Source organism: Apteryx mantelli, chromosome 19, assembly GCF_036417845.1.
Source record: "Apteryx mantelli isolate bAptMan1 chromosome 19, bAptMan1.hap1, whole genome shotgun sequence".
NCBI classification, from domain to species: Eukaryota; Metazoa; Chordata; class Aves; order Apterygiformes; family Apterygidae; genus Apteryx; species Apteryx mantelli.
In genome coordinates this window covers 2,191,094-2,257,928 of record NC_089996.1, presented here as the reverse complement: position 1 = coordinate 2,257,928, position 66,835 = coordinate 2,191,094, and positions in this window count along the sequence as shown.

Sequence of the window (66,835 nt, the reverse complement as noted above, 5' to 3'; positions counted from 1 at the left end):
GCGCTTTTGTAGGCGCCGAAGGCACGTGGCGCTTTGCTAAGCACCGAGGCAGCGAAGGCACGCAGCGATCTGATGGTGGTGGACGGGCTAGGGCGCCTTGCTAGGCGGCGAGGCGGCGAAGGCACGCAGCGCTTTGCCAGGCGCCCAAGGACGCAGCGCTGTGCGCGGCGGCGAGGGCACGCAGTGCTTTGCCAGGCGCCGAAGGCACGCAGCGCTTTGCCAGGCGCCGAAGGCACGCAGCACTGTGCGAGGCGGCGAGGGCACGCAGCGCTGTGCGAGGCGGCGAGGGCACGCAGCGCTTTGCCAGGCGCCGAAGAACGCAGCGCTCTAGGAGGCGGCGAGGGCACGCAGTGCTTTGCCAGGCGCCGAAGGCACGCAGCGCTCTAGGAGGCGGCGAGGGCACACAGTGCTTTGCTAGGCGGCGAGCGGACGTGGAGCTTTGCTAGGCAGCGAAGGCTGAGGACGCTTTGCTAGGCGCTTTGCTAGGCGGCGAAGGCACGAAGCGATTGGGGAGGCGGCGAAGGCACACGGCGCTTTGCTAGGCGGCGAGGGCGAGAAGGCACGCAGCGCTTTCTTAGGCGGCGAGGCGGCGAAGGCACGCGCTGCTTTGCTCGGCCCCGAAGGCACGCAGCGCTTCCTTCGTTTGCGAGGCAGCGAAGAGATGGAGCGCTTTGCTTGTTGGCCAGGCAGCGAATAGGCGCCGTGCTTTGCTTTCTGCCACTCAGCGAATACACGCAGCGGTCTGCTTGTTGGCGAGGCAGCGAAGATATGCAGCGATTTGCTTGTTGGTGAGGCAGCGAAGAGATGCAGCGGTTTGCTTGTTGGCGAGGCAGCGAAGAGATTCAGCAGTCTCCTTGTTTGTGACACAGCGACCATGCACAGTGCTTGCTCATTGTGCGAGGCAGCGAAGAGATGCAGCACTTTGCTTGTGCAGCAGGTGGCGCAGTGGCATGGCGGATGGCTTTTTGGCGTGGAGGCGAAGCGAGGCAGCACTTTGCTAGTTGGCGAGGCAGCGAAGAGACGCAGCAGGCTGCTTGTTTGTGAGACAGCCAACATGCACAGTGGTTAGCTCTTGTGCGAGGCAGCGAATCACCGCCGAGCAAATGGCTTTGTGCGTTCGCCGCCTCGCTGCCTAGCAAAGCGTCGTCTGCCTTGGGCGCCTAGCAAAGCTGCGCGTGCCGTCGCCGTCAAGCAAAGCGCCGTGTTCCTTGGGCGCCTAGCAAAGAAGTGCCTGCGTTGGGCGCCTCGCCGCATCGCAGCCTAGCAAAGCGCTGCGTGCCTTCGGCGGCTGGCAGAGCAGCGCGTGCCTTCGCCGCCTCGCCGCCTGAGAAAGCGCTGCGTGCCTTCTCGCCCTCGCCGCCTAGCGAAGCGCCGTGTCCCTTCGCCGCCTCGCCGCCTAGCAAAGCAGCGCGTGCCGTCGCCGCCTAGCAAAGCGCCGTGTTCCTTCGGCGCCTAGCAAAGCAGCGCGTGCCTTTGCCGCCTCGCCGCCTAAGAAAGCGCTGCGTGCCTTTCGCCCTCGCCGCCCAACAAAGCGCCGTCTCCCTTCACCGCCTCCCCAATCGCTTCGGCCCTTCGCCGCCTCGCCGCCCAGCAAAGCGCTGCTTGCCTTCGCCGCCTCACACACCGCTGCGTCCCTTCGCCGCCGCGCCGCTTAGCAAACGCCGTAGTAGCGCCGAAGGCACACGGCGCTTTTGTAGGCGCCGAAGGCACGTGGCGCTTTGCTAAGCACCGAGGCAGCGAAGGCACGCAGCGATCTGATGGTGGTGGACGGGCTAGGGCGCCTTGCTAGGCGGCGAGGCGGCGAAGGCACGCAGCGCTTTGCCAGGCGCCCAAGGACGCAGCGCTGTGCGAGGCGGCGAGGGCACGCAGTGCTTTGCCAGGCGCCGAAGGCACGCAGCGCTTTGCCAGGCGCCGAAGGCACGCAGCACTGTGCGAGGCGGCGAGGGCACGCAGCGCTGTGCGAGGCGGCGAGGGCACGCAGTGCTTTGCCAGGCGCCGAAGGCACGCAGCGCTCTAGGAGGCGGCGAGGGCACGCAGTGCTTTGCTAGGCGGCGAGCGGACGTGGAGCTTTGCTAGGCAGCGAAGGCTGAGGACGCTTTGCTAGGCGCTTTGCTAGGCGGCGAAGGCACGAAGCGATTGGGGAGGCGGCGAAGGCACACGGCGCTTTGCTAGGCGGCGAGGGCGAGAAGGCACGCAGCGCTTTCTTAGGCGGCGAGGCGGCGAAGGCACGCGCTGCTTTGCTCGGCGCCGAAGGCACGCAGCGCTTCCTTCGTTTGCGAGGCAGCGAAGAGATGGAGCGCTTTGCTTGTTGGCCAGGCAGCGAACAGGCGCCGTGCTTTGCTTTCTGCCACTCAGCGAATACACGCAGCGGTCTGCTTGTTGGCGAGGCAGCGAAGATATGCAGCGATTTGCTTGTTGGTGAGGCAGCGAAGAGATGCAGCGGTTTGCTTGTTGGCGAGGCAGCGAAGAGATTCAGCAGTCTCCTTGTTTGTGACACAGCGACCATGCACAGTGCTTGCTCATTGTGCGAGGCAGCGAAGAGATGCAGCACTTTGCTTGTGCAGCAGGTGGCGCAGTGGCATGGCGGATGGCTTTTTGGCGTGGAGGCGAAGCGAGGCAGCACTTTGCTAGTTGGCGAGGCAGCGAAGAGACGCAGCAGGCTGCTTGTTTGTGAGACAGCCAACATGCACAGTGGTTAGCTCTTGTGCGAGGCAGCGAATCACCGCCGAGCAAATGGCTTTGTGCGTTCGCCGCCTCGCTGCCTAGCAAAGCGTCGTCTGCCTTGGGCGCCTAGCAAAGCTGCGCGTGCCGTCGCCGTCAAGCAAAGCGCCGTGTTCCTTGGGCGCCTAGCAAAGAAGTGCCTGCGTTGGGCGCCTCGCCGCATCGCAGCCTAGCAAAGCGCTGCGTGCCTTCGGCGGCTGGCAGAGCAGCGCGTGCCTTCGCCGCCTCGCCGCCTGAGAAAGCGCTGCGTGCCTTCTCGCCCTCGCCGCCTAGCGAAGCGCCGTGTCGCTTCGCCGCCTCGCCGCCTAGCAAAGCTCCGCGTGCCGTCGCCGCCTAGCAAAGCGCCGTGTTCCTTCGGCGCCTAGCAAAGCAGCGCGTGCCTTCGCCGCCTCGCCGCCTAAGAAAGCGCTGCGTGCCTTTCGCCCTCGCCGCCCAACAAAGCGCCGTGTCCCTTCACCGCCTCCCCAATCGCTTCGGCCCTTCGCCGCCTCGCCGCCCAGCAAAGCGCTGCTTGCCTTCGCCGCCTCACACACCGCTGCGTCCCTTCGCCGCCGCGCCGCTTAGCAAACGCCGTAGTAGCGCCGAAGGCACACGGCGCTTTTGTAGGCGCCGAAGGCACGTGGCGCTTTGCTAAGCACCGAGGCAGCGAAGGCACGCAGCGATCTGATGGTGGTGGACGGGCTAGGGCGCCTTGCTAGGCGGCGAGGCGGCGAAGGCACGCAGCGCTTTGCCAGGCGCCCAAGGACGCAGCGCTGTGCGCGGCGGCGAGGGCACGCAGTGCTTTGCCAGGCGCCGAAGGCACGCAGCGCTTTGCCAGGCGCCGAAGGCACGCAGCACTGTGCGAGGCGGCGAGGGCACGCAGCGCTGTGCGAGGCGGCGAGGGCACGCAGTGCTTTGCCAGGCGCCGAAGGCACGCAGCGCTCTAGGAGGCGGCGAGGGCACGCAGTGCTTTGCTAGGCGGCGAGCGGACGTGGAGCTTTGCTAGGCAGCGAAGGCTGAGGACGCTTTGCTAGGCGCTTTGCTAGGCGGCCAAGGCACGAAGCGATTGGGGAGGCGGCGAAGGCACACGGCGCTTTGCTAGGCGGCGAGGGCGAGAAGGCACGCAGCGCTTTCTTAGGCGGCGAGGCGGCGAAGGCACGCGCTGCTTTGCTCGGCGCCGAAGGCACGCAGCGCTTCCTTCGTTTGCGAGGCAGCGAAGAGATGGAGCGCTTTGCTTGTTGGCCAGGCAGCGAACAGGCGCCGTGCTTTGCTTTCTGCCACTCAGCGAATACACGCAGCGGTCTGCTTGTTGGCGAGGCAGCGAAGATATGCAGCGATTTGCTTGTTGGTGAGGCAGCGAAGAGATGCAGCGGTTTGCTTGTTGGCGAGGCAGCGAAGAGATTCAGCAGTCTCCTTGTTTGTGACACAGCGACCATGCACAGTGCTTGCTCATTGTGCGAGGCAGCGAAGAGATGCAGCACTTTGCTTGTGCAGCAGGTGGCGCAGTGGCATCGCGGATGGCTTTTTGGCGTGGAGGCGAAGCGAGGCAGCACTTTGCTAGTTGGCGAGGCAGCGAAGAGACGCAGCAGGCTGCTTGTTTGTGAGACAGCCAACATGCACAGTGGTTAGCTCTTGTGCGAGGCAGCGAATCACCGCCGAGCAAATGGCTTTGTGCGTTCGCCGCCTCGCTGCCTAGCAAAGCGTCGTCTGCCTTGGGCGCCTAGCAAAGCTGCGCGTGCCGTCGCCGTCAAGCAAAGCGCCGTGTTCCTTGGGCGCCTAGCAAAGAAGTGCCTGCGTTCGGCGCCTCGCCGCATCGCAGCCTAGCAAAGCGCTGCGTGCCTTCGGCGGCTGGCAGAGCAGCGCGTGCCTTCGCCGCCTCGCCGCCTGAGAAAGCGCTGCGTGCCTTCTCGCCCTCGCCGCCTAGCGAAGCGCCGTGTCCCTTCGCCGCCTCGCCGCCTAGCAAAGCAGCGCGTGCCGTCGCCGCCTAGCAAAGCGCCGTGTTCCTTCGGCGCCTAGCAAAGCAGCGCGTGCCTTTGCCGCCTCGCCGCCTAAGAAAGCGCTGCGTGCCTTTCGCCCTCGCCGCCCAACAAAGCGCCGTCTCCCTTCACCGCCTCCCCAATCGCTTCGGCCCTTCGCCGCCTCGCCGCCCAGCAAAGCGCTGCTTGCCTTCGCCGCCTCACACACCGCTGCGTCCCTTCGCCGCCTCGCCGCTTAGCAAACGCCGTAGTAGCGCCGAAGGCACACGGCGCTTTTGTAGGCGCCGAAGGCACGTGGCGCTTTGCTAAGCACCGAGGCAGCGAAGGCACGCAGCGATCTGATGGTGGTGGACGGGCTAGGGCGCCTTGCTAGGCGGCGAGGCGGCGAAGGCACGCAGCGCTTTGCCAGGCGCCCAAGGACGCAGCGCTGTGCGAGGCGGCGAGGGCACGCAGTGCTTTGCCAGGCGCCGAAGGCACGCAGCGCTTTGCCAGGCGCCGAAGGCACGCAGCGCTGTGCGAGGCGGCGAGGGCACGCAGCGCTTTGCCAGGCGCCGAAGGCACGCAGCGCTGTGCGAGGCGGCGAGGGCACGCAGTGCTTTGCCAGGCGCCGAAGGCACGCAGCGCTGTGCGAGGCGGCGAGGGCACGCAGTGCTTTGCCAGGCGCCGAAGGCACGCAGCGCTCTAGGAGGCGGCGAGGGCACACAGTGCTTTGCTAGGCGGCGAGCGGACGTGGAGCTTTGCTAGGCAGCGAAGGCTGAGGACGCTTTGCTAGGCGCTTTGCTAGGCGGCGAAGGCACGAAGCGATTGGGGAGGCGGCGAAGGCACACGGCGCTTTGCTAGGCGGCGAGGGCGAGAAGGCACGCAGCGCTTTCTTAGGCGGCGAGGCGGCGAAGGCACGCGCTGCTTTGCTCGGCGCCGAAGGCACGCAGCGCTTCCTTCGTTGCGAGGCAGCGAAGAGATGGAGCGCTTTGCTTGTTGGCCAGGCAGCGAACAGGCGCCGTGCTTTGCTTTCTGCCACTCAGCGAATACACGCAGCGGTCTGCTTGTTGGCGAGGCAGCGAAGATATGCAGCGATTTGCTTGTTGGTGAGGCAGCGAAGAGATGCAGCGGTTTGCTTGTTGGCGAGGCAGCGAAGAGATTCAGCAGTCTCCTTGTTTGTGACACAGCGACCATGCACAGTGCTTGCTCATTGTGCGAGGCAGCGAAGAGATGCAGCACTTTGCTTGTGCAGCAGGTGGCGCAGTGGCATCGCGGATGGCTTTTTGGCGTGGAGGCGAAGCGAGGCAGCACTTTGCTAGTTGGCGAGGCAGCGAAGAGACGCAGCAGGCTGCTTGTTTGTGAGACAGCCAACATGCCCAGTGGTTAGCTCTTGTGCGAGGCAGCGAATCACCGCCGAGCAAATGGCTTTGTGCGTTCGCCGCCTCGCTGCCTAGCAAAGCGTCGTCTGCCTTGGGCGCCTAGCAAAGATGCGCGTGCCGTCGCCGTCAAGCAAAGCGCCGTGTTCCTTGGGCGCCTAGCAAAGAAGTGCCTGCGTTCGGCGCCTCGCCGCATCGCAGCCTAGCAAAGCGCTGCGTGCCTTCGGCGGCTGGCAGAGCAGCGCGTGCCTTCGCCGCCTCGCCGCCTGAGAAAGCGCTGCGTGCCTTCTCGCCCTCGCCGCCTAGCGAAGCGCCGTGTCCCTTCGCCGCCTCGCCGCCTAGCAAAGCACCGCGTGCCGTCGCCGCCTAGCAAAGCGCCGTGTTCCTTCGGCGCCTAGCAAAGCAGCGCGTGCCTTCGCCGCCTCGCCGCCTAAGAAAGCGCTGCGTGCCTTTCGCCCTCGCCGCCCAACAAAGCGCCGTCTCCCTTCACCGCCTCCCCAATCGCTTCGGCCCTTCGCCGCTCGCCGCCCAGCAAAGCGCTGCTTGCCTTCGCCGCCTCACACACCGCTGCGTCCCTTCGCCGCCGCGCCGCTTAGCAAACGCCGTAGTAGCGCCGAAGGCACACGGCGCTTTTGTAGGCGCCGAAGGCACGTGGCGCTTTGCTAAGCACCGAGGCAGCGAAGGCACGCAGCGATCTGATGGTGGTGGACGGGCTAGGGCGCCTTGCTAGGCGGCGAGGCGGCGAAGGCACGCAGCGCTTTGCCAGGCGCCCAAGGACGCAGCGCTGTGCGAGGCGGCGAGGGCACGCAGTGCTTTGCCAGGCGCCGAAGGCACGCAGCGCTTTGCCCGTCGCCGAAGGCACGCAGCGCTCTAGGAGGCGGCGAGGGCACGCAGTGCTTTGCCATGCGCCGAAGGCACGCAGCGCTCTAGGAGGCGGCGAGGGCACACAGTGCTTTGCTAGGCGGCGAGCGGACGTGGAGCTTTGCTAGGCAGCGAAGGCTGAGGACGCTTTGCTAGGCGCTTTGCTAGGCGGCGAAGGCACGAAGCGATTGGGGAGGCGGCGAAGGCACACGGCGCTTTGCTAGGCGGCGAGGGCGAGAAGGCACGCAGCGCTTTCTTAGGCGGCGAGGCGGCGAAGGCACGCGCTGCTTTGCTCGGCGCCGAAGGCACGCAGCGCTTCCTTCGTTTGCGAGGCAGCGAAGAGATGGAGCGCTTTGCTTGTTGGCCAGGCAGCGAACAGGCGCCGTGCTTTGCTTTCTGCCACTCAGCGAATACACGCAGCGGTCTGCTTGTTGGCGAGGCAGCGAAGATATGCAGCGATTTGCTTGTTGGTGAGGCAGCGAAGAGATGCAGCGGTTTGCTTGTTGGCGAGGCAGCGAAGAGATTCAGCAGTCTCCTTGTTTGTGACACAGCGACCATGCACAGTGCTTGCTCATTGTGCGAGGCAGCGAAGAGATGCAGCACTTTGCTTGTGCAGCAGGTGGCGCAGTGGCATCGCGGATGGCTTTTTGGCGTGGAGGCGAAGCGAGGCAGCACTTTGCTAGTTGGCGAGGCAGCGAAGAGACGCAGCAGGCTGCTTGTTTGTGAGACAGCCAACATGCACAGTGGTTAGCTCTTGTGCGAGGCAGCGAATCACCGCCGAGCAAATGGCTTTGTGCGTTCGCCGCCTCGCTGCCTAGCAAAGCGTCGTCTGCCTTGGGCGCCTAGCAAAGCTGCGCGTGCCGTCGCCGTCAAGCAAAGCGCCGTGTTCCTTGGGCGCCTAGCAAAGAAGTGCCTGCGTTCGGCGCCTCGCCGCATCGCAGCCTAGCAAAGCGCTGCGTGCCTTCGGCGGCTGGCAGAGCAGCGCGTGCCTTCGCCGCCTCGCCGCCTGAGAAAGCGCTGCGTGCCTTCTCGCCCTCGCCGCCTAGCGAAGCGCCGTGTCCCTTCGCCGCCTCGCCGCCTAGCAAAGCAGCGCGTGCCGTCGCCGCCTAGCAAAGCGCCGTGTTCCTTCGGCGCCTAGCAAAGCAGCGCGTGCCTTTGCCGCCTCGCCGCCTAAGAAAGCGCTGCGTGCCTTTCGCCCTCGCCGCCCAACAAAGCGCCGTCTCCCTTCACCGCCTCCCCAATCGCTTCGGCCCTTCGCCGCCTCGCCGCCCAGCAAAGCGCTGCTTGCCTTCGCCGCCTCACACACCGCTGCGTCCCTTCGCCGCCTCGCCGCTTAGCAAACGCCGTAGTAGCGCCGAAGGCACACGGCGCTTTTGTAGGCGCCGAAGGCACGTGGCGCTTTGCTAAGCACCGAGGCAGCGAAGGCACGCAGCGATCTGATGGTGGTGGACGGGCTAGGGCGCCTTGCTAGGCGGCGAGGCGGCGAAGGCACGCAGCGCTTTGCCAGGCGCCCAAGGACGCAGCGCTGTGCGAGGCGGCGAGGGCACGCAGTGCTTTGCCAGGCGCCGAAGGCACGCAGCGCTTTGCCAGGCGCCGAAGGCACGCAGCGCTGTGCGAGGCGGCGAGGGCACGCAGCGCTTTGCCAGGCGCCGAAGGCACGCAGCGCTGTGCGAGGCGGCGAGGGCACGCAGTGCTTTGCCAGGCGCCGAAGGCACGCAGCGCTGTGCGAGGCGGCGAGGGCACGCAGTGCTTTGCCAGGCGCCGAAGGCACGCAGCGCTCTAGGAGGCGGCGAGGGCACACAGTGCTTTGCTAGGCGGCGAGCGGACGTGGAGCTTTGCTAGGCAGCGAAGGCTGAGGACGCTTTGCTAGGCGCTTTGCTAGGCGGCGAAGGCACGAAGCGATTGGGGAGGCGGCGAAGGCACACGGCGCTTTGCTAGGCGGCGAGGGCGAGAAGGCACGCAGCGCTTTCTTAGGCGGCGAGGCGGCGAAGGCACGCGCTGCTTTGCTCGGCGCCGAAGGCACGCAGCGCTTCCTTCGTTGCGAGGCAGCGAAGAGATGGAGCGCTTTGCTTGTTGGCCAGGCAGCGAACAGGCGCCGTGCTTTGCTTTCTGCCACTCAGCGAATACACGCAGCGGTCTGCTTGTTGGCGAGGCAGCGAAGATATGCAGCGATTTGCTTGTTGGTGAGGCAGCGAAGAGATGCAGCGGTTTGCTTGTTGGCGAGGCAGCGAAGAGATTCAGCAGTCTCCTTGTTTGTGACACAGCGACCATGCACAGTGCTTGCTCATTGTGCGAGGCAGCGAAGAGATGCAGCACTTTGCTTGTGCAGCAGGTGGCGCAGTGGCATCGCGGATGGCTTTTTGGCGTGGAGGCGAAGCGAGGCAGCACTTTGCTAGTTGGCGAGGCAGCGAAGAGACGCAGCAGGCTGCTTGTTTGTGAGACAGCCAACATGCCCAGTGGTTAGCTCTTGTGCGAGGCAGCGAATCACCGCCGAGCAAATGGCTTTGTGCGTTCGCCGCCTCGCTGCCTAGCAAAGCGTCGTCTGCCTTGGGCGCCTAGCAAAGATGCGCGTGCCGTCGCCGTCAAGCAAAGCGCCGTGTTCCTTGGGCGCCTAGCAAAGAAGTGCCTGCGTTCGGCGCCTCGCCGCATCGCAGCCTAGCAAAGCGCTGCGTGCCTTCGGCGGCTGGCAGAGCAGCGCGTGCCTTCGCCGCCTCGCCGCCTGAGAAAGCGCTGCGTGCCTTCTCGCCCTCGCCGCCTAGCGAAGCGCCGTGTCCCTTCGCCGCCTCGCCGCCTAGCAAAGCACCGCGTGCCGTCGCCGCCTAGCAAAGCGCCGTGTTCCTTCGGCGCCTAGCAAAGCAGCGCGTGCCTTCGCCGCCTCGCCGCCTAAGAAAGCGCTGCGTGCCTTTCGCCCTCGCCGCCCAACAAAGCGCCGTCTCCCTTCACCGCCTCCCCAATCGCTTCGGCCCTTCGCCGCCTCGCCGCCCAGCAAAGCGCTGCTTGCCTTCGCCGCCTCACACACCGCTGCGTCCCTTCGCCGCCGCGCCGCTTAGCAAACGCCGTAGTAGCGCCGAAGGCACACGGCGCTTTTGTAGGCGCCGAAGGCACGTGGCGCTTTGCTAAGCACCGAGGCAGCGAAGGCACGCAGCGATCTGATGGTGGTGGACGGGCTAGGGCGCCTTGCTAGGCGGCGAGGCGGCGAAGGCACGCAGCGCTTTGCCAGGCGCCCAAGGACGCAGCGCTGTGCGAGGCGGCGAGGGCACGCAGTGCTTTGCCAGGCGCCGAAGGCACGCAGCGCTTTGCCCGTCGCCGAAGGCACGCAGCGCTCTAGGAGGCGGCGAGGGCACGCAGTGCTTTGCCATGCGCCGAAGGCACGCAGCGCTCTAGGAGGCGGCGAGGGCACACAGTGCTTTGCTAGGCGGCGAGCGGACGTGGAGCTTTGCTAGGCAGCGAAGGCTGAGGACGCTTTGCTAGGCGCTTTGCTAGGCGGCGAAGGCACGAAGCGATTGGGGAGGCGGCGAAGGCACACGGCGCTTTGCTAGGCGGCGAGGGCGAGAAGGCACGCAGCGCTTTCTTAGGCGGCGAGGCGGCGAAGGCACGCGCTGCTTTGCTCGGCGCCGAAGGCACGCAGCGCTTCCTTCGTTTGCGAGGCAGCGAAGAGATGGAGCGCTTTGCTTGTTGGCCAGGCAGCGAACAGGCGCCGTGCTTTGCTTTCTGCCACTCAGCGAATACACGCAGCGGTCTGCTTGTTGGCGAGGCAGCGAAGATATGCAGCGATTTGCTTGTTGGTGAGGCAGCGAAGAGATGCAGCGGTTTGCTTGTTGGCGAGGCAGCGAAGAGATTCAGCAGTCTCCTTGTTTGTGACACAGCGACCATGCACAGTGCTTGCTCATTGTGCGAGGCAGCGAAGAGATGCAGCGCTTTGCTTGTGCAGCAGGTGGCGCAGTGGCATCGCGGATGGCTTTTTGGCGTGGAGGCGAAGCGAGGCAGCACTTTGCTAGTTGGCGAGGCAGCGAAGAGACGCAGCAGGCTGCTTGTTTGTGAGACAGCCAACATGCACAGTGGTTAGCTCTTGTGCGAGGCAGCGAATCACCGCCGAGCAAATGGCTTTGTGCGTTCGCCGCCTCGCTGCCTAGCAAAGCGTCGTCTGCCTTGGGCGCCTAGCAAAGCTGCGCGTGCCGTCGCCGTCAAGCAAAGCGCCGTGTTCCTTGGGCGCCTAGCAAAGAAGTGCCTGCGTTGGGCGCCTCGCCGCATCGCAGCCTAGCAAAGCGCTGCGTGCCTTCGGCGGCTGGCAGAGCAGCGCGTGCCTTCGCCGCCTCGCCGCCTGAGAAAGCGCTGCGTGCCTTCTCGCCCTCGCCGCCTAGCGAAGCGCCGTGTCCCTTCGCCGCCTCGCCGCCTAGCAAAGCTCCGCGTGCCGTCGCCGCCTAGCAAAGCGCCGTGTTCCTTCGGCGCCTAGCAAAGCAGCGCGTGCCTTCGCCGCCTCGCCGCCTGAGAAAGCGCTGCGTGCCTTCTCGCCCTCGCCGCCTAGCGAAGCGCCGTGTCCCTTCGCCGCCTCGCCGCCTAGCAAAGCTCCGCGTGCCGTCGCCGCCTAGCAAAGCGCCGTGTTCCTTCGGCGCCTAGCAAAGCAGCGCGTGCCTTCGCCGCCTCGCCGCCTAAGAAAGCGCTGCGTGCCTTTCGCCCTCGCCGCCCAACAAAGCGCCGTGTCCCTTCACCGCCTCCCCAATCGCTTCGGCCCTTCGCCGCCTCGCCGCCCAGCAAAGCGCTGCTTGCCTTCGCCGCCTCACACACCGCTGCGTCCCTTCGCCGCCGCGCCGCTTAGCAAACGCCGTAGTAGCGCCGAAGGCACACGGCCCTTTGTAGGCGCCGAAGGCACGTGGCGCTTTGCTAAGCACCGAGGCAGCGAAGGCACGCAGCGATCTGATGGTGGTGGACGGGCTAGGGCGCCTTGCTAGGCGGCGAGGCGGCGAAGGCACGCAGCGCTTTGCCAGGCGCCCAAGGACGCAGCGCTGTGCGAGGCGGCGAGGGCACGCAGTGCTTTGCCAGGCGCCGAAGGCACGCAGCGCTTTGCCAGGCGCCGAAGGCACGCAGCGCTTTGCCAGGCGCCGAAGGACGCAGCGCTCTAGGAGGCGGCGAGGGCACGCAGTGCTTTGCCAGGCGCCGAAGGCACGCAGCGCTCTAGGAGGCGGCGAGGGCACACAGTGCTTTGCTAGGCGGCGAGCGGACGTGGAGCTTTGCTAGGCAGCGAAGGCTGAGGACGCTTTGCTAGGCGCTTTGCTAGGCGGCGAAGGCACGAAGCGATTGGGGAGGCGGCGAAGGCACACGGCGCTTTGCTAGGCGGCGAGGGCGAGAAGGCACGCAGCGCTTTCTTAGGCGGCGAGGCGGCGAAGGCACGCGCTGCTTTGCTCGGCGCCGAAGGCACGCAGCGCTTCCTTCGTTTGCGAGGCAGCGAAGAGATGGAGCGCTTTGCTTGTTGGCCAGGCAGCGAACAGGCGCCGTGCTTTGCTTTCTGCCACTCAGCGAATACACGCAGCGGTCTGCTTGTTGGCGAGGCAGCGAAGATATGCAGCGATTTGCTTGTTGGCGAGGCAGCGAAGAGATTCAGCAGTCTCCTTGTTTGTGAGACAGCCAACATGCCCAGTGCTTGCTCCTTGTGCGAGGCAGCGAAGAGATGCAGCACTTTGCTTGTGCAGCAGGTGGCGCAGTGGCATGGCGGATGGCTTTTTGGCGTGGAGGCGAAGCGAGGCAGCACTTTGCTAGTTGGCGAGGCAGCGAAGAGACGCAGCAGGCTGCTTGTTTGTGAGACAGCCAACATGCACAGTGGTTAGCTCTTGTGCGAGGCAGCGAATCACCGCCGAGCAAATGGCTTTGTGCGTTCGCCGCCTCGCTGCCTAGCAAAGCGTCGTCTGCCTTGGGCGCCTAGCAAAGCTGCGCGTGCCGTCGCCGTCAAGCAAAGCGCCGTGTTCCTTGGGCGCCTAGCAAAGAAGTGCCTGCGTTCGGCGCCTCGCCGCATCGCAGCCTAGCAAAGCGCTGCGTGCCTTCGGCGGCTGGCAGAGCAGCGCGTGCCTTCGCCGCCTCGCCGCCTGAGAAAGCGCTGCGTGCCTTCTCGCCCTCGCCGCCTAGCGAAGCGCCGTGTCCCTTCGCCGCCTCGCCGCCTAGCAAAGCTCCGCGTGCCGTCGCCGCCTAGCAAAGCGCCGTGTTCCTTCGGCGCCTAGCAAAGCAGCGCGTGCCTTCGCCGCCTCGCCGCCTAAGAAAGCGCTGCGTGCCTTTCGCCCTCGCCGCCCAACAAAGCGCCGTCTCCCTTCACCGCCTCCCCAATCGCTTCGGCCCTTCGCCGCCTCGCCGCCCAGCAAAGCGCTGCTTGCCTTCGCCGCCTCACACACCGCTGCGTCCCTTCGCCGCCTCGCCGCTTAGCAAACGCCGTAGTAGCGCCGAAGGCACACGGCGCTTTTGTAGGCGCCGAAGGCACGTGGCGCTTTGCTAAGCACCGAGGCAGCGAAGGCACGCAGCGATCTGATGGTGGTGGACGGGCTAGGGCGCCTTGCTAGGCGGCGAGGCGGCGAAGGCACGCAGCGCTTTGCCAGGCGCCCAAGGACGCAGCGCTGTGCGAGGCGGCGAGGGCACGCAGCGCTTTGCCAGGCGCCGAAGGCACGCAGCGCTCTAGGAGGCGGCGAGGGCACGCAGTGCTTTGCCAGGCGCCGAAGGCACGCAGCGCTCTAGGAGGCGGCGAGGGCACACAGTGCTTTGCTAGGCGGCGAGCGGACGTGGAGCTTTGCTAGGCAGCGAAGGCACGAAGCGATTGGGGAGGCGGCGAAGGCACACGGCGCTTTGCTAGGCGGCGAGGGCGAGAAGGCACGCAGCGCTTTCTTAGGCGGCGAGGCGGCGAAGGCACGCGCTGCTTTGCTCGGCGCCGAAGGCACGCAGCGCTTCCTTCGTTTGCGAGGCAGCGAAGAGATGGAGCGCTTTGCTTGTTGGCCAGGCAGCGAACAGGCGCCGTGCTTTGCTTTCTGCCACTCAGCGAATACACGCAGCGGTCTGCTTGTTGGCGAGGCAGCGAAGATATGCAGCGATTTGCTTGTTGGTGAGGCAGCGAAGAGATGCAGCGGTTTGCTTGTTGGCGAGGCAGCGAAGAGATTCAGCAGTCTCCTTGTTTGTGACACAGCGACCATGCACAGTGCTTGCTCATTGTGCGAGGCAGCGAAGAGATGCAGCACTTTGCTTGTGCAGCAGGTGGCGCAGTGGCATGGCGGATGGCTTTTTGGCGTGGAGGCGAAGCGAGGCAGCACTTTGCTAGTTGGCGAGGCAGCGAAGAGACGCAGCAGGCTGCTTGTTTGTGAGACAGCCAACATGCACAGTGGTTAGCTCTTGTGCGAGGCAGCGAATCACCGCCGAGCAAATGGCTTTGTGCGTTCGCCGCCTCGCTGCCTAGCAAAGCGTCGTCTGCCTTGGGCGCCTAGCAAAGCTGCGCGTGCCGTCGCCGTCAAGCAAAGCGCCGTGTTCCTTGGGCGCCTAGCAAAGAAGTGCCTGCGTTGGGCGCCTCGCCGCATCGCAGCCTAGCAAAGCGCTGCGTGCCTTCGGCGGCTGGCAGAGCAGCGCGTGCCTTCGCCGCCTCGCCGCCTGAGAAAGCGCTGCGTGCCTTCTCGCCCTCGCCGCCTAGCGAAGCGCCGTGTCCCTTCGCCGCCTCGCCGCCTAGCAAAGCAGCGCGTGCCGTCGCCGCCTAGCAAAGCGCCGTGTTCCTTCGGCGCCTAGCAAAGCAGCGCGTGCCTTTGCCGCCTCGCCGCCTAAGAAAGCGCTGCGTGCCTTTCGCCCTCGCCGCCCAACAAAGCGCCCTGTCCCTTCACCGCCTCCCCAATCGCTTCGGCCCTTCGCCGCCTCGCCGCCCAGCAAAGCGCTGCTTGCCTTCGCCGCCTCACACACCGCTGCGTCCCTTCGCCGCCGCGCCGCTTAGCAAACGCCGTAGTAGCGCCGAAGGCACACGGCGCTTTTGTAGGCGCCGAAGGCACGTGGCGCTTTGCTAAGCACCGAGGCAGCGAAGGCACGCAGCGATCTGATGGTGGTGGACGGGCTAGGGCGCCTTGCTAGGCGGCGAGGCGGCGAAGGCACGCAGCGCTTTGCCAGGCGCCCAAGGACGCAGCGCTGTGCGAGGCGGCGAGGGCACGCAGTGCTTTGCCAGGCGCCGAAGGCACGCAGCGCTTTGCCAGGCGCCGAAGGCACGCAGCACTGTGCGAGGCGGCGAGGGCACGCAGCGCTTTGCCCGTCGCCGAAGGCACGCAGCGCTCTAGGAGGCGGCGAGGGCACGCAGTGCTTTGCCATGCGCCGAAGGCACGCAGCGCTCTAGGAGGCGGCGAGGGCACACAGTGCTTTGCTAGGCGGCGAGCGGACGTGGAGCTTTGCTAGGCAGCGAAGGGTGAGGACGCTTTGCTAGGCGCTTTGCTAGGCGGCGAAGGCACGAAGCGATTGGGGAGGCGGCGAAGGCACACGGCGCTTTGCTAGGCGGCGAGGGCGAGAAGGCACGCAGCGCTTTCTTAGGCGGCGAGGCGGCGAAGGCACGCGCTGCTTTGCTCGGCGCCGAAGGCACGCAGCGCTTCCTTCGTTTGCGAGGCAGCGAAGAGATGGAGCGCTTTGCTTGTTGGCCAGGCAGCGAACAGGCGCCGTGCTTTGCTTTCTGCCACTCAGCGAATACACGCAGCGGTCTGCTTGTTGGCGAGGCAGCGAAGATATGCAGCGATTTGCTTGTTGGTGAGGCAGCGAAGAGATGCAGCGGTTTGCTTGTTGGCGAGGCAGCGAAGAGATTCAGCAGTCTCCTTGTTTGTGACACAGCGACCATGCACAGTGCTTGCTCATTGTGCGAGGCAGCGAAGAGATGCAGCGCTTTGCTTGTGCAGCAGGTGGCGCAGTGGCATCGCGGATGGCTTTTTGGCGTGGAGGCGAAGCGAGGCAGCACTTTGCTAGTTGGCGAGGCAGCGAAGAGACGCAGCAGGCTGCTTGTTTGTGAGACAGCCAACATGCACAGTGGTTAGCTCTTGTGCGAGGCAGCGAATCACCGCCGAGCAAATGGCTTTGTGCGTTCGCCGCCTCGCTGCCTAGCAAAGCGTCGTCTGCCTTGGGCGCCTAGCAAAGCTGCGCGTGCCGTCGCCGTCAAGCAAAGCGCCGTGTTCCTTGGGCGCCTAGCAAAGAAGTGCCTGCGTTGGGCGCCTCGCCGCATCGCAGCCTAGCAAAGCGCTGCGTGCCTTCGGCGGCTGGCAGAGCAGCGCGTGCCTTCACCGCCTCGCCGCCTGAGAAAGCGCTGCGTGCCTTCTCGCCCTCGCCGCCTAGCGAAGCGCCGTGTCGCTTCGCCGCCTCGCCGCCTAGCAAAGCTCCGCGTGCCGTCGCCGCCTAGCAAAGCGCCGTGTTCCTTCGGCGCCTAGCAAAGCAGCGCGTGCCTTCGCCGCCTCGCCGCCTAAGAAAGCGCTGCGTGCCTTTCGCCCTCGCCGCCCAACAAAGCGCCGTGTCCCTTCACCGCCTCCCCAATCGCTTCGGCCCTTCGCCGCCTCGCCGCCCAGCAAAGCGCTGCTTGCCTTCGCCGCCTCACACACCGCTGCGTCCCTTCGCCGCCGCGCCGCTTAGCAAACGCCGTAGTAGCGCCGAAGGCACACGGCGCTTTTGTAGGCGCCGAAGGCACGTGGCGCTTTGCTAAGCACCGAGGCAGCGAAGGCACGCAGCGATCTGATGGTGGTGGACGGGCTAGGGCGCCTTGCTAGGCGGCGAGGCGGCGAAGGCACGCAGCGCTTTGCCAGGCGCCCAAGGACGCAGCGCTGTGCGCGGCGGCGAGGGCACGCAGTGCTTTGCCAGGCGCCGAAGGCACGCAGCGCTTTGCCAGGCGCCGAAGGCACGCAGCACTGTGCGAGGCGGCGAGGGCACGCAGCGCTGTGCGAGGCGGCGAGGGCACGCAGCGCTTTGCCAGGCGCCGAAGAACGCAGCGCTCTAGGAGGCGGCGAGGGCACGCAGTGCTTTGCCAGGCGCCGAAGGCACGCAGCGCTCTAGGAGGCGGCGAGGGCACACAGTGCTTTGCTAGGCGGCGAGCGGACGTGGAGCTTTGCTAGGCAGCGAAGGCTGAGGACGCTTTGCTAGGCGCTTTGCTAGGCGGCGAAGGCACGAAGCGATTGGGGAGGCGGCGAAGGCACACGGCGCTTTGCTAGGCGGCGAGGGCGAGAAGGCACGCAGCGCTTTCTTAGGCGGCGAGGCGGCGAAGGCACGCGCTGCTTTGCTCGGCCCCGAAGGCACGCAGCGCTTCCTTCGTTTGCGAGGCAGCGAAGAGATGGAGCGCTTTGCTTGTTGGCCAGGCAGCGAATAGGCGCCGTGCTTTGCTTTCTGCCACTCAGCGAATACACGCAGCGGTCTGCTTGTTGGCGAGGCAGCGAAGATATGCAGCGATTTGCTTGTTGGTGAGGCAGCGAAGAGATGCAGCGGTTTGCTTGTTGGCGAGGCAGCGAAGAGATTCAGCAGTCTCCTTGTTTGTGACACAGCGACCATGCACAGTGCTTGCTCATTGTGCGAGGCAGCGAAGAGATGCAGCACTTTGCTTGTGCAGCAGGTGGCGCAGTGGCATCGCGGATGGCTTTTTGGCGTGGAGGCGAAGCGAGGCAGCACTTTGCTAGTTGGCGAGGCAGCGAAGAGACGCAGCAGGCTGCTTGTTTGTGAGACAGCCAACATGCACAGTGGTTAGCTCTTGTGCGAGGCAGCGAATCACCGCCGAGCAAATGGCTTTGTGCGTTCGCCGCCTCGCTGCCTAGCAAAGCGTCGTCTGCCTTGGGCGCCTAGCAAAGCTGCGCGTGCCGTCGCCGTCAAGCAAAGCGCCGTGTTCCTTGGGCGCCTAGCAAAGAAGTGCCTGCGTTCGGCGCCTCGCCGCATCGCAGCCTAGCAAAGCGCTGCGTGCCTTCGGCGGCTGGCAGAGCAGCGCGTGCCTTCGCCGCCTCGCCGCCTGAGAAAGCGCTGCGTGCCTTCTCGCCCTCGCCGCCTAGCGAAGCGCCGTGTCCCTTCGCCGCCTCGCCGCCTAGCAAAGCACCGCGTGCCGTCGCCGCCTAGCAAAGCGCCGTGTTCCTTCGGCGCCTAGCAAAGCAGCGCGTGCCTTCGCCGCCTCGCCGCCTAAGAAAGCGCTGCGTGCCTTTCGCCCTCGCCGCCCAACAAAGCGCCGTGTCCCTTCACCGCCTCCCCAATCGCTTCGGCCCTTCGCCGCCTCGCCGCCCAGCAAAGCGCTGCTTGCCTTCGCCGCCTCACACACCGCTGCGTCCCTTCGCCGCCTCGCCGCTTAGCAAACGCCGTAGTAGCGCCGAAGGCACACGGCGCTTTTGTAGGCGCCGAAGGCACGTGGCGCTTTGCTAAGCACCGAGGCAGCGAAGGCACGCAGCGATCTGATGGTGGTGGACGGGCTAGGGCGCCTTGCTAGGCGGCGAGGCGGCGAAGGCACGCAGCGCTTTGCCAGGCGCCCAAGGACGCAGCGCTGTGCGAGGCGGCGAGGGCACGCAGTGCTTTGCCAGGCGCCGAAGGCACGCAGCGCTTTGCCAGGCGCCGAAGGCACGCAGCACTGTGCGAGGCGGCGAGGGCACGCAGCGCTGTGCGAGGCGGCGAGGGCACGCAGTGCTTTGCCAGGCGCCGAAGGCACGCAGCGCTCTAGGAGGCGGCGAGGGCACGCAGTGCTTTGCTAGGCGGCGAGCGGACGTGGAGCTTTGCTAGGCAGCGAAGGCTGAGGACGCTTTGCTAGGCGCTTTGCTAGGCGGCGAAGGCACGAAGCGATTGGGGAGGCGGCGAAGGCACACGGCGCTTTGCTAGGCGGCGAGGGCGAGAAGGCACGCAGCGCTTTCTTAGGCGGCGAGGCGGCGAAGGCACGCGCTGCTTTGCTCGGCGCCGAAGGCACGCAGCGCTTCCTTCGTTTGCGAGGCAGCGAAGAGATGGAGCGCTTTGCTTGTTGGCCAGGCAGCGAACAGGCGCCGTGCTTTGCTTTCTGCCACTCAGCGAATACACGCAGCGGTCTGCTTGTTGGCGAGGCAGCGAAGATATGCAGCGATTTGCTTGTTGGTGAGGCAGCGAAGAGATGCAGCGGTTTGCTTGTTGGCGAGGCAGCGAAGAGATTCAGCAGTCTCCTTGTTTGTGACACAGCGACCATGCACAGTGCTTGCTCATTGTGCGAGGCAGCGAAGAGATGCAGCACTTTGCTTGTGCAGCAGGTGGCGCAGTGGCATGGCGGATGGCTTTTTGGCGTGGAGGCGAAGCGAGGCAGCACTTTGCTAGTTGGCGAGGCAGCGAAGAGACGCAGCAGGCTGCTTGTTTGTGAGACAGCCAACATGCACAGTGGTTAGCTCTTGTGCGAGGCAGCGAATCACCGCCGAGCAAATGGCTTTGTGCGTTCGCCGCCTCGCTGCCTAGCAAAGCGTCGTCTGCCTTGGGCGCCTAGCAAAGCTGCGCGTGCCGTCGCCGTCAAGCAAAGCGCCGTGTTCCTTGGGCGCCTAGCAAAGAAGTGCCTGCGTTGGGCGCCTCGCCGCATCGCAGCCTAGCAAAGCGCTGCGTGCCTTCGGCGGCTGGCAGAGCAGCGCGTGCCTTCGCCGCCTCGCCGCCTGAGAAAGCGCTGCGTGCCTTCTCGCCCTCGCCGCCTAGCGAAGCGCCGTGTCGCTTCGCCGCCTCGCCGCCTAGCAAAGCTCCGCGTGCCGTCGCCGCCTAGCAAAGCGCCGTGTTCCTTCGGCGCCTAGCAAAGCAGCGCGTGCCTTCGCCGCCTCGCCGCCTAAGAAAGCGCTGCGTGCCTTTCGCCCTCGCCGCCCAACAAAGCGCCCTGTCCCTTCACCGCCTCCCCAATCGCTTCGGCCCTTCGCCGCCTCGCCGCCCAGCAAAGCGCTGCTTGCCTTCGCCGCCTCACACACCGCTGCGTCCCTTCGCCGCCGCGCCGCTTAGCAAACGCCGTAGTAGCGCCGAAGGCACACGGCGCTTTTGTAGGCGCCGAAGGCACGTGGCGCTTTGCTAAGCACCGAGGCAGCGAAGGCACGCAGCGATCTGATGGTGGTGGACGGGCTAGGGCGCCTTGCTAGGCGGCGAGGCGGCGAAGGCACGCAGCGCTTTGCCAGGCGCCCAAGGACGCAGCGCTGTGCGAGGCGGCGAGGGCACGCAGTGCTTTGCCAGGCGCCGAAGGCACGCAGCGCTTTGCCAGGCGCCGAAGGCACGCAGCACTGTGCGAGGCGGCGAGGGCACGCAGCGCTTTGCCCGTCGCCGAAGGCACGCAGCGCTGTGCGAGGCGGCGAGGGCACGCAGTGCTTTGCCAGGCGCCGAAGGACGCAGCGCTCTAGGAGGCGGCGAGGGCACGCAGTGCTTTGCCAGGCGCCGAAGGCACGCAGCGCTCTAGGAGGCGGCGAGGGCACACAGTGCTTTGCTAGGCGGCGAGCGGACGTGGAGCTTTGCTAGGCAGCGAAGGCTGAGGACGCTTTGCTAGGCGCTTTGCTAGGCGGCGAAGGCACGAAGCGATTGGGGAGGCGGCGAAGGCACACGGCGCTTTGCTAGGCGGCGAGGGCGAGAAGGCACGCAGCGCTTTCTTAGGCGGCGAGGCGGCGAAGGCACGCGCTGCTTTGCTCGGCGCCGAAGGCACGCAGCGCTTCCTTCGTTTGCGAGGCAGCGAAGAGATGGAGCGCTTTGCTTGTTGGCCAGGCAGCGAACAGGCGCCGTGCTTTGCTTTCTGCCACTCAGCGAATACACGCAGCGGTCTGCTTGTTGGCGAGGCAGCGAAGATATGCAGCGATTTGCTTGTTGGTGAGGCAGCGAAGAGATGCAGCGGTTTGCTTGTTGGCGAGGCAGCGAAGAGATTCAGCAGTCTCCTTGTTTGTGACACAGCGACCATGCACAGTGCTTGCTCATTGTGCGAGGCAGCGAAGAGATGCAGCACTTTGCTTGTGCAGCAGGTGGCGCAGTGGCATGGCGGATGGCTTTTTGGCGTGGAGGCGAAGCGAGGCAGCACTTTGCTAGTTGGCGAGGCAGCGAAGAGACGCAGCAGGCTGCTTGTTTGTGAGACAGCCAACATGCACAGTGGTTAGCTCTTGTGCGAGGCAGCGAATCACCGCCGAGCAAATGGCTTTGTGCGTTCGCCGCCTCGCTGCCTAGCAAAGCATCGTCTGCCTTGGGCGCCTAGCAAAGCTGCGCGTGCCGTCGCCGTCAAGCAAAGCGCCGTGTTCCTTGGGCGCCTAGCAAAGAAGTGCCTGCGTTGGGCGCCTCGCCGCATCGCAGCCTAGCAAAGCGCTGCGTGCCTTCGGCGGCTGGCAGAGCAGCGCGTGCCTTCGCCGCCTCGCCGCCTGAGAAAGCGCTGCGTGCCTTCTCGCCCTCGCCGCCTAGCGAAGCGCCGTGTCCCTTCGCCGCCTCGCCGCCTAGCAAAGCTCCGCGTGCCGTCGCCGCCTAGCAAAGCGCCGTGTTCCTTCGGCGCCTAGCAAAGCAGCGCGTGCCTTCGCCGCCTCGCCGCCTAAGAAAGCGCTGCGTGCCTTTCGCCCTCGCCGCCCAACAAAGCGCCGTGTCCCTTCACCGCCTCCCCAATCGCTTCGGCCCTTCGCCGCCTCGCCGCCCAGCAAAGCGCTGCTTGCCTTCGCCGCCTCACACACCGCTGCGTCCCTTCGCCGCCTCGCCGCTTAGCAAACGCCGTAGTAGCGCCGAAGGCACACGGCGCTTTTGTAGGCGCCGAAGGCACGTGGCGCTTTGCTAAGCACCGAGGCAGCGAAGGCACGCAGCGATCTGATGGTGGTGGACGGGCTAGGGCGCCTTGCTAGGCGGCGAGGCGGCGAAGGCACGCAGCGCTTTGCCAGGCGCCCAAGGACGCAGCGCTGTGCGAGGCGGCGAGGGCACGCAGTGCTTTGCCAGGCGCCGAAGGCACGCAGCGCTTTGCCAGGCGCCGAAGGCACGCAGCACTGTGCGAGGCGGCGAGGGCACGCAGCGCTTTGCCAGGCGCCGAAGGCACGCAGCGCTGTGCGAGGCGGCGAGGGCACGCAGTGCTTTGCCAGGCGCCGAAGGCACGCAGCGCTTTGCCAGGCGCCGAAGGCACGCAGCGCTTTGCCAGGCGCCGAAGGACGCAGCGCTCTAGGAGGAGGCGAGGGCACGCAGTGCTTTGCCAGGCGCCGAAGGCACGCAGCGCTCTAGGAGGCGGCGAGGGCACACAGTGCTTTGCTAGGCGGCGAGCGGACGTGGAGCTTTGCTAGGCAGCGAAGGCTGAGGACGCTTTGCTAGGCGCTTTGCTAGGCGGCGAAGGCACGAAGCGATTGGGGAGGCGGCGAAGGCACACGGCGCTTTGCTAGGCGGCGAGGGCGAGAAGGCACGCAGCGCTTTCTTAGGCGGCGAGGCGGCGAAGGCACGCGCTGCTTTGCTCGGCGCCGAAGGCACGCAGCGCTTCCTTCGTTTGCGAGGCAGCGAAGAGATGGAGCGCTTTGCTTGTTGGCCAGGCAGCGAACAGGCGCCGTGCTTTGCTTTCTGCCACTCAGCGAATACACGCAGCGGTCTGCTTGTTGGCGAGGCAGCGAAGATATGCAGCGATTTGCTTGTTGGTGAGGCAGCGAAGAGATGCAGCGGTTTGCTTGTTGGCGAGGCAGCGAAGAGATTCAGCAGTCTCCTTGTTTGTGACACAGCGACCATGCACAGTGCTTGCTCATTGTGCGAGGCAGCGAAGAGATGCAGCACTTTGCTTGTGCAGCAGGTGGCGCAGTGGCATCGCGGATGGCTTTTTGGCGTGGAGGCGAAGCGAGGCAGCACTTTGCTAGTTGGCGAGGCAGCGAAGAGACGCAGCAGGCTGCTTGTTTGTGAGACAGCCAACATGCACAGTGGTTAGCTCTTGTGCGAGGCAGCGAATCACCGCCGAGCAAATGGCTTTGTGCGTTCGCCGCCTCGCTGCCTAGCAAAGCGTCGTCTGCCTTGGGCGCCTAGCAAAGCTGCGCGTGCCGTCGCCGTCAAGCAAAGCGCCGTGTTCCTTGGGCGCCTAGCAAAGAAGTGCCTGCGTTGGGCGCCTCGCCGCATCGCAGCCTAGCAAAGCGCTGCGTGCCTTCGGCGGCTGGCAGAGCAGCGCGTGCCTTCGCCGCCTCGCCGCCTGAGAAAGCGCTGCGTGCCTTCTCGCCCTCGCCGCCTAGCGAAGCGCCGTGTCGCTTCGCCGCCTCGCCGCCTAGCAAAGCTCCGCGTGCCGTCGCCGCCTAGCAAAGCGCCGTGTTCCTTCGACGCCTAGCAAAGCAGCGCGTGCCTTCGCCGCCTCGCCGCCTAAGAAAGCGCTGCGTGCCTTTCGCCCTCGCCGCCCAACAAAGCGCCGTCTCCCTTCACCGCCTCCCCAATCGCTTCGGCCCTTCGCCGCCTCGCCGCCCAGCAAAGCGCTGCTTGCCTTCGCCGCCTCACACACCGCTGCGTCCCTTCGCCGCCGCGCCGCTTAGCAAACGCCGTAGTAGCGCCGAAGGCACACGGCGCTTTTGTAGGCGCCGAAGGCACGTGGCGCTTTGCTAAGCACCGAGGCAGCGAAGGCACGCAGCGATCTGATGGTGGTGGACGGGCTAGGGCGCCTTGCTAGGCGGCGAGGCGGCGAAGGCACGCAGCGCTTTGCCAGGCGCCCAAGGACGCAGCGCTGTGCGCGGCGGCGAGGGCACGCAGTGCTTTGCCAGGCGCCGAAGGCACGCAGCGCTTTGCCAGGCGCCGAAGGCACGCAGCACTGTGCGAGGCGGCGAGGGCACGCAGCGCTGTGCGAGGCGGCGAGGGCACGCAGTGCTTTGCCAGGCGCCGAAGGCACGCAGCGCTCTAGGAGGCGGCGAGGGCACACAGTGCTTTGCTAGGCGGCGAGCGGACGTGGAGCTTTGCTAGGCAGCGAAGGCTGAGGACGCTTTGCTAGGCGCTTTGCTAGGCGGCGAAGGCACGAAGCGATTGGGGAGGCGGCGAAGGCACACGGCGCTTTGCTAGGCGGCGAGGGCGAGAAGGCACGCAGCGCTTTCTTAGGCGGCGAGGCGGCGAAGGCACGCGCTGCTTTGCTCGGCGCCGAAGGCACGCAGCGCTTCCTTCGTTTGCGAGGCAGCGAAGAGATGGAGCGCTTTGCTTGTTGGCCAGGCAGCGAACAGGCGCCGTGCTTTGCTTTCTGCCACTCAGCGAATACACGCAGCGGTCTGCTTGTTGGCGAGGCAGCGAAGATATGCAGCGATTTGCTTGTTGGTGAGGCAGCGAAGAGATGCAGCGGTTTGCTTGTTGGCGAGGCAGCGAAGAGATTCAGCAGTCTCCTTGTTTGTGACACAGCGACCATGCACAGTGCTTGCTCATTGTGCGAGGCAGCGAAGAGATGCAGCACTTTGCTTGTGCAGCAGGTGGCGCAGTGGCATCGCGGATGGCTTTTTGGCGTGGAGGCGAAGCGAGGCAGCACTTTGCTAGTTGGCGAGGCAGCGAAGAGACGCAGCAGGCTGCTTGTTTGTGAGACAGCCAACATGCACAGTGGTTAGCTCTTGTGCGAGGCAGCGAATCACCGCCGAGCAAATGGCTTTGTGCGTTCGCCGCCTCGCTGCCTAGCAAAGCGTCGTCTGCCTTGGGCGCCTAGCAAAGCTGCGCGTGCCGTCGCCGTCAAGCAAAGCGCCGTGTTCCTTGGGCGCCTAGCAAAGAAGTGCCTGCGTTGGGCGCCTCGCCGCATCGCAGCCTAGCAAAGCGCTGCGTGCCTTCGGCGGCTGGCAGAGCAGCGCGTGCCTTCGCCGCCTCGCCGCCTGAGAAAGCGCTGCGTGCCTTCTCGCCCTCGCCGCCTAGCGAAGCGCCGTGTCCCTTCGCCGCCTCGCCGCCTAGCAAAGCTCCGCGTGCCGTCGCCGCCTAGCAAAGCGCCGTGTTCCTTCGGCGCCTAGCAAAGCAGCGCGTGCCTTCGCCGCCTCGCCGCCTAAGAAAGCGCTGCGTGCCTTTCGCCCTCGCCGCCCAACAAAGCGCCGTGTCCCTTCACCGCCTCCCCAATCGCTTCGGCCCTTCGCCGCCTCGCCGCCCAGCAAAGCGCTGCTTGCCTTCGCCGCCTCACACACCGCTGCGTCCCTTCGCCGCCTCGCCGCTTAGCAAACGCCGTAGTAGCGCCGAAGGCACACGGCGCTTTTGTAGGCGCCGAAGGCACGTGGCGCTTTGCTAAGCACCGAGGCAGCGAAGGCACGCAGCGATCTGATGGTGGTGGACGGGCTAGGGCGCCTTGCTAGGCGGCGAGGCGGCGAAGGCACGCAGCGCTTTGCCAGGCGCCCAAGGACGCAGCGCTGTGCGAGGCGGCGAGGGCACGCAGTGCTTTGCCAGGCGCCGAAGGCACGCAGCGCTTTGCCAGGCGCCGAAGGCACGCAGCACTGTGCGAGGCGGCGAGGGCACGCAGCGCTTTGCCAGGCGCCGAAGGCACGCAGCGCTGTGCGAGGCGGCGAGGGCACGCAGTGCTTTGCCAGGCGCCGAAGGCACGCAGCGCTTTGCCAGGCGCCGAAGGCACGCAGCGCTTTGCCAGGCGCCGAAGGACGCAGCGCTCTAGGAGGAGGCGAGGGCACGCAGTGCTTTGCCAGGCGCCGAAGGCACGCAGCGCTCTAGGAGGCGGCGAGGGCACACAGTGCTTTGCTAGGCGGCGAGCGGACGTGGAGCTTTGCTAGGCAGCGAAGGCTGAGGACGCTTTGCTAGGCGCTTTGCTAGGCGGCGAAGGCACGAAGCGATTGGGGAGGCGGCGAAGGCACACGGCGCTTTGCTAGGCGGCGAGGGCGAGAAGGCACGCAGCGCTTTCTTAGGCGGCGAGGCGGCGAAGGCACGCGCTGCTTTGCTCGGCGCCGAAGGCACGCAGCGCTTCCTTCGTTTGCGAGGCAGCGAAGAGATGGAGCGCTTTGCTTGTTGGCCAGGCAGCGAACAGGCGCCGTGCTTTGCTTTCTGCCACTCAGCGAATACACGCAGCGGTCTGCTTGTTGGCGAGGCAGCGAAGATATGCAGCGATTTGCTTGTTGGTGAGGCAGCGAAGAGATGCAGCGGTTTGCTTGTTGGCGAGGCAGCGAAGAGATTCAGCAGTCTCCTTGTTTGTGACACAGCGACCATGCACAGTGCTTGCTCATTGTGCGAGGCAGCGAAGAGATGCAGCACTTTGCTTGTGCAGCAGGTGGCGCAGTGGCATCGCGGATGGCTTTTTGGCGTGGAGGCGAAGCGAGGCAGCACTTTGCTAGTTGGCGAGGCAGCGAAGAGACGCAGCAGGCTGCTTGTTTGTGAGACAGCCAACATGCACAGTGGTTAGCTCTTGTGCGAGGCAGCGAATCACCGCCGAGCAAATGGCTTTGTGCGTTCGCCGCCTCGCTGCCTAGCAAAGCGTCGTCTGCCTTGGGCGCCTAGCAAAGCTGCGCGTGCCGTCGCCGTCAAGCAAAGCGCCGTGTTCCTTGGGCGCCTAGCAAAGAAGTGCCTGCGTTGGGCGCCTCGCCGCATCGCAGCCTAGCAAAGCGCTGCGTGCCTTCGGCGGCTGGCAGAGCAGCGCGTGCCTTCGCCGCCTCGCCGCCTGAGAAAGCGCTGCGTGCCTTCTCGCCCTCGCCGCCTAGCGAAGCGCCGTGTCGCTTCGCCGCCTCGCCGCCTAGCAAAGCTCCGCGTGCCGTCGCCGCCTAGCAAAGCGCCGTGTTCCTTCGACGCCTAGCAAAGCAGCGCGTGCCTTCGCCGCCTCGCCGCCTAAGAAAGCGCTGCGTGCCTTTCGCCCTCGCCGCCCAACAAAGCGCCGTCTCCCTTCACCGCCTCCCCAATCGCTTCGGCCCTTCGCCGCCTCGCCGCCCAGCAAAGCGCTGCTTGCCTTCGCCGCCTCACACACCGCTGCGTCCCTTCGCCGCCGCGCCGCTTAGCAAACGCCGTAGTAGCGCCGAAGGCACACGGCGCTTTTGTAGGCGCCGAAGGCACGTGGCGCTTTGCTAAGCACCGAGGCAGCGAAGGCACGCAGCGATCTGATGGTGGTGGACGGGCTAGGGCGCCTTGCTAGGCGGCGAGGCGGCGAAGGCACGCAGCGCTTTGCCAGGCGCCCAAGGACGCAGCGCTGTGCGCGGCGGCGAGGGCACGCAGTGCTTTGCCAGGCGCCGAAGGCACGCAGCGCTTTGCCAGGCGCCGAAGGCACGCAGCACTGTGCGAGGCGGCGAGGGCACGCAGCGCTGTGCGAGGCGGCGAGGGCACGCAGTGCTTTGCCAGGCGCCGAAGGCACGCAGCGCTCTAGGAGGCGGCGAGGGCACACAGTGCTTTGCTAGGCGGCGAGCGGACGTGGAGCTTTGCTAGGCAGCGAAGGCTGAGGACGCTTTGCTAGGCGCTTTGCTAGGCGGCGAAGGCACGAAGCGATTGGGGAGGCGGCGAAGGCACACGGCGCTTTGCTAGGCGGCGAGGGCGAGAAGGCACGCAGCGCTTTCTTAGGCGGCGAGGCGGCGAAGGCACGCGCTGCTTTGCTCGGCGCCGAAGGCACGCAGCGCTTCCTTCGTTTGCGAGGCAGCGAAGAGATGGAGCGCTTTGCTTGTTGGCCAGGCAGCGAACAGGCGCCGTGCTTTGCTTTCTGCCACTCAGCGAATACACGCAGCGGTCTGCTTGTTGGCGAGGCAGCGAAGATATGCAGCGATTTGCTTGTTGGTGAGGCAGCGAAGAGATGCAGCGGTTTGCTTGTTGGCGAGGCAGCGAAGAGATTCAGCAGTCTCCTTGTTTGTGACACAGCGACCATGCACAGTGCTTGCTCATTGTGCGAGGCAGCGAAGAGATGCAGCACTTTGCTTGTGCAGCAGGTGGCGCAGTGGCATCGCGGATGGCTTTTTGGCGTGGAGGCGAAGCGAGGCAGCACTTTGCTAGTTGGCGAGGCAGCGAAGAGACGCAGCAGGCTGCTTGTTTGTGAGACAGCCAACATGCACAGTGGTTAGCTCTTGTGCGAGGCAGCGAATCACCGCCGAGCAAATGGCTTTGTGCGTTCGCCGCCTCGCTGCCTAGCAAAGCGTCGTCTGCCTTGGGCGCCTAGCAAAGCTGCGCGTGCCGTCGCCGTCAAGCAAAGCGCCGTGTTCCTTGGGCGCCTAGCAAAGAAGTGCCTGCGTTGGGCGCCTCGCCGCATCGCAGCCTAGCAAAGCGCTGCGTGCCTTCGGCGGCTGGCAGAGCAGCGCGTGCCTTCGCCGCCTCGCCGCCTGAGAAAGCGCTGCGTGCCTTCTCGCCCTCGCCGCCTAGCGAAGCGCCGTGTCCCTTCGCCGCCTCGCCGCCTAGCAAAGCTCCGCGTGCCGTCGCCGCCTAGCAAAGCGCCGTGTTCCTTCGGCGCCTAGCAAAGCAGCGCGTGCCTTCGCCGCCTCGCCGCCTAAGAAAGCGCTGCGTGCCTTTCGCCCTCGCCGCCCAACAAAGCGCCGTCTCCCTTCACCGCCTCCCCAATCGCTTCGGCCCTTCGCCGCCTCGCCGCCCAGCAAAGCGCTGCTTGCCTTCGCCGCCTCACACACCGCTGCGTCCCTTCGCCGCCTCGCCGCTTAGCAAACGCCGTAGTAGCGCCGAAGGCACACGGCGCTTTTGTAGGCGCCCAAGGCACGTGGCGCTTTGCTAAGCACCGAGGCAGCGAAGGCACGCAGCGATCTGATGGTGGTGGACGGGCTAGGGCGCCTTGCTAGGCGGCGAGGCGGCGAAGGCACGCAGCGCTTTGCCAGGCGCCCAAGGACGCAGCGCTGTGCGAGGCGGCGAGGGCACGCAGTGCTTTGCCAGGCGCCGAAGGCACGCAGCGCTTTGCCAGGCGCCGAAGGACGCAGCGCTCTAGGAGGCGGCGAGGGCACGCAGTGCTTTGCCAGGCGCCGAAGGCACGCAGCGCTCTAGGAGGCGGCGAGGGCACACAGTGCTTTGCTAGGCGGCGAGCGGACGTGGAGCTTTGCTAGGCAGCGAAGGCTGAGGACGCTTTGCTAGGCGCTTTGCTAGGCGGCGAAGGCACGAAGCGATTGGGGAGGCGGTGAAGGCACACGGCGCTTTGCTAGGCGGCGAGGGCGAGAAGGCACGCAGCGCTTTCTTAGGCGGCGAGGCGGCGAAGGCACGCGCTGCTTTGCTCGGCGCCGAAGGCACGCAGCGCTTCCTTCGTTTGCGAGGCAGCGAAGAGATGGAGCGCTTTGCTTGTTGGCCAGGCAGCGAACAGGCGCCGTGCTTTGCTTTCTGCCACTCAGCGAATACACGCAGCGGTCTGCTTGTTGGCGAGGCAGCGAAGATATGCAGCGATTTGCTTGTTGGTGAGGCAGCGAAGAGATGCAGCGGTTTGCTTGTTGGCGAGGCAGCGAAGAGATTCAGCAGTCTCCTTGTTTGTGACACAGCGACCATGCACAGTGCTTGCTCATTGTGCGAGGCAGCGAAGAGATGCAGCACTTTGCTTGTGCAGCAGGTGGCGCAGTGGCATCGCGGATGGCTTTTTGGCGTGGAGGCGAAGCGAGGCAGCACTTTGCTAGTTGGCGAGGCAGCGAAGAGACGCAGCAGGCTGCTTGTTTGTGAGACAGCCAACATGCACAGTGGTTAGCTATTGTGCGAGGCAGCGAATCACCGCCGAGCAAATGGCTTTGTGCGTTCGCCGCCTCGCTGCCTAGCAAAGCGTCGTCTGCCTTGGGCGCCTAGCAAAGCTGCGCGTGCCGTCGCCGTCAAGCAAAGCGCCGTGTTCCTTGGGCGCCTAGCAAAGAAGTGCCTGCGTTGGGCGCCTCGCCGCATCGCAGCCTAGCAAAGCGCTGCGTGCCTTCGGCGGCTGGCAGAGCAGCGCGTGCCTTCGCCGCCTCGCCGCCTGAGAAAGCGCTGCGTGCCTTCTCGCCCTCGCCGCCTAGCGAAGCGCCGTGTCCCTTCGCCGCCTCGCCGCCTAGCAAAGCTCCGCGTGCCGTCGCCGCCTAGCAAAGCGCCGTGTTCCTTCGGCGCCTAGCAAAGCAGCGCGTGCCTTCGCCGCCTCGCCGCCTAAGAAAGCGCTGCGTGCCTTTCGCCCTCGCCGCCCAACAAAGCGCCGTCTCCCTTCACCGCCTCCCCAATCGCTTCGGCCCTTCGCCGCCTCGCCGCCCAGCAAAGCGCTGCTTGCCTTCGCCGCCTCACACACCGCTGCGTCCCTTCGCCGCCTCGCCGCTTAGCAAACGCCGTAGTAGCGCCGAAGGCACACGGCGCTTTTGTAGGCGCCGAAGGCACGTGGCGCTTTGCTAAGCACCGAGGCAGCGAAGGCACGCAGCGATCTGATGGTGGTGGACGGGCTAGGGCGCCTTGCTAGGCGGCGAGGCGGCGAAGGCACGCAGCGCTTTGCCAGGCGCCCAAGGACGCAGCGCTGTGCGAGGCGGCGAGGGCACGCAGTGCTTTGCCAGGCGCCGAAGGCACGCAGCGCTTTGCCAGGCGCCGAAGGCACGCAGCACTGTGCGAGGCGGCGAGGGCACGCAGCGCTTTGCCAGGCGCCGAAGGCACGCAGCGCTGTGCGAGGCGGCGAGGGCACGCAGTGCTTTGCCAGGCGCCGAAGGACGCAGCGCTCTAGGAGGCGGCGAGGGCACGCAGTGCTTTGCCAGGCGCCGAAGGCACGCAGCGCTCTAGGAGGCGGCGAGGGCACACAGTGCTTTGCTAGGCGGCGAGCGGACGTGGAGCTTTGCTAGGCAGCGAAGGCTGAGGACGCTTTGCTAGGCGCTTTGCTAGGCGGCGAAGGCACGAAGCGATTGGGGAGGCGGCGAAGGCACACGGCGCTTTGCTAGGCGGCGAGGGCGAGAAGGCACGCAGCGCTTTCTTAGGCGGCGAGGCGGCGAAGGCACGCGCTGCTTTGCTCGGCGCCGAAGGCACGCAGCGCTTCCTTCGTTTGCGAGGCAGCGAAGAGATGGAGCGCTTTGCTTGTTGGCCAGGCAGCGAACAGGCGCCGTGCTTTGCTTTCTGCCACTCAGCGAATACACGCAGCGGTCTGCTTGTTGGCGAGGCAGCGAAGATATGCAGCGATTTGCTTGTTGGTGAGGCAGCGAAGAGATGCAGCGGTTTGCTTGTTGGCGAGGCAGCGAAGAGATTCAGCAGTCTCCTTGTTTGTGACACAGCGACCATGCACAGTGCTTGCTCATTGTGCGAGGCAGCGAAGAGATGCAGCACTTTGCTTGTGCAGCAGGTGGCGCAGTGGCATGGCGGATGGCTTTTTGGCGTGGAGGCGAAGCGAGGCAGCACTTTGCTAGTTGGCGAGGCAGCGAAGAGACGCAGCAGGCTGCTTGTTTGTGAGACAGCCAACATGCACAGTGGTTAGCTCTTGTGCGAGGCAGCGAATCACCGCCGAGCAAATGGCTTTGTGCGTTCGCCGCCTCGCTGCCTAGCAAAGCATCGTCTGCCTTGGGCGCCTAGCAAAGCTGCGCGTGCCGTCGCCGTCAAGCAAAGCGCCGTGTTCCTTGGGCGCCTAGCAAAGAAGTGCCTGCGTTGGGCGCCTCGCCGCATCGCAGCCTAGCAAAGCGCTGCGTGCCTTCGGCGGCTGGCAGAGCAGCGCGTGCCTTCGCCGCCTCGCCGCCTGAGAAAGCGCTGCGTGCCTTCTCGCCCTCGCCGCCTAGCGAAGCGCCGTGTCCCTTCGCCGCCTCGCCGCCTAGCAAAGCTCCGCGTGCCGTCGCCGCCTAGCAAAGCGCCGTGTTCCTTCGGCGCCTAGCAAAGCAGCGCGTGCCTTCGCCGCCTCGCCGCCTAAGAAAGCGCTGCGTGCCTTTCGCCCTCGCCGCCCAACAAAGCGCCGTGTCCCTTCACCGCCTCCCCAATCGCTTCGGCCCTTCGCCGCCTCGCCGCCCAGCAAAGCGCTGCTTGCCTTCGCCGCCTCACACACCGCTGCGTCCCTTCGCCGCCTCGCCGCTTAGCAAACGCCGTAGTAGCGCCGAAGGCACACGGCGCTTTTGTAGGCGCCCAAGGCACGTGGCGCTTTGCTAAGCACCGAGGCAGCGAAGGCACGCAGCGATCTGATGGTGGTGGACGGGCTAGGGCGCCTTGCTAGGCGGCGAGGCGGCGAAGGCACGCAGCGCTTTGCCAGGCGCCCAAGGACGCAGCGCTGTGCGAGGCGGCGAGGGCACGCAGTGCTTTGCCAGGCGCCGAAGGCACGCAGCGCTTTGCCAGGCGCCGAAGGCACGCAGCACTGTGCGAGGCGGCGAGGGCACGCAGCGCTTTGCCAGGCGCCGAAGGCACGCAGCGCTGTGCGAGGCGGCGAGGGCACGCAGTGCTTTGCCAGGCGCCCAAGGACGCAGCACTGTGCGAGGCGGCGAGGGCACGCAGCGCTTTGCCAGGCGCCGAAGGCACGCAGCGCTGTGCGAGGCGGCGAGGGCACGCAGTGCTTTGCCAGGCGCCGAAGGCACGCAGCGCTCTAGGAGGCGGCGAGGGCACACAGTGCTTTGCTAGGCGGCGAGCGGACGTGGAGCTTTGCTAGGCAGCGAAGGCTGAGGACGCTTTGCTAGGCGCTTTGCTAGGCGGCGAAGGCACGAAGCGATTGGGGAGGCGGCGAAGGCACACGGCGCTTTGCTAGGCGGCGAGGGCGAGAAGGCACGCAGCGCTTTCTTAGGCGGCGAGGCGGCGAAGGCACGCGCTGCTTTGCTCGGCGCCGAAGGCACGCAGCGCTTCCTTCGTTTGCGAGGCAGCGAAGAGATGGAGCGCTTTGCTTGTTGGCCAGGCAGCGAACAGGCGCCGTGCTTTGCTTTCTGCCACTCAGCGAATACACGCAGCGGTCTGCTTGTTGGCGAGGCAGCGAAGATATGCAGCGATTTGCTTGTTGGTGAGGCAGCGAAGAGATGCAGCGGTTTGCTTGTTGGCGAGGCAGCGAAGAGATTCAGCAGTCTCCTTGTTTGTGACACAGCGACCATGCACAGTGCTTGCTCATTGTGCGAGGCAGCGAAGAGATGCAGCACTTTGCTTGTGCAGCAGGTGGCGCAGTGGCATCGCGGATGGCTTTTTGGCGTGGAGGCGAAGCGAGGCAGCACTTTGCTAGTTGGCGAGGCAGCGAAGAGACGCAGCAGGCTGCTTGTTTGTGAGACAGCCAACATGCACAGTGGTTAGCTCTTGTGCGAGGCAGCGAATCACCGCCGAGCAAATGGCTTTGTGCGTTCGCCGCCTCGCTGCCTAGCAAAGCGTCGTCTGCCTTGGGCGCCTAGCAAAGCTGCGCGTGCCGTCGCCGTCAAGCAAAGCGCCGTGTTCCTTGGGCGCCTAGCAAAGAAGTGCCTGCGTTGGGCGCCTCGCCGCATCGCAGCCTAGCAAAGCGCTGCGTGCCTTCGGCGGCTGGCAGAGCAGCGCGTGCCTTCGCCGCCTCGCCGCCTGAGAAAGCGCTGCGTGCCTTCTCGCCCTCGCCGCCTAGCGAAGCGCCGTGTCCCTTCGCCGCCTCGCCGCCTAGCAAAGCTCCGCGTGCCGTCGCCGCCTAGCAAAGCGCCGTGTTCCTTCGGCGCCTAGCAAAGCAGCGCGTGCCTTCGCCGCCTCGCCGCCTAAGAAAGCGCTGCGTGCCTTTCGCCCTCGCCGCCCAACAAAGCGCCGTCTCCCTTCACCGCCTCCCCAATCGCTTCGGCCCTTCGCCGCCTCGCCGCCCAGCAAAGCGCTGCTTGCCTTCGCCGCCTCACACACCGCTGCGTCCCTTCGCCGCCTCGCCGCTTAGCAAACGCCGTAGTAGCGCCGAAGGCACACGGCGCTTTTGTAGGCGCCCAAGGCACGTGGCGCTTTGCTAAGCACCGAGGCAGCGAAGGCACGCAGCGATCTGATGGTGGTGGACGGGCTAGGGCGCCTTGCTAGGCGGCGAGGCGGCGAAGGCACGCAGCGCTTTGCCAGGCGCCCAAGGACGCAGCGCTGTGCGAGGCGGCGAGGGCACGCAGCGCTTTGCCAGGCGCCGAAGGCACGCAGCGCTTTGCCAGGCGCCGAAGGCACGCAGCACTGTGCGAGGCGGCGAGGGCACGCAGCGCTGTGCGAGGCGGCGAGGGCACGCAGTGCTTTGCCAGGCGCCGAAGGCACGCAGCGCTTTGCCAGGCGCCGAAGGACGCAGCGCTCTAGGAGGCGGCGAGGGCACGCAGTGCTTTGCCAGGCGCCGAAGGCACGCAGCGCTCTAGGAGGCGGCGAGGGCACACAGTGCTTTGCTAGGCGGCGAGCGGACGTGGAGCTTTGCTAGGCAGCGAAGGCTGAGGACGCTTTGCTAGGCGCTTTGCTAGGCGGCGAAGGCACGAAGCGATTGGGGAGGCGGTGAAGGCACACGGCGCTTTGCTAGGCGGCGAGGGCGAGAAGGCACGCAGCGCTTTCTTAGGCGGCGAGGCGGCGAAGGCACGCGCTGCTTTGCTCGGCGCCGAAGGCACGCAGCGCTTCCTTCGTTTGCGAGGCAGCGAAGAGATGGAGCGCTTTGCTTGTTGGCCAGGCAGCGAACAGGCGCCGTGCTTTGCTTTCTGCCACTCAGCGAATACACGCAGCGGTCTGCTTGTTGGCGAGGCAGCGAAGATATGCAGCGATTTGCTTGTTGGTGAGGCAGCGAAGAGATGCAGCGGTTTGCTTGTTGGCGAGGCAGCGAAGAGATTCAGCAGTCTCCTTGTTTGTGACACAGCGACCATGCACAGTGCTTGCTCATTGTGCGAGGCAGCGAAGAGATGCAGCACTTTGCTTGTGCAGCAGGTGGCGCAGTGGCATGGCGGATGGCTTTTTGGCGTGGAGGCGAAGCGAGGCAGCACTTTGCTAGTTGGCGAGGCAGCGAAGAGACGCAGCAGGCTGCTTGTTTGTGAGACAGCCAACATGCACAGTGGTTAGCTCTTGTGCGAGGCAGCGAATCACCGCCGAGCAAATGGCTTTGTGCGTTCACCGCCTCGCTGCCTAGCAAAGCGTCGTCTGCCTTGGGCGCCTAGCAAAGCTGCGCGTGCCGTCGCCGTCAAGCAAAGCGCCGTGTTCCTTGGGCGCCTAGCAAAGAAGTGCCTGCGTTGGGCGCCTCGCCGCATCGCAGCCTAGCAAAGCGCTGCGTGCCTTCGGCGGCTGGCAGAGCAGCGCGTGCCTTCGCCGCCTCGCCGCCTGAGAAAGCGCTGCGTGCCTTCTCGCCCTCGCCGCCTAGCGAAGCGCCGTGTCCCTTCGCCGCCTCGCCGCCTAGCAAAGCTCCGCGTGCCGTCGCCGCCTAGCAAAGCGCCGTGTTCCTTCGGCGCCTAGCAAAGCAGCGCGTGCCTTCGCCGCCTCGCCGCCTAAGAAAGCGCTGCGTGCCTTTCGCCCTCGCCGCCCAACAAAGCGCCGTCTCCCTTCACCGCCTCCCCAATCGCTTCGGCCCTTCGCCGCCTCGCCGCCCAGCAAAGCGCTGCTTGCCTTCGCCGCCTCACACACCGCTGCGTCCCTTCGCCGCCTCGCCGCTTAGCAAACGCCGTAGTAGCGCCGAAGGCACACGGCGCTTTTGTAGGCGCCCAAGGCACGTGGCGCTTTGCTAAGCACCGAGGCAGCGAAGGCACGCAGCGATCTGATGGTGGTGGACGGGCTAGGGCGCCTTGCTAGGCGGCGAGGCGGCGAAGGCACGCAGCGCTTTGCCAGGCGCCCAAGGACGCAGCGCTGTGCGAGGCGGCGAGGGCACGCAGCGCTTTGCCAGGCGCCGAAGGCACGCAGCGCTTTGCCAGGCGCCGAAGGCACGCAGCACTGTGCGAGGCGGCGAGGGCACGCAGCGCTGTGCGAGGCGGCGAGGGCACGCAGTGCTTTGCCAGGCGCCGAAGGCACGCAGCGCTTTGCCAGGCGCCGAAGGACGCAGCGCTCTAGGAGGCGGCGAGGGCACGCAGTGCTTTGCCAGGCGCCGAAGGCACGCAGCGCTCTAGGAGGCGGCGAGGGCACACAGTGCTTTGCTAGGCGGCGAGCGGACGTGGAGCTTTGCTAGGCAGCGAAGGCTGAGGACGCTTTGCTAGGCGCTTTGCTAGGCGGCGAAGGCACGAAGCGATTGGGGAGGCGGCGAAGGCACACGGCGCTTTGCTAGGCGGGCGAGAAGGCACGCAGCGCTTTCTTAGGCGGCGAGGCGGCGAAGGCACGCGCTGCTTTGCTCGGCGCCGAAGGCACGCAGCGCTTCCTTCGTTTGCGAGGCAGCGAAGAGATGGAGCGCTTTGCTTGTTGGCCAGGCAGCGAACAGGCGCCGTGCTTTGCTTTCTGCCACTCAGCGAATACACGCAGCGGTCTGCTTGTTGGCGAGGCAGCGAAGATATGCAGCGATTTGCTTGTTGGCGAGGCAGCGAAGAGATGCAGCGGTTTGCTTGTTGGTGAGGCAGCGAAGAGATTCAGCAGTCTCCTTGTTTGTGACACAGCGACCATGCACAGTGCTTGCTCATTGTGCGAGGCAGCGAAGAGATGCAGCACTTTGCTTGTGCAGCAGGTGGCGCAGTGGCATCGCGGATGGCTTTTTGGCATGGAGGCGAAGCGAGGCAGCACTTTGCTAGTTGGCGAGGCAGCGAAGAGACGCAGCAGGCTGCTTGTTTGTGAGACAGCCAACATGCACAGTGGTTAGCTCTTGTGCGAGGCAGCGAATCACCGCCGAGCAAATGGCTTTGTGCGTTCGCCGCCTCGCTGCCTAGCAAAGCGTCGTCTGCCTTGGGCGCCTAGCAAAGCTGCGCGTGCCGTCGCCGTCAAGCAAAGCGCCGTGTTCCTTGGGCGCCTAGCAAAGAAGTGCCTGCGTTCGGCGCCTCGCCGCATCGCAGCCTAGCAAAGCGCTGCGTGCCTTCGGCGGCTGGCAGAGCAGCGCGTGCCTTCGCCGCCTCGCCGCCTGAGAAAGCGCTGCGTGCCTTCTCGCCCTCGCCGCCTAGCGAAGCGCCGTGTCCCTTCGCCGCCTCGCCGCCTAGCAAAGCTCCGCGTGCCGTCGCCGCCTAGCAAAGCGCCGTGTTCCTTCGGCGCCTAGCAAAGCAGCGCGTGCCTTCGCCGCCTCGCCGCCTAAGAAAGCGCTGCGTGCCTTTCGCCCTCGCCGCCCAACAAAGCGCCGTCTCCCTTCACCGCCTCCCCAATCGCTTCGGCCCTTCGCCGCCTCGCCGCCCAGCAAAGCGCTGCTTGCCTTCGCCGCCTCACACACCGCTGCGTCCCTTCGCCGCCGCGCCGCTTAGCAAACGCCGTAGTAGCGCCGAAGGCACACGGCGCTTTTGTAGGCGCCCAAGGCACGTGGCGCTTTGCTAAGCACCGAGGCAGCGAAGGCACGCAGCGATCTGATGGTGGTGGACGGGCTAGGGCGCCTTGCTAGGCGGCGAGGCGGCGAAGGCACGCAGCGCTTTGCCAGGCGCCCAAGGACGCAGCGCTGTGCGAGGCGGCGAGGGCACGCAGCGCTTTGCCAGGCGCCGAAGGCACGCAGCGCTTTGCCAGGCGCCCAAGGACGCAGCACTGTGCGAGGCGGCGAGGGCACGCAGCGCTTTGCCAGGCGCCGAAGGCACGCAGCGCTCTAGGAGGCGGCGAGGGCACGCAGTGCTTTGCCAGGCGCCGAAGGCACGCAGCGCTCTAGGAGGCGGCGAGGGCACACAGTGCTTTGCTAGGCGGCGAGCGGACGTGGAGCTTTGCTAGGCAGCGAAGGCTGAGGACGCTTTGCTAGGCGCTTTGCTAGGCGGCGAAGGCACGAAGCGATTGGGGAGGCGGCGAAGGCACACGGCGCTTTGCTGGGCGGCGAGGGCGAGAAGGCACGCAGCGCTTTCTTAGGCGGCGAGGCGGCGAAGGCACGCGCTGCTTTGCTCGGCGCCGAAGGCACGCAGCGCTTCCTTCGTTTGCGAGGCAGCGAAGAGATGGAGCGCTTTGCTTGTTGGCCAGGCAGCGAACAGGCGCCGTGCTTTGCTTTCTGCCACTCAGCGAATACACGCAGCGGTCTGCTTGTTGGCGAGGCAGCGAAGATATGCAGCGATTTGCTTGTTGGTGAGGCAGCGAAGAGATGCAGCGGTTTGCTTGTTGGCGAGGCAGCGAAGAGATTCAGCAGTCTCCTTGTTTGTGACACAGCGACCATGCACAGTGCTTGCTCATTGTGCGAGGCAGCGAAGAGATGCAGCACTTTGCTTGTGCAGCAGGTGGCGCAGTGGCATGGCGGATGGCTTTTTGGCGTGGAGGCGAAGCGAGGCAGCACTTTGCTAGTTGGCGAGGCAGCGAAGCGACGCAGCAGGCTGCTTGTTTGTGAGACAGCCAACATGCACAGTGGTTAGCTCTTGTGCGAGGCAGCGAATCACCGCCGAGCAAATGGCTTTGTGCGTTCGCCGCCTCGCTGCCTAGCAAAGCGTCGTCTGCCTTGGGCGCCTAGCAAAGCTGCGCGTGCCGTCGCCGTCAAGCAAAGCGCCGTGTTCCTTGGGCGCCTAGCAAAGAAGTGCCTGCGTTCGGCGCCTCGCCGCATCGCAGCCTAGCAAAGCGCTGCGTGCCTTCGGCGGCTGGCAGAGCAGCGCGTGCCTTCGCCGCCTCGCCGCCTGAGAAAGCGCTGCGTGCCTTCTCGCCCTCGCCGCCTAGCGAAGCGCCGTGTCCCTTCGCCGCCTCGCCGCCTAGCAAAGCTCCGCGTGCCGTCGCCGCCTAGCAAAGCGCCGTGTTCCTTCGGCGCCTAGCAAAGCAGCGCGTGCCTTCGCCGCCTCGCCGCCTAAGAAAGCGCTGCGTGCCTTCTCGCCCTCGCCGCCTAGCGAAGCGCCGTGTCCCTTCACCGCCTCCCCAATCGCTTCGGCCCTTCGCCGCCTTGCCGCCCAGCAAAGCGCTGCTTGCCTTCGCCGCCTCACACACCGCTGCGTCCCTTCGCCGCCTCGCCGCTTAGCAAACGCCGTAGGAGCGCCGAAGGCACACGGCGCTTTTGTAGGCGCCCAAGGCACGTGGCGCTTTGCTAAGCACCGAGGCAGCGAAGGCACGCAGCGATCTGATGGTGGTGGACGGGCTAGGGCGCCTTGCTAGGCGGCGAGGCGGCGAAGGCACGCAGCGCTTTGCCAGGCGCCCAAAGACGCAGCGCTGTGCGAGGCGGCGAGGGCACGCAGTGCTTTGCCAGGCGCCGAAGGCACGCAGCGCTTTGCCAGGCGCCCAAGGACGCAGCACTGTGCGAGGCGGCGAGGGCACGCAGCGCTTTGCCAGGCGCCGAAGGCACGCAGCGCTGTGCGAGGCGGCGAGGGCACGCAGTGCTTTGCCAGGCGCCGAAGGCACGCAGCGCTCTAGGAGGCGGCGAGGGCACACAGTGCTTTGCTAGGCGGCGAGCGGACGTGGAGCTTTGCTAGGCAGCGAAGGCTGAGGACGCTTTGCTAGGCGCTTTGCTAGGCGGCGAAGGCACGAAGCGATTGGGGAGGCGGCGAAGGCACACGGCGCTTTGCTAGGCGGCGAGGGCGAGAAGGCACGCAGCGCTTTCTTAGGCGGCGAGGCGGCGAAGGCACGCGCTGCTTTGCTCGGCGCCGAAGGCACGCAGCGCTTCCTTCGTTTGCGAGGCAGCGAAGAGATGGAGCGCTTTGCTTGTTGGCCAGGCAGCGAACAGGCGCCGTGCTTTGCTTTCTGCCACTCAGCGAATACACGCAGCGGTCTGCTTGTTGGCGAGGCAGCGAAGATATGCAGCGGTTTGCTTGTTGGTGAGGCAGCGAAGAGATTCAGCAGTCTCCTTGTTTGTGACACAGCGACCATGCACAGTGCTTGCTCATTGTGCGAGGCAGCGAAGAGATGCAGCACTTTGCTTGTGCAGCAGGTGGCGCAGTGGCATCGCGGATGGCTTTTTGGCGTGGAGGCGAAGCGAGGCAGCACTTTGCTAGTTGGCGAGGCAGCGAAGAGACGCAGCAGGCTGCTTGTTTGTGAGACAGCCAACATGCACAGTGGTTAGCTCTTGTGCGAGGCAGCGAATCACCGCCGAGCAAATGGCTTTGTGCGTTCGCCGCCTCGCTGCCTAGCAAAGCGTCGTCTGCCTTGGGCGCCTAGCAAAGCTGCGCGTGCCGTCGCCGTCAAGCAAAGCGCCGTGTTCCTTGGGCGCCTAGCAAAGAAGTGCCTGCGTTGGGCGCCTCGCCGCATCGCAGCCTAGCAAAGCGCTGCGTGCCTTCGGCGGCTGGCAGAGCAGCGCGTGCCTTCGCCGCCTCGCCGCCTGAGAAAGCGCTGCGTGCCTTCTCGCCCTCGCCGCCTAGCGAAGCGCCGTGTCCCTTCGCCGCCTCGCCGCCTAGCAAAGCTCCGCGTGCCGTCGCCGCCTAGCAAAGCGCCGTGTTCCTTCGGCGCCTAGCAAAGCAGCGCGTGCCTTCGCCGCCTCGCCGCCTAAGAAAGCGCTGCGTGCCTTTCGCCCTCGCCGCCCAACAAAGCGCCGTCTCCCTTCACCGCCTCCCCAATCGCTTCGGCCCTTCGCCGCCTCGCCGCCCAGCAAAGCGCTGCTTGCCTTCGCCGCCTCACACACCGCTGCGTCCCTTCGCCGCCTCGCCGCTTAGCAAACGCCGTAGTAGCGCCGAAGGCACACGGCGCTTTTGTAGGCGCCGAAGGCACGTGGCGCTTTGCTAAGCACCGAGGCAGCGAAGGCACGCAGCGATCTGATGGTGGTGGACGGGCTAGGGCGCCTTGCTAGGCGGCGAGGCGGCGAAGGCACGCAGCGCTTTGCCAGGCGCCCAAGGACGCAGCGCTGTGCGAGGCGGCGAGGGCACGCAGTGCTTTGCCAGGCGCCGAAGGCACTCAGCGCTTTGCCAGGCGCCGAAGGCACTCAGCGGTGTGCGAGGCGGCGAGGGCACGCAGTGCTTTGCCAGGCGCCGAAGGCACGCAGCGCTGTGCGAGGCGGCGAGGGCACGCAGTGCTTTGCCAGGCGCCGAAGGCACTCAGCGCTTTGCCAGGCGCCGAAGGCACTCAGCGGTGTGCGAGGCGGCGAGGGCACGCAGTGCTTTGCCAGGCGCCGAAGGCACTCAGCGCTTTGCCAGGCGCCGAAGGCACGCAGTGCTTTGCCAGGCGCCGAAGGCACTCAGCGCTTTGCCAGGCGCCGAAGGCACGCAGCGCTGTGCGAGGCGGCGAGGGCACGCAGTGCTTTGCCAGGCGCCGAAGGCACGCAGCGCTTTGACAGGCGCCCAAGGACGCAGCGCTGTGCGAGGCGGCGAGGGCACGCAGTGCTTTGCCAGGCGCCGAAGGCACGCAGCGCTGTGCCAGGCGCCGAAGGCACGCAGCGGTGTGCGAGGCGGCGAGGGCACGCAGTGCTTTGCCAGGCGCCGAAGGCACGCAGCGCTTTGACAGGCGCCCAAGGACGCAGCGCTGTGCGAGGCGGCGAGGGCACGCAGTGCTTTGCCAGGCGCCGAAGGCACTCAGCGCATTGCCAGGCGCCGAAGGCACGCAGCGGTGTGCGAGGCGGCGAGGGCACGCAGTGCTTTGCCAGGCGCCGAAGGCACTCAGCGCTTTGCCAGGCGCCGAAGGCACTCAGCGGTGTGCGAGGCGGCGAGGGCACGCAGTGCTTTGCCAGGCGCCGAAGGCACGCAGCGCTCTAGGAGGCGGCGAGGGCACACAGTGCTTTGCTAGGCGGCGAGCGGACGTGGAGCTTTGCTAGGCAGCGAAGGCTGAGGACGCTTTGCTAGGCGCTTTGCTAGGCGGCGAAGGCACGAAGCGATTGGGGAGGCGGCGAAGGCACACGGCGCTTTGCTAGGCGGCGAGGGCGAGAAGGCACGCAGCGCTTTCTTAGGCGGCGAGGCGGCGAAGGCACGCGCTGCTTTGCTCGGCGCCGAAGGCACGCAGCGCTTCCTTCGTTTGCGAGGCAGCGAAGAGATGGAGCGCTTTGCTTGTTGGCCAGGCAGCGAACAGGCGCCGTGCTTTGCTTTCTGCCACTCAGCGAATACACGCAGCGGTCTGCTTGTTGGCGAGGCAGCGAAGATATGCAGCGATTTGCTTGTTGGTGAGGCAGCGAAGAGATTCAGCAGTCTCCTTGTTTGTGACACAGCGACCATGCACAGTGCTTGCTCATTGTGCGAGGCAGCGAAGAGATGCAGCACTTTGCTTGTGCAGCAGGTGGCGCAGTGGCATCGCGGATGGCTTTTTGGCGTGGAGGCGAAGCGAGGCAGCACTTTGCTAGTTGGCGAGGCAGCGAAGAGACGCAGCAGGCTGCTTGTTTGTGAGACAGCCAACATGCACAGTGGTTAGCTCTTGTGCGAGGCAGCGAATCACCGCCGAGCAAATGGCTTTGTGCGTTCGCCGCCTCGCTGCCTAGCAAAGCGTCGTCTGCCTTGGGCGCCTAGCAAAGCTGCGCGTGCCGTCGCCGTCAAGCAAAGCGCCGTGTTCCTTGGGCGCCTAGCAAAGAAGTGCCTGCGTTGGGCGCCTCGCCGCATCGCAGCCTAGCAAAGCGCTGCGTGCCTTCGGCGGCTGGCAGAGCAGCGCGTGCCTTCGCCGCCTCGCCGCCTGAGAAAGCGCTGCGTGCCTTCTCGCCCTCGCCGCCTAGCGAAGCGCCGTGTCCCTTCGCCGCCTCGCCGCCTAGCAAAGCTCCGCGTGCCGTCGCCGCCTAGCAAAGCGCCGTGTTCCTTCGGCGCCTAGCAAAGCAGCGCGTGCCTTCGCCGCCTCGCCGCCTAAGAAAGCGCTGCGTGCCTTTCGCCCTCGCCGCCCAACAAAGCGCCGTCTCCCTTCACCGCCTCCCCAATCGCTTCGGCCCTTCGCCGCCTCGCCGCCCAGCAAAGCGCTGCTTGCCTTCGCCGCCTCACACACCGCTGCGTCCCTTCGCCGCCTCGCCGCTTAGCAAACGCCGTAGTAGCGCCGAAGGCACACGGCGCTTTTGTAGGCGCCCAAGGCACGTGGCGCTTTGCTAAGCACCGAGGCAGCGAAGGCACGCAGCGATCTGATGGTGGTGGACGGGCTAGGGCGCCTTGCTAGGCGGCGAGGCGGCGAAGGCACGCAGCGCTTTGCCAGGCGCCCAAGGACGCAGCGCTGTGCGAGGCGGCGAGGGCACGCAGTGCTTTGCCAGGCGCCGAAGGCACTCAGCGCTTTGCCAGGCGCCGAAGGCACTCAGCGGTGTGCGAGGCGGCGAGGGCACGCAGTGCTTTGCCAGGCGCCGAAGGCACGCAGCGCTCTAGGAGGCGGCGAGGGCACGCAGTGCTTTGCCAGGCGCCGAAGGCACGCAGCGCTCTAGGAGGCGGCGAGGGCACACAGTGCTTTGCTAGGCGGCGAGCGGACGTGGAGCTTTGCTAGGCAGCGAAGGCTGAGGACGCTTTGCTAGGCGCTTTGCTAGGCGGCGAAGGCACGAAGCGATTGGGGAGGCGGCGAAGGCACACGGCGCTTTGCTGGGCGGCGAGGGCGAGAAGGCACGCAGCGCTTTCTTAGGCGGCGAGGCGGCGAAGGCACGCGCTGCTTTGCTCGGCGCCGAAGGCACGCAGCGCTTCCTTCGTTTGCGAGGCAGCGAAGAGATGGAGCGCTTTGCTTGTTGGCCAGGCAGCGAACAGGCGCCGTGCTTTGCTTTCTGCCACTCAGCGAATACACGCAGCGGTCTGCTTGTTGGCGAGGCAGCGAAGATATGCAGCGATTTGCTTGTTGGTGAGGCAGCGAAGAGATGCAGCGGTTTGCTTGTTGGCGAGGCAGCGAAGAGATTCAGCAGTCTCCTTGTTTGTGACACAGCGACCATGCACAGTGCTTGCTCATTGTGCGAGGCAGCGAAGAGATGCAGCACTTTGCTTGTGCAGCAGGTGGCGCAGTGGCATGGCGGATGGCTTTTTGGCGTGGAGGCGAAGCGAGGCAGCACTTTGCTAGTTGGCGAGGCAGCGAAGAGACGCAGCAGGCTGCTTGTTTGTGAGACAGCCAACATGCACAGTGGTTAGCTCTTGTGCGAGGCAGCGAATCACCGCCGAGCAAATGGCTTTGTGCGTTCGCCGCCTCGCTGCCTAGCAAAGCGTCGTCTGCCTTGGGCGCCTAGCAAAGCTGCGCGTGCCGTCGCCGTCAAGCAAAGCGCCGTGTTCCTTGGGCGCCTAGCAAAGAAGTGCCTGCGTTCGGCGCCTCGCCGCATCGCAGCCTAGCAAAGCGCTGCGTGCCTTCGGCGGCTGGCAGAGCAGCGCGTGCCTTCGCCGCCTCGCCGCCTGAGAAAGCGCTGCGTGCCTTCTCGCCCTCGCCGCCTAGCGAAGCGCCGTGTCCCTTCGCCGCCTCGCCGCCTAGCAAAGCTCCGCGTGCCGTCGCCGCCTAGCAAAGCGCCGTGTTCCTTCGGCGCCTAGCAAAGCAGCGCGTGCCTTCGCCGCCTCGCCGCCTAAGAAAGCGCTGCGTGCCTTCTCGCCCTCGCCGCCTAGCGAAGCGCCGTGTCCCTTCACCGCCTCCCCAATCGCTTCGGCCCTTCGCCGCCTTGCCGCCCAGCAAAGCGCTGCTTGCCTTCGCCGCCTCACACACCGCTGCGTCCCTTCGCCGCCTCGCCGCTTAGCAAACGCCGTAGGAGCGCCGAAGGCACACGGCGCTTTTGTAGGCGCCCAAGGCACGTGGCGCTTTGCTAAGCACCGAGGCAGCGAAGGCACGCAGCGATCTGATGGTGGTGGACGGGCTAGGGCGCCTTGCTAGGCGGCGAGGCGGCGAAGGCACGCAGCGCTTTGCCAGGCGCCCAAAGACGCAGCGCTGTGCGAGGCGGCGAGGGCACGCAGTGCTTTGCCAGGCGCCGAAGGCACGCAGCGCTTTGCCAGGCGCCCAAGGACGCAGCACTGTGCGAGGCGGCGAGGGCACGCAGCGCTTTGCCAGGCGCCGAAGGCACGCAGCGCTGTGCGAGGCGGCGAGGGCACGCAGTGCTTTGCCAGGCGCCGAAGGCACGCAGCGCTCTAGGAGGCGGCGAGGGCACACAGTGCTTTGCTAGGCGGCGAGCGGACGTGGAGCTTTGCTAGGCAGCGAAGGCTGAGGACGCTTTGCTAGGCGCTTTGCTAGGCGGCGAAGGCACGAAGCGATTGGGGAGGCGGCGAAGGCACACGGCGCTTTGCTAGGCGGCGAGGGCGAGAAGGCACGCAGCGCTTTCTTAGGCGGCGAGGCGGCGAGGGCACGCAGTGCTTTGCTCGGCGCCGAAGGCATGCAGCGCTTCCTTCGTTTGCGAGGCAGCGAAGAGATGGAGCGCTTTGCTTGTTGGCCAGGCAGCGAACAGGCGCCGTGCTTTGCTTTCTGCCACTCAGCGAATACACGCAGCGGTCTGCTTGTTGGCGAGGCAGCGAAGATATGCAGCGGTTTGCTTGTTGGTGAGGCAGCGAAGAGATTCAGCAGTCTCCTTGTTTGTGACACAGCGACCATGCACAGTGCTTGCTCATTGTGCGAGGCAGCGAAGAGATGCAGCACTTTGCTTGTGCAGCAGGTGGCGCAGTGGCATCGCGGATGGCTTTTTGGCGTGGAGGCGAAGCGAGGCAGCACTTTGCTAGTTGGCGAGGCAGCGAAGAGACGCAGCAGGCTGCTTGTTTGTGAGACAGCCAACATGCACAGTGGTTAGCTCTTGTGCGAGGCAGCGAATCACCGCCGAGCAAATGGCTTTGTGCGTTCGCCGCCTCGCTGCCTAGCAAAGCGTCGTCTGCCTTGGGCGCCTAGCAAAGCTGCGCGTGCCGTCGCCGTCAAGCAAAGCGCCGTGTTCCTTGGGCGCCTAGCAAAGAAGTGCCTGCGTTGGGCGCCTCGCCGCATCGCAGCCTAGCAAAGCGCTGCGTGCCTTCGGCGGCTGGCAGAGCAGCGCGTGCCTTCGCCGCCTCGCCGCCTGAGAAAGCGCTGCGTGCCTTCTCGCCCTCGCCGCCTAGCGAAGCGCCGTGTCCCTTCGCCGCCTCGCCGCCTAGCAAAGCTCCGCGTGCCGTCGCCGCCTAGCAAAGCGCCGTGTTCCTTCGGCGCCTAGCAAAGCAGCGCGTGCCTTCGCCGCCTCGCCGCCTAAGAAAGCGCTGCGTGCCTTTCGCCCTCGCCGCCCAACAAAGCGCCGTCTCCCTTCACCGCCTCCCCAATCGCTTCGGCCCTTCGCCGCCTCGCCGCCCAGCAAAGCGCTGCTTGCCTTCGCCGCCTCACACACCGCTGCGTCCCTTCGCCGCCTCGCCGCTTAGCAAACGCCGTAGTAGCGCCGAAGGCACACGGCGCTTTTGTAGGCGCCCAAGGCACGTGGCGCTTTGCTAAGCACCGAGGCAGCGAAGGCACGCAGCGATCTGATGGTGGTGGACGGGCTAGGGCGCCTTGCTAGGCGGCGAGGCGGCGAAGGCACGCAGCGCTTTGCCAGGCGCCCAAGGACGCAGCGCTGTGCGAGGCGGCGAGGGCACGCAGTGCTTTGCCAGGCGCCGAAGGCACTCAGCGCTTTGCCAGGCGCCGAAGGCACTCAGCGGTGTGCGAGGCGGCGAGGGCACGCAGTGCTTTGCCAGGCGCCGAAGGCACGCAGCGCTGTGCGAGGCGGCGAGGGCACGCAGTGCTTTGCCAGGCGCCGAAGGCACTCAGCGCTTTGCCAGGCGCCGAAGGCACTCAGCGGTGTGCGAGGCGGCGAGGGCACGCAGTGCTTTGCCAGGCGCCGAAGGCACTCAGCGCTTTGCCAGGCGCCGAAGGCACGCAGTGCTTTGCCAGGCGCCGAAGGCACTCAGCGCTTTGCCAGGCGCCGAAGGCACGCAGCGCTGTGCGAGGCGGCGAGGGCACGCAGTGCTTTGCCAGGCGCCGAAGGCACGCAGCGCTTTGACAGGCGCCCAAGGACGCAGCGCTGTGCGAGGCGGCGAGGGCACGCAGTGCTTTGCCAGGCGCCGAAGGCACGCAGCGCTGTGCCAGGCGCCGAAGGCACGCAGCGGTGTGCGAGGCGGCGAGGGCACGCAGTGCTTTGCCAGGCGCCGAAGGCACGCAGCGCTTTGACAGGCGCCCAAGGACGCAGCGCTGTGCGAGGCGGCGAGGGCACGCAGTGCTTTGCCAGGCGCCGAAGGCACTCAGCGCATTGCCAGGCGCCGAAGGCACGCAGCGGTGTGCGAGGCGGCGAGGGCACGCAGTGCTTTGCCAGGCGCCGAAGGCACTCAGCGCTTTGCCAGGCGCCGAAGGCACTCAGCGGTGTGCGAGGCGGCGAGGGCACGCAGTGCTTTGCCAGGCGCCGAAGGCACGCAGCGCTCTAGGAGGCGGCGAGGGCACACAGTGCTTTGCTAGGCGGCGAGCGGACGTGGAGCTTTGCTAGGCAGCGAAGGCTGAGGACGCTTTGCTAGGCGCTTTGCTAGGCGGCGAAGGCACGAAGCGATTGGGGAGGCGGCGAAGGCACACGGCGCTTTGCTAGGCGGCGAGGGCGAGAAGGCACGCAGCGCTTTCTTAGGCGGCGAGGCGGCGAAGGCACGCGCTGCTTTGCTCGGCGCCGAAGGCACGCAGCGCTTCCTTCGTTTGCGAGGCAGCGAAGAGATGGAGCGCTTTGCTTGTTGGCCAGGCAGCGAACAGGCGCCGTGCTTTGCTTTCTGCCACTCAGCGAATACACGCAGCGGTCTGCTTGTTGGCGAGGCAGCGAAGATATGCAGCGATTTGCTTGTTGGTGAGGCAGCGAAGAGATTCAGCAGTCTCCTTGTTTGTGACACAGCGACCATGCACAGTGCTTGCTCATTGTGCGAGGCAGCGAAGAGATGCAGCACTTTGCTTGTGCAGCAGGTGGCGCAGTGGCATCGCGGATGGCTTTTTGGCGTGGAGGCGAAGCGAGGCAGCACTTTGCTAGTTGGCGAGGCAGCGAAGAGACGCAGCAGGCTGCTTGTTTGTGAGACAGCCAACATGCACAGTGGTTAGCTCTTGTGCGAGGCAGCGAATCACCGCCGAGCAAATGGCTTTGTGCGTTCGCCGCCTCGCTGCCTAGCAAAGCGTCGTCTGCCTTGGGCGCCTAGCAAAGCTGCGCGTGCCGTCGCCGTCAAGCAAAGCGCCGTGTTCCTTGGGCGCCTAGCAAAGAAGTGCCTGCGTTGGGCGCCTCGCCGCATCGCAGCCTAGCAAAGCGCTGCGTGCCTTCGGCGGCTGGCAGAGCAGCGCGTGCCTTCGCCGCCTCGCCGCCTGAGAAAGCGCTGCGTGCCTTCTCGCCCTCGCCGCCTAGCGAAGCGCCGTGTCCCTTCGCCGCCTCGCCGCCTAGCAAAGCTCCGCGTGCCGTCGCCGCCTAGCAAAGCGCCGTGTTCCTTCGGCGCCTAGCAAAGCAGCGCGTGCCTTCGCCGCCTCGCCGCCTAAGAAAGCGCTGCGTGCCTTTCGCCCTCGCCGCCCAACAAAGCGCCGTCTCCCTTCACCGCCTCCCCAATCGCTTCGGCCCTTCGCCGCCTCGCCGCCCAGCAAAGCGCTGCTTGCCTTCGCCGCCTCACACACCGCTGCGTCCCTTCGCCGCCTCGCCGCTTAGCAAACGCCGTAGTAGCGCCGAAGGCACACGGCGCTTTTGTAGGCGCCCAAGGCACGTGGCGCTTTGCTAAGCACCGAGGCAGCGAAGGCACGCAGCGATCTGATGGTGGTGGACGGGCTAGGGCGCCTTGCTAGGCGGCGAGGCGGCGAAGGCACGCAGCGCTTTGCCAGGCGCCCAAGGACGCAGCGCTGTGCGAGGCGGCGAGGGCACGCAGTGCTTTGCCAGGCGCCGAAGGCACTCAGCGCTTTGCCAGGCGCCGAAGGCACTCAGCGGTGTGCGAGGCGGCGAGGGCACGCAGTGCTTTGCCAGGCGCCGAAGGCACGCAGCGCTCTAGGAGGCGGCGAGGGCACGCAGTGCTTTGCCAGGCGCCGAAGGCACGCAGCGCTCTAGGAGGCGGCGAGGGCACACAGTGCTTTGCTAGGCGGCGAGCGGACGTGGAGCTTTGCTAGGCAGCGAAGGCTGAGGACGCTTTGCTAGGCGCTTTGCTAGGCGGCGAAGGCACGAAGCGATTGGGGAGGCGGCGAAGGCACACGGCGCTTTGCTAGGCGGCGAGGGCGAGAAGGCACGCAGCGCTTTCTTAGGCGGCGAGGCGGCGAAGGCACGCGCTGCTTTGCTCGGCGCCGAAGGCACGCAGCGCTTCCTTCGTTTGCGAGGCAGCGAAGAGATGGAGCGCTTTGCTTGTTGGCCAGGCAGCGAACAGGCGCCGTGCTTTGCTTTCTGCCACTCAGCGAATACACGCAGCGGTCTGCTTGTTGGCGAGGCAGCGAAGATATGCAGCGATTTGCTTGTTGGTGAGGCAGCGAAGAGATGCAGCGGTTTGCTTGTTGGCGAGGCAGCGAAGAGATTCAGCAGTCTCCTTGTTTGTGACACAGCGACCATGCACAGTGCTTGCTCATTGTGCGAGGCAGCGAAGAGATGCAGCACTTTGCTTGTGCAGCAGGTGGCGCAGTGGCATGGCGGATGGCTTTTTGGCGTGGAGGCGAAGCGAGGCAGCACTTTGCTAGTTGGCGAGGCAGCGAAGAGACGCAGCAGGCTGCTTGTTTGTGAGACAGCCAACATGCACAGTGGTTAGCTCTTGTGCGAGGCAGCGAATCACCGCCGAGCAAATGGCTTTGTGCGTTCGCCGCCTCGCTGCCTAGCAAAGCGTCGTCTGCCTTGGGCGCCTAGCAAAGCTGCGCGTGCCGTCGCCGTCAAGCAAAGCGCCGTGTTCCTTGGGCGCCTAGCAAAGAAGTGCCTGCGTTGGGCGCCTCGCCGCATCGCAGCCTAGCAAAGCGCTGCGTGCCTTCGGCGGCTGGCAGAGCAGCGCGTGCCTTCGCCGCCTCGCCGCCTGAGAAAGCGCTGCGTGCCTTCTCGCCCTCGCCGCCTAGCGAAGCGCCGTGTCCCTTCGCCGCCTCGCCGCCTAGCAAAGCTCCGCGTGCCGTCGCCGCCTAGCAAAGCGCCGTGTTCCTTCGGCGCCTAGCAAAGCAGCGCGTGCCTTCGCCGCCTCGCCGCCTAAGAAAGCGCTGCGTGCCTTCTCGCCCTCGCCGCCTAGCGAAGCGCCGTGTCCCTTCACCGCCTCCCCAATCGCTTCGGCCCTTCGCCGCCTTGCCGCCCAGCAAAGCGCTGCTTGCCTTCGCCGCCTCACACACCGCTGCGTCCCTTCGCCGCCTCGCCGCTTAGCAAACGCCGTAGGAGCGCCGAAGGCACACGGCGCTTTTGTAGGCGCCCAAGGCACGTGGCGCTTTGCTAAGCACCGAGGCAGCGAAGGCACGCAGCGATCTGATGGTGGTGGACGGGCTAGGGCGCCTTGCTAGGCGGCGAGGCGGCGAAGGCACGCAGCGCTTTGCCAGGCGCCCAAAGACGCAGCGCTGTGCGAGGCGGCGAGGGCACGCAGTGCTTTGCCAGGCGCCGAAGGCACGCAGCGCTTTGCCAGGCGCCCAAGGACGCAGCACTGTGCGAGGCGGCGAGGGCACGCAGCGCTTTGCCAGGCGCCGAAGGCACGCAGCGCTGTGCGAGGCGGCGAGGGCACGCAGTGCTTTGCCAGGCGCCGAAGGCACGCAGCGCTCTAGGAGGCGGCGAGGGCACACAGTGCTTTGCTAGGCGGCGAGCGGACGTGGAGCTTTGCTAGGCAGCGAAGGCTGAGGACGCTTTGCTAGGCGCTTTGCTAGGCGGCGAAGGCACGAAGCGATTGGGGAGGCGGCGAAGGCACACGGCGCTTTGCTAGGCGGCGAGGGCGAGAAGGCACGCAGCGCTTTCTTAGGCGGCGAGGCGGCGAAGGCACGCGCTGCTTTGCTCGGCGCCGAAGGCACGCAGCGCTTCCTTCGTTTGCGAGGCAGCGAAGAGATGGAGCGCTTTGCTTGTTGGCCAGGCAGCGAACAGGCGCCGTGCTTTGCTTTCTGCCACTCAGCGAATACACGCAGCGGTCTGCTTGTTGGCGAGGCAGCGAAGATATGCAGCGGTTTGCTTGTTGGTGAGGCAGCGAAGAGATTCAGCAGTCTCCTTGTTTGTGACACAGCGACCATGCACAGTGCTTGCTCATTGTGCGAGGCAGCGAAGAGATGCAGCACTTTGCTTGTGCAGCAGGTGGCGCAGTGGCATGGCGGATGGCTTTTTGGCGTGGAGGCGAAGCGAGGCAGCACTTTGCTAGTTGGCGAGGCAGCGAAGAGACGCAGCAGGCTGCTTGTTTGTGAGACAGCCAACATGCACAGTGGTTAGCTCTTGTGCGAGGCAGCGAATCACCGCCGAGCAAATGGCTTTGTGCGTTCGCCGCCTCGCTGCCTAGCAAAGCGTCGTCTGCCTTGGGCGCCTAGCAAAGCTGCGCGTGCCGTCGCCGTCAAGCAAAGCGCCGTGTTCCTTGGGCGCCTAGCAAAGAAGTGCCTGCGTTGGGCGCCTCGCCGCATCGCAGCCTAGCAAAGCGCTGCGTGCCTTCGGCGGCTGGCAGAGCAGCGCGTGCCTTCGCCGCCTCGCCGCCTGAGAAAGCGCTGCGTGCCTTCTCGCCCTCGCCGCCTAGCGAAGCGCCGTGTCCCTTCGCCGCCTCGCCGCCTAGCAAAGCTCCGCGTGCCGTCGCCGCCTAGCAAAGCGCCGTGTTCCTTCGGCGCCTAGCAAAGCAGCGCGTGCCTTCGCCGCCTCGCCGCCTAAGAAAGCGCTGCGTGCCTTTCGCCCTCGCCGCCCAACAAAGCGCCGTCTCCCTTCACCGCCTCCCCAATCGCTTCGGCCCTTCGCCGCCTCGCCGCCCAGCAAAGCGCTGCTTGCCTTCGCCGCCTCACACACCGCTGCGTCCCTTCGCCGCCTCGCCGCTTAGCAAACGCCGTAGTAGCGCCGAAGGCACACGGCGCTTTTGTAGGCGCCCAAGGCACGTGGCGCTTTGCTAAGCACCGAGGCAGCGAAGGCACGCAGCGATCTGATGGTGGTGGACGGGCTAGGGCGCCTTGCTAGGCGGCGAGGCGGCGAAGGCACGCAGCGCTTTGCCAGGCGCCCAAGGACGCAGCGCTGTGCGAGGCGGCGAGGGCACGCAGTGCTTTGCCAGGCGCCGAAGGCACTCAGCGCTTTGCCAGGCGCCGAAGGCACTCAGCGGTGTGCGAGGCGGCGAGGGCACGCAGTGCTTTGCCAGGCGCCGAAGGCACGCAGCGCTGTGCGAGGCGGCGAGGGCACGCAGTGCTTTGCCAGGCGCCGAAGGCACTCAGCGCTTTGCCAGGCGCCGAAGGCACTCAGCGGTGTGCGAGGCGGCGAGGGCACGCAGTGCTTTGCCAGGCGCCGAAGGCACTCAGCGCTTTGCCAGGCGCCGAAGGCACGCAGTGCTTTGCCAGGCGCCGAAGGCACTCAGCGCTTTGCCAGGCGCCGAAGGCACGCAGCGCTGTGCGAGGCGGCGAGGGCACGCAGTGCTTTGCCAGGCGCCGAAGGCACGCAGCGCTTTGACAGGCGCCCAAGGACGCAGCGCTGTGCGAGGCGGCGAGGGCACGCAGTGCTTTGCCAGGCGCCGAAGGCACGCAGCGCTGTGCCAGGCGCCGAAGGCACGCAGCGGTGTGCGAGGCGGCGAGGGCACGCAGTGCTTTGCCAGGCGCCGAAGGCACGCAGCGCTTTGACAGGCGCCCAAGGACGCAGCGCTGTGCGAGGCGGCGAGGGCACGCAGTGCTTTGCCAGGCGCCGAAGGCACTCAGCGCATTGCCAGGCGCCGAAGGCACGCAGCGGTGTGCGAGGCGGCGAGGGCACGCAGTGCTTTGCCAGGCGCCGAAGGCACTCAGCGCTTTGCCAGGCGCCGAAGGCACTCAGCGGTGTGCGAGGCGGCGAGGGCACGCAGTGCTTTGCCAGGCGCCGAAGGCACGCAGCGCTCTAGGAGGCGGCGAGGGCACGCAGTGCTTTGCCAGGCGCCGAAGGCACGCAGCGCTCTAGGAGGCGGCGAGGGCACACAGTGCTTTGCTAGGCGGCGAGCGGACGTGGAGCTTTGCTAGGCAGCGAAGGCTGAGGACGCTTTGCTAGGCGCTTTGCTAGGCGGCGAAGGCACGAAGCGATTGGGGAGGCGGCGAAGGCACACGGCGCTTTGCTAGGCGGCGAGGGCGAGAAGGCACGCAGCGCTTTCTTAGGCGGCGAGGCGGCGAAGGCACGCGCTGCTTTGCTCGGCGCCGAAGGCACGCAGCGCTTCCTTCGTTTGCGAGGCAGCGAAGAGATGGAGCGCTTTGCTTGTTGGCCAGGCAGCGAACAGGCGCCGTGCTTTGCTTTCTGCCACTCAGCGAATACACGCAGCGGTCTGCTTGTTGGCGAGGCAGCGAAGATATGCAGCGATTTGCTTGTTGGTGAGGCAGCGAAGAGATTCAGCAGTCTCCTTGTTTGTGACACAGCGACCATGCACAGTGCTTGCTCATTGTGCGAGGCAGCGAAGAGATGCAGCACTTTGCTTGTGCAGCAGGTGGCGCAGTGGCATGGCGGATGGCTTTTTGGCGTGGAGGCGAAGCGAGGCAGCACTTTGCTAGTTGGCGAGGCAGCGAAGAGACGCAGCAGGCTGCTTGTTTGTGAGACAGCCAACATGCACAGTGGTTAGCTCTTGTGCGAGGCAGCGAATCACCGCCGAGCAAATGGCTTTGTGCGTTCGCCGCCTCGCTGCCTAGCAAAGCGTCGTCTGCCTTGGGCGCCTAGCAAAGCTGCGCGTGCCGTCGCCGTCAAGCAAAGCGCCGTGTTCCTTGGGCGCCTAGCAAAGAAGTGCCTGCGTTCGGCGCCTCGCCGCATCGCAGCCTAGCAAAGCGCTGCGTGCCTTCGGCGGCTGGCAGAGCAGCGCGTGCCTTCGCCGCCTCGCCGCCTGAGAAAGCGCTGCGTGCCTTCTCGCCCTCGCCGCCTAGCGAAGCGCCGTGTCCCTTCGCCGCCTCGCCGCCTAGCAAAGCTCCGCGTGCCGTCGCCGCCTAGCAAAGCGCCGTGTTCCTTCGGCGCCTAGCAAAGCAGCGCGTGCCTTCGCCGCCTCGCCGCCTAAGAAAGCGCTGCGTGCCTTTCGCCCTCGCCGCCCAACAAAGCGCCGTCTCCCTTCACCGCCTCCCCAATCGCTTCGGCCCTTCGCCGCCTCGCCGCCCAGCAAAGCGCTGCTTGCCTTCGCCGCCTCACACACCGCTGCGTCCCTTCGCCGCCTCGCCGCTTAGCAAACGCCGTAGTAGCGCCGAAGGCACACGGCGCTTTTGTAGGCGCCGAAGGCACGTGGCGCTTTGCTAAGCACCGAGGCAGCGAAGGCACGCAGCGATCTGATGGTGGTGGACGGGCTAGGGCGCCTTGCTAGGCGGCGAGGCGGCGAAGGCACGCAGCGCTTTGCCAGGCGCCCAAGGACGCAGCGCTGTGCGAGGCGGCGAGGGCACGCAGTGCTTTGCCAGGCGCCGAAGGCACTCAGCGCTTTGCCAGGCGCCGAAGGCACTCAGCGGTGTGCGAGGCGGCAAGGGCACGCAGTGCTTTGCCAGGCGCCGAAGGCACGCAGCGCTGTGCGAGGCGGCGAGGGCACACAGTGCTTTGCCAGGCGCCGAAGGCACGCAGCGCTCTAGGAGGCGGCGAGGGCACACAGTGCTTTGCTAGGCGGCGAGCGGACGTGGAGCTTTGCTAGGCAGCGAAGGCTGAGGACGCTTTGCTAGGCGCTTTGCTAGGCGGCGAAGGCACGAAGCGATTGGGGAGGCGGCGAAGGCACACGGCGCTTTGCTAGGCGGCGAGGGCGAGAAGGCACGCAGCGCTTTCTTAGGCGGCGAGGCGGCGAAGGCACGCGCTGCTTTGCTCGGCGCCGAAGGCACGCAGCGCTTCCTTCGTTTGCGAGGCAGCGAAGAGATGGAGCGCTTTGCTTGTTGGCCAGGCAGCGAACAGGCGCCGTGCTTTGCTTTCTGCCACTCAGCGAATACACGCAGCGGTCTGCTTGTTGGCGAGGCAGCGAAGATATGCAGCGATTTGCTTGTTGGTGAGGCAGCGAAGAGATTCAGCAGTCTCCTTGTTTGTGACACAGCGACCATGCACAGTGCTTGCTCATTGTGCGAGGCAGCGAAGAGATGCAGCACTTTGCTTGTGCAGCAGGTGGCGCAGTGGCATCGCGGATGGCTTTTTGGCGTGGAGGCGAAGCGAGGCAGCACTTTGCTAGTTGGCGAGGCAGCGAAGAGACGCAGCAGGCTGCTTGTTTGTGAGACAGCCAACATGCACAGTGGTTAGCTCTTGTGCGAGGCAGCGAATCACCGCCGAGCAAATGGCTTTGTGCGTTCGCCGCCTCGCTGCCTAGCAAAGCGTCGTCTGCCTTGGGCGCCTAGCAAAGCTGCGCGTGCCGTCGCCGTCAAGCAAAGCGCCGTGTTCCTTGGGCGCCTAGCAAAGAAGTGCCTGCGTTGGGCGCCTCGCCGCATCGCAGCCTAGCAAAGCGCTGCGTGCCTTCGGCGGCTGGCAGAGCAGCGCGTGCCTTCGCCGCCTCGCCGCCTGAGAAAGCGCTGCGTGCCTTCTCGCCCTCGCCGCCTAGCGAAGCGCCGTGTCCCTTCGCCGCCTCGCCGCCTAGCAAAGCTCCGCGTGCCGTCGCCGCCTAGCAAAGCGCCGTGTTCCTTCGGCGCCTAGCAAAGCAGCGCGTGCCTTCGCCGCCTCGCCGCCTAAGAAAGCGCTGCGTGCCTTTCGCCCTCGCCGCCCAACAAAGCGCCGTCTCCCTTCACCGCCTCCCCAATCGCTTCGGCCCTTCGCCGCCTCGCCGCCCAGCAAAGCGCTGCTTGCCTTCGCCGCCTCACACACCGCTGCGTCCCTTCGCCGCCTCGCCGCTTAGCAAACGCCGTAGTAGCGCCGAAGGCACACGGCGCTTTTGTAGGCGCCCAAGGCACGTGGCGCTTTGCTAAGCACCGAGGCAGCGAAGGCACGCAGCGATCTGATGGTGGTGGACGGGCTAGGGCGCCTTGCTAGGCGGCGAGGCGGCGAAGGCACGCAGCGCTTTGCCAGGCGCCCAAGGACGCAGCGCTGTGCGAGGCGGCGAGGGCACGCAGTGCTTTGCCAGGCGCCGAAGGCACTCAGCGCTTTGCCAGGCGCCGAAGGCACTCAGCGGTGTGCGAGGCGGCGAGGGCACGCAGTGCTTTGCCAGGCGCCGAAGGCACGCAGCGCTGTGCGAGGCGGCGAGGGCACGCAGTGCTTTGCCAGGCGCCGAAGGCACTCAGCGCTTTGCCAGGCGCCGAAGGCACTCAGCGGTGTGCGAGGCGGCGAGGGCACGCAGTGCTTTGCCAGGCGCCGAAGGCACTCAGCGCTTTGCCAGGCGCCGAAGGCACGCAGTGCTTTGCCAGGCGCCGAAGGCACTCAGCGCTTTGCCAGGCGCCGAAGGCACGCAGCGCTGTGCGAGGCGGCGAGGGCACGCAGTGCTTTGCCAGGCGCCGAAGGCACGCAGCGCTTTGACAGGCGCCCAAGGACGCAGCGCTGTGCGAGGCGGCGAGGGCACGCAGTGCTTTGCCAGGCGCCGAAGGCACGCAGCGCTGTGCCAGGCGCCGAAGGCACGCAGCGGTGTGCGAGGCGGCGAGGGCACGCAGTGCTTTGCAAGGCGCCGAAGGCACGCAGCGCTTTGACAGGCGCCCAAGGACGCAGCGCTGTGCGAGGCGGCGAGGGCACGCAGTGCTTTGCCAGGCGCCGAAGGCACGCAGCGCTCTAGGAGGCGGCGAGGGCACACAGTGCTTTGCTAGGCGGCGAGCGGACGTGGAGCTTTGCTAGGCAGCGAAGGCTGAGGACGCTTTGCTAGGCGCTTTGCTAGGCGGCGAAGGCACGAAGCGATTGGGGAGGCGGCGAAGGCACACGGCGCTTTGCTAGGCGGCGAGGGCGAGAAGGCACGCAGCGCTTTCTTAGGCGGCGAGGCGGCGAAGGCACGCGCTGCTTTGCTCGGCGCCGAAGGCACGCAGCGCTTCCTTCGTTTGCGAGGCAGCGAAGAGATGGAGCGCTTTGCTTGTTGGCCAGGCAGCGAACAGGCGCCGTGCTTTGCTTTCTGCCACTCAGCGAATACACGCAGCGGTCTGCTTGTTGGCGAGGCAGCGAAGATATGCAGCGGTTTGCTTGTTGGTGAGGCAGCGAAGAGATTCAGCAGTCTCCTTGTTTGTGACACAGCGACCATGCACAGTGCTTGCTCATTGTGCGAGGCAGCGAAGAGATGCAGCACTTTGCTTGTGCAGCAGGTGGCGCAGTGGCATCGCGGATGGCTTTTTGGCGTGGAGGCGAAGCGAGGCAGCACTTTGCTAGTTGGCGAGGCAGCGAAGAGACGCAGCAGGCTGCTTGTTTGTGAGACAGCCAACATGCACAGTGGTTAGCTCTTGTGCGAGGCAGCGAATCACCGCAGAGCAAATGGCTTTGTGCGTTCGCCGCCTCGCTGCCTAGCAAAGCGTCGTCTGCCTTGGGCGCCTAGCAAAGCTGCGCGTGCCGTCGCCGTCAAGCAAAGCGCCGTGTTCCTTGGGCGCCTAGCAAAGAAGTGCCTGCGTTGGGCGCCTCGCCGCATCGCAGCCTAGCAAAGCGCTGCGTGCCTTCGGCGGCTGGCAGAGCAGCGCGTGCCTTCGCCGCCTCGCCGCCTGAGAAAGCGCTGCGTGCCTTCTCGCCCTCGCCGCCTAGCGAAGCGCCGTGTCCCTTCGCCGCCTCGCCGCCTAGCAAAGCTCCGCGTGCCGTCGCCGCCTAGCAAAGCGCCGTGTTCCTTCGGCGCCTAGCAAAGCAGCGCGTGCCTTCGCCGCCTCGCCGCCTAAGAAAGCGCTGCGTGCCTTTCGCCCTCGCCGCCCAACAAAGCGCCGTCTCCCTTCACCGCCTCCCCAATCGCTTCGGCCCTTCGCCGCCTCGCCGCCCAGCAAAGCGCTGCTTGCCTTCGCCGCCTCACACACCGCTGCGTCCCTTCGCCGCCTCGCCGCTTAGCAAACGCCGTAGTAGCGCCGAAGGCACACGGCGCTTTTGTAGGCGCCCAAGGCACGTGGCGCTTTGCTAAGCACCGAGGCAGCGAAGGCACGCAGTGATCTGATGGTGGTGGACGGGCTAGGGCGCCTTGCTAGGCGGCGAGGCGGCGAAGGCACGCAGCGCTTTGCCAGGCGCCCAAGGACGCAGCGCTGTGCGAGGCGGCGAGGGCACGCAGTGCTTTGCCAGGCGCCGAAGGCACTCAGCGCTTTGCCAGGCGCCGAAGGCACTCAGCGGTGTGCGAGGCGGCAAGGGCACGCAGTGCTTTGCCAGGCGCCGAAGGCACTCAGCGGTGTGCGAGGCGGCGAGGGCACGCAGTGCTTTGCCAGGCGCCGAAGGCACGCAGCGCTGTGCGAGGCGGCGAGGGCACGCAGTGCTTTGCCAGGCGCCGAAGGCACGCAGCGCTGTGCGAGGCGGCGAGGGCACACAGTGCTTTGCTAGGCGGCGAGCGGACGTGGAGCTTTGCTAGGCAGCGAAGGCTGAGGACGCTTTGCTAGGCGCTTTGCTAGGCGGCGAAGGCACGAAGCGATTGGGGAGGCGGCGAAGGCACACGGCGCTTTGCTAGGCGGCGAGGGCGAGAAGGCACGCAGCGCTTTCTTAGGCGGCGAGGCGGCGAAGGCACGCGCTGCTTTGCTCGGCGCCGAAGGCACGCAGCGCTTCCTTCGTTTGCGAGGCAGCGAAGAGATGGAGCGCTTTGCTTGTTGGCCAGGCAGCGAACAGGCGCCGTGCTTTGCTTTCTGCCACTCAGCGAATACACGCAGCGGTCTGCTTGTTGGCGAGGCAGCGAAGATATGCAGCGATTTGCTTGTTGGTGAGGCAGCGAAGAGATTCAGCAGTCTCCTTGTTTGTGACACAGCGACCATGCACAGTGCTTGCTCATTGTGCGAGGCAGCGAAGAGATGCAGCACTTTGCTTGTGCAGCAGGTGGCGCAGTGGCATGGCGGATGGCTTTTTGGCGTGGAGGCGAAGCGAGGCAGCACTTTGCTAGTTGGCGAGGCAGCGAAGAGACGCAGCAGGCTGCTTGTTTGTGAGACAGCCAACATGCACAGTGGTTAGCTCTTGTGCGAGGCAGCGAATCACCGCAGAGCAAATGGCTTTGTGCGTTCGCCGCCTCGCTGCCTAGCAAAGCGTCGTCTGCCTTGGGCGCCTAGCAAAGCTGCGCGTGCCGTCGCCGTCAAGCAAAGCGCCGTGTTCCTTGGGCGCCTAGCAAAGAAGTGCCTGCGTTCGGCGCCTCGCCGCATCGCAGCCTAGCAAAGCGCTGCGTGCCTTCGGCGGCTGGCAGAGCAGCGCGTGCCTTCGCCGCCTCGCCGCCTGAGAAAGCGCTGCGTGCCTTCTCGCCCTCGCCGCCTAGCGAAGCGCCGTGTCCCTTCGCCGCCTCGCCGCCTAGCAAAGCTCCGCGTGCCGTCGCCGCCTAGCAAAGCGCCGTGTTCCTTCGGCGCCTAGCAAAGCAGCGCGTGCCTTCGCCGCCTCGCCGCCTAAGAAAGCGCTGCGTGCCTTTCGCCCTCGCCGCCCAACAAAGCGCCGTCTCCCTTCACCGCCTCCCCAATCGCTTCGGCCCTTCGCCGCCTCGCCGCCCAGCAAAGCGCTGCTTGCCTTCGCCGCCTCACACACCGCTGCGTCCCTTCGCCGCCTCGCCGCTTAGCAAACGCCGTAGTAGCGCCGAAGGCACACGGCGCTTTTGTAGGCGCCGAAGGCACGTGGCGCTTTGCTAAGCACCGAGGCAGCGAAGGCACGCAGCGATCTGATGGTGGTGGACGGGCTAGGGCGCCTTGCTAGGCGGCGAGGCGGCGAAGGCACGCAGCGCTTTGCCAGGCGCCCAAGGACGCAGCGCTGTGCGAGGCGGCGAGGGCACGCAGTGCTTTGCCAGGCGCCGAAGGCACTCAGCGCTTTGCCAGGCGCCGAAGGCACTCAGCGGTGTGCGAGGCGGCAAGGGCACGCAGTGCTTTGCCAGGCGCCGAAGGCACGCAGCGCTGTGCGAGGCGGCGAGGGCACACAGTGCTTTGCCAGGCGCCGAAGGCACGCAGCGCTCTAGGAGGCGGCGAGGGCACACAGTGCTTTGCTAGGCGGCGAGCGGACGTGGAGCTTTGCTAGGCAGCGAAGGCTGAGGACGCTTTGCTAGGCGCTTTGCTAGGCGGCGAAGGCACGAAGCGATTGGGGAGGCGGCGAAGGCACACGGCGCTTTGCTAGGCGGCGAGGGCGAGAAGGCACGCAGCGCTTTCTTAGGCGGCGAGGCGGCGAAGGCACGCGCTGCTTTGCTCGGCGCCGAAGGCACGCAGCGCTTCCTTCGTTTGCGAGGCAGCGAAGAGATGGAGCGCTTTGCTTGTTGGCCAGGCAGCGAACAGGCGCCGTGCTTTGCTTTCTGCCACTCAGCGAATACACGCAGCGGTCTGCTTGTTGGCGAGGCAGCGAAGATATGCAGCGGTTTGCTTGTTGGTGAGGCAGCGAAGAGATTCAGCAGTCTCCTTGTTTGTGACACAGCGACCATGCACAGTGCTTGCTCATTGTGCGAGGCAGCGAAGAGATGCAGCACTTTGCTTGTGCAGCAGGTGGCGCAGTGGCATCGCGGATGGCTTTTTGGCGTGGAGGCGAAGCGAGGCAGCACTTTGCTAGTTGGCGAGGCAGCGAAGAGACGCAGCAGGCTGCTTGTTTGTGAGACAGCCAACATGCACAGTGGTTAGCTCTTGTGCGAGGCAGCGAATCACCGCCGAGCAAATGGCTTTGTGCGTTCGCCGCCTCGCTGCCTAGCAAAGCGTCGTCTGCCTTGGGCGCCTAGCAAAGCTGCGCGTGCCGTCGCCGTCAAGCAAAGCGCCGTGTTCCTTGGGCGCCTAGCAAAGAAGTGCCTGCGTTGGGCGCCTCGCCGCATCGCAGCCTAGCAAAGCGCTGCGTGCCTTCGGCGGCTGGCAGAGCAGCGCGTGCCTTCGCCGCCTCGCCGCCTGAGAAAGCGCTGCGTGCCTTCTCGCCCTCGCCGCCTAGCGAAGCGCCGTGTCCCTTCGCCGCCTCGCCGCCTAGCAAAGCTCCGCGTGCCGTCGCCGCCTAGCAAAGCGCCGTGTTCCTTCGGCGCCTAGCAAAGCAGCGCGTGCCTTCGCCGCCTCGCCGCCTAAGAAAGCGCTGCGTGCCTTTCGCCCTCGCCGCCCAACAAAGCGCCGTCTCCCTTCACCGCCTCCCCAATCGCTTCGGCCCTTCGCCGCCTCGCCGCCCAGCAAAGCGCTGCTTGCCTTCGCCGCCTCACACACCGCTGCGTCCCTTCGCCGCCTCGCCGCTTAGCAAACGCCGTAGTAGCGCCGAAGGCACACGGCGCTTTTGTAGGCGCCCAAGGCACGTGGCGCTTTGCTAAGCACCGAGGCAGCGAAGGCACGCAGCGATCTGATGGTGGTGGACGGGCTAGGGCGCCTTGCTAGGCGGCGAGGCGGCGAAGGCACGCAGCGCTTTGCCAGGCGCCCAAGGACGCAGCGCTGTGCGAGGCGGCGAGGGCACGCAGTGCTTTGCCAGGCGCCGAAGGCACTCAGCGCTTTGCCAGGCGCCGAAGGCACTCAGCGGTGTGCGAGGCGGCGAGGGCACGCAGTGCTTTGCCAGGCGCCGAAGGCACGCAGCGCTGTGCGAGGCGGCGAGGGCACGCAGTGCTTTGCCAGGCGCCGAAGGCACTCAGCGCTTTGCCAGGCGCCGAAGGCACTCAGCGGTGTGCGAGGCGGCGAGGGCACGCAGTGCTTTGCCAGGCGCCGAAGGCACTCAGCGCTTTGCCAGGCGCCGAAGGCACGCAGTGCTTTGCCAGGCGCCGAAGGCACTCAGCGCTTTGCCAGGCGCCGAAGGCACGCAGCGCTGTGCGAGGCGGCGAGGGCACGCAGTGCTTTGCCAGGCGCCGAAGGCACGCAGCGCTTTGACAGGCGCCCAAGGACGCAGCGCTGTGCGAGGCGGCGAGGGCACGCAGTGCTTTGCCAGGCGCCGAAGGCACGCAGCGCTGTGCCAGGCGCCGAAGGCACGCAGCGGTGTGCGAGGCGGCGAGGGCACGCAGTGCTTTGCCAGGCGCCGAAGGCACGCAGCGCTTTGACAGGCGCCCAAGGACGCAGCGCTGTGCGAGGCGGCGAGGGCACGCAGTGCTTTGCCAGGCGCCGAAGGCACTCAGCGCATTGCCAGGCGCCGAAGGCACGCAGCGGTGTGCGAGGCGGCGAGGGCACGCAGTGCTTTGCCAGGCGCCGAAGGCACTCAGCGCTTTGCCAGGCGCCGAAGGCACTCAGCGGTGTGCGAGGCGGCGAGGGCACGCAGTGCTTTGCCAGGCGCCGAAGGCACGCAGCGCTCTAGGAGGCGGCGAGGGCACACAGTGCTTTGCTAGGCGGCGAGCGGACGTGGAGCTTTGCTAGGCAGCGAAGGCTGAGGACGCTTTGCTAGGCGCTTTGCTAGGCGGCGAAGGCACGAAGCGATTGGGGAGGCGGCGAAGGCACACGGCGCTTTGCTAGGCGGCGAGGGCGAGAAGGCACGCAGCGCTTTCTTAGGCGGCGAGGCGGCGAAGGCACGCGCTGCTTTGCTCGGCGCCGAAGGCACGCAGCGCTTCCTTCGTTTGCGAGGCAGCGAAGAGATGGAGCGCTTTGCTTGTTGGCCAGGCAGCGAACAGGCGCCGTGCTTTGCTTTCTGCCACTCAGCGAATACACGCAGCGGTCTGCTTGTTGGCGAGGCAGCGAAGATATGCAGCGGTTTGCTTGTTGGTGAGGCAGCGAAGAGATTCAGCAGTCTCCTTGTTTGTGACACAGCGACCATGCACAGTGCTTGCTCATTGTGCGAGGCAGCGAAGAGATGCAGCACTTTGCTTGTGCAGCAGGTGGCGCAGTGGCATCGCGGATGGCTTTTTGGCGTGGAGGCGAAGCGAGGCAGCACTTTGCTAGTTGGCGAGGCAGCGAAGAGACGCAGCAGGCTGCTTGTTTGTGAGACAGCCAACATGCACAGTGGTTAGCTCTTGTGCGAGGCAGCGAATCACCGCAGAGCAAATGGCTTTGTGCGTTCGCCGCCTCGCTGCCTAGCAAAGCGTCGTCTGCCTTGGGCGCCTAGCAAAGCTGCGCGTGCCGTCGCCGTCAAGCAAAGCGCCGTGTTCCTTGGGCGCCTAGCAAAGAAGTGCCTGCGTTGGGCGCCTCGCCGCATCGCAGCCTAGCAAAGCGCTGCGTGCCTTCGGCGGCTGGCAGAGCAGCGCGTGCCTTCGCCGCCTCGCCGCCTGAGAAAGCGCTGCGTGCCTTCTCGCCCTCGCCGCCTAGCGAAGCGCCGTGTCCCTTCGCCGCCTCGCCGCCTAGCAAAGCTCCGCGTGCCGTCGCCGCCTAGCAAAGCGCCGTGTTCCTTCGGCGCCTAGCAAAGCAGCGCGTGCCTTCGCCGCCTCGCCGCCTAAGAAAGCGCTGCGTGCCTTTCGCCCTCGCCGCCCAACAAAGCGCCGTCTCCCTTCACCGCCTCCCCAATCGCTTCGGCCCTTCGCCGCCTCGCCGCCCAGCAAAGCGCTGCTTGCCTTCGCCGCCTCACACACCGCTGCGTCCCTTCGCCGCCTCGCCGCTTAGCAAACGCCGTAGTAGCGCCGAAGGCACACGGCGCTTTTGTAGGCGCCGAAGGCACGTGGCGCTTTGCTAAGCACCGAGGCAGCGAAGGCACGCAGCGATCTGATGGTGGTGGACGGGCTAGGGCGCCTTGCTAGGCGGCGAGGCGGCGAAGGCACGCAGCGCTTTGCCAGGCGCCCAAGGACGCAGCGCTGTGCGAGGCGGCGAGGGCACGCAGTGCTTTGCCAGGCGCCGAAGGCACTCAGCGCTTTGCCAGGCGCCGAAGGCACTCAGCGGTGTGCGAGGCGGCAAGGGCACGCAGTGCTTTGCCAGGCGCCGAAGGCACGCAGCGCTGTGCGAGGCGGCGAGGGCACACAGTGCTTTGCCAGGCGCCGAAGGCACGCAGCGCTGTGCGAGGCGGCGAGGGCACACAGTGCTTTGCTAGGCGGCGAGCGGACGTGGAGCTTTGCTAGGCAGCGAAGGCTGAGGACGCTTTGCTAGGCGCTTTGCTAGGCGGCGAAGGCACGAAGCGATTGGGGAGGCGGCGAAGGCACACGGCGCTTTGCTAGGCGGCGAGGGCGAGAAGGCACGCAGCGCTTTCTTAGGCGGCGAGGCGGCGAAGGCACGCGCTGCTTTGCTCGGCGCCGAAGGCACGCAGCGCTTCCTTCGTTTGCGAGGCAGCGAAGAGATGGAGCGCTTTGCTTGTTGGCCAGGCAGCGAACAGGCGCCGTGCTTTGCTTTCTGCCACTCAGCGAATACACGCAGCGGTCTGCTTGTTGGCGAGGCAGCGAAGATATGCAGCGGTTTGCTTGTTGGTGAGGCAGCGAAGAGATTCAGCAGTCTCCTTGTTTGTGACACAGCGACCATGCACAGTGCTTGCTCATTGTGCGAGGCAGCGAAGAGATGCAGCACTTTGCTTGTGCAGCAGGTGGCGCAGTGGCATCGCGGATGGCTTTTTGGCGTGGAGGCGAAGCGAGGCAGCACTTTGCTAGTTGGCGAGGCAGCGAAGAGACGCAGCAGGCTGCTTGTTTGTGAGACAGCCAACATGCACAGTGGTTAGCTCTTGTGCGAGGCAGCGAATCACCGCCGAGCAAATGGCTTTGTGCGTTCGCCGCCTCGCTGCCTAGCAAAGCGTCGTCTGCCTTGGGCGCCTAGCAAAGCTGCGCGTGCCGTCGCCGTCAAGCAAAGCGCCGTGTTCCTTGGGCGCCTAGCAAAGAAGTGCCTGCGTTGGGCGCCTCGCCGCATCGCAGCCTAGCAAAGCGCTGCGTGCCTTCGGCGGCTGGCAGAGCAGCGCGTGCCTTCGCCGCCTCGCCGCCTGAGAAAGCGCTGCGTGCCTTCTCGCCCTCGCCGCCTAGCGAAGCGCCGTGTCCCTTCGCCGCCTCGCCGCCTAGCAAAGCTCCGCGTGCCGTCGCCGCCTAGCAAAGCGCCGTGTTCCTTCGGCGCCTAGCAAAGCAGCGCGTGCCTTCGCCGCCTCGCCGCCTAAGAAAGCGCTGCGTGCCTTTCGCCCTCGCCGCCCAACAAAGCGCCGTCTCCCTTCACCGCCTCCCCAATCGCTTCGGCCCTTCGCCGCCTCGCCGCCCAGCAAAGCGCTGCTTGCCTTCGCCGCCTCACACACCGCTGCGTCCCTTCGCCGCCTCGCCGCTTAGCAAACGCCGTAGTAGCGCCGAAGGCACACGGCGCTTTTGTAGGCGCCCAAGGCACGTGGCGCTTTGCTAAGCACCGAGGCAGCGAAGGCACGCAGTGATCTGATGGTGGTGGACGGGCTAGGGCGCCTTGCTAGGCGGCGAGGCGGCGAAGGCACGCAGCGCTTTGCCAGGCGCCCAAGGACGCAGCGCTGTGCGAGGCGGCGAGGGCACGCAGTGCTTTGCCAGGCGCCGAAGGCACTCAGCGCTTTGCCAGGCGCCGAAGGCACTCAGCGGTGTGCGAGGCGGCAAGGGCACGCAGTGCTTTGCCAGGCGCCGAAGGCACTCAGCGGTGTGCGAGGCGGCGAGGGCACGCAGTGCTTTGCCAGGCGCCGAAGGCACGCAGCGCTGTGCGAGGCGGCGAGGGCACGCAGTGCTTTGCCAGGCGCCGAAGGCACGCAGCGCTGTGCGAGGCGGCGAGGGCACACAGTGCTTTGCTAGGCGGCGAGCGGACGTGGAGCTTTGCTAGGCAGCGAAGGCTGAGGACGCTTTGCTAGGCGCTTTGCTAGGCGGCGAAGGCACGAAGCGATTGGGGAGGCGGCGAAGGCACACGGCGCTTTGCTAGGCGGCGAGGGCGAGAAGGCACGCAGCGCTTTCTTAGGCGGCGAGGCGGCGAAGGCACGCGCTGCTTTGCTCGGCGCCGAAGGCACGCAGCGCTTCCTTCGTTTGCGAGGCAGCGAAGAGATGGAGCGCTTTGCTTGTTGGCCAGGCAGCGAACAGGCGCCGTGCTTTGCTTTCTGCCACTCAGCGAATACACGCAGCGGTCTGCTTGTTGGCGAGGCAGCGAAGATATGCAGCGGTTTGCTTGTTGGTGAGGCAGCGAAGAGATTCAGCAGTCTCCTTGTTTGTGACACAGCGACCATGCACAGTGCTTGCTCATTGTGCGAGGCAGCGAAGAGATGCAGCACTTTGCTTGTGCAGCAGGTGGCGCAGTGGCATCGCGGATGGCTTTTTGGCGTGGAGGCGAAGCGAGGCAGCACTTTGCTAGTTGGCGAGGCAGCGAAGAGACGCAGCAGGCTGCTTGTTTGTGAGACAGCCAACATGCACAGTGGTTAGCTCTTGTGCGAGGCAGCGAATCACCGCAGAGCAAATGGCTTTGTGCGTTCGCCGCCTCGCTGCCTAGCAAAGCGTCGTCTGCCTTGGGCGCCTAGCAAAGCTGCGCGTGCCGTCGCCGTCAAGCAAAGCGCCGTGTTCCTTGGGCGCCTAGCAAAGAAGTGCCTGCGTTGGGCGCCTCGCCGCATCGCAGCCTAGCAAAGCGCTGCGTGCCTTCGGCGGCTGGCAGAGCAGCGCGTGCCTTCGCCGCCTCGCCGCCTGAGAAAGCGCTGCGTGCCTTCTCGCCCTCGCCGCCTAGCGAAGCGCCGTGTCCCTTCGCCGCCTCGCCGCCTAGCAAAGCTCCGCGTGCCGTCGCCGCCTAGCAAAGCGCCGTGTTCCTTCGGCGCCTAGCAAAGCAGCGCGTGCCTTCGCCGCCTCGCCGCCTAAGAAAGCGCTGCGTGCCTTTCGCCCTCGCCGCCCAACAAAGCGCCGTCTCCCTTCACCGCCTCCCCAATCGCTTCGGCCCTTCGCCGCCTCGCCGCCCAGCAAAGCGCTGCTTGCCTTCGCCGCCTCACACACCGCTGCGTCCCTTCGCCGCCTCGCCGCTTAGCAAACGCCGTAGTAGCGCCGAAGGCACACGGCGCTTTTGTAGGCGCCCAAGGCACGTGGCGCTTTGCTAAGCACCGAGGCAGCGAAGGCACGCAGCGATCTGATGGTGGTGGACGGGCTAGGGCGCCTTGCTAGGCGGCGAGGCGGCGAAGGCACGCAGCGCTTTGCCAGGCGCCCAAGGACGCAGCGCTGTGCGAGGCGGCGAGGGCACGCAGTGCTTTGCCAGGCGCCGAAGGCACTCAGCGCTTTGCCAGGCGCCGAAGGCACTCAGCGGTGTGCGAGGCGGCAAGGGCACGCAGTGCTTTGCCAGGCGCCGAAGGCACTCAGCGGTGTGCGAGGCGGCGAGGGCACGCAGTGCTTTGCCAGGCGCCGAAGGCACTCAGCGCTTTGCCAGGCGCCGAAGGCACTCAGCGGTGTGCGAGGCGGCGAGGGCACGCAGTGCTTTGCCAGGCGCCGAAGGCACGCAGCGCTCTAGGAGGCGGCGAGGGCACGCAGTGCTTTGCCAGGCGCCGAAGGCACGCAGCGCTGTGCGAGGCGGCGAGGGCACACAGTGCTTTGCTAGGCGGCGAGCGGACGTGGAGCTTTGCTAGGCAGCGAAGGCTGAGGACGCTTTGCTAGGCGCTTTGCTAGGCGGCGAAGGCACGAAGCGATTGGGGAGGCGGCGAAGGCACACGGCGCTTTGCTAGGCGGCGAGGGCGAGAAGGCACGCAGCGCTTTCTTAGGCGGCGAGGCGGCGAAGGCACGC